The sequence below is a fragment of the Tursiops truncatus genome, chromosome 1, assembly GCF_011762595.2.
Source record: "Tursiops truncatus isolate mTurTru1 chromosome 1, mTurTru1.mat.Y, whole genome shotgun sequence".
Lineage (NCBI taxonomy): Eukaryota > Metazoa > Chordata > Mammalia > Artiodactyla > Delphinidae > Tursiops > Tursiops truncatus.
Genome location: NC_047034.1, coordinates 73,656,218 through 73,728,306, shown reverse-complemented (window position 1 = coordinate 73,728,306; position 72,089 = coordinate 73,656,218). Strand labels below are relative to the sequence as shown.

Genomic DNA, 72,089 nt, shown 5'->3' with positions numbered 1-72,089 from the left:
AACTGGGTAATTTTGTCTCTGCATCCCCAAAAAAGAACAGAAAATGATTAGATGTTGGAATGTTGGCTGTGCTTTTAAAAAGGAAACTAAATGAAATTGATTCCAAACAGCCAATAAGGAAAGATGAGATGAAATGTTTGGGGTCCTGATGGTTGATCTTTTTGCTTCATTGCTGACCTGCTTTAGGCCCTTTATTTCCACCATGTATACTCTTTAGAGATGTGATTTGTGACTGTGTGGTGCAGGCTGGTCTGTTCTCCAGCTTCTTTGCTTTCTTCTCCCTGGTGAAGGTAAAATGCAGAATAAAGCTGATCCTAAAACTAATGCCTGACTTGATGTGTGCTTATTCCTCTCCACCAACCAACCACCTGCTGTGCTTGTGATGACTATTTTTTCCTTTTTTGATAATCTGGAATAGGAATAAAAAACAGCCCTCCAGGGCTTCCCTGGTGGCACAGTGGTTAACAATCCACCTGCCAATGCAGGGGACACGGGTTCGAGCCCTGGTCCCGGAAGATCCCACATGCTGCAGAGCAAATAAGCCCGCATGCCACAACTACTAAGCCTGCGCTCCAGAGCCCTTGAGCCACAACTCTTGAAGCCCGGGCGCCTAGAGGCCATGTTGTGCAACAAGAGAAGCTACACAATGAGAAGCCCACACACTGGAACAAAGAGTAGCCCCGCTCACCGCAAGTAGAGAAAGCCCGCGCACAGCAGCAAAGACCCATTGCAGCCAAAAATTAATTAATTAATTGTTTTTTAAAAAAAAAGAAACAGCCCTCTAAGGTACATAGAACAGCCATGCTCAAAGAAGCCTCCTTAAGGGGCACCTGGACCATCTCACTCCCATCCACAATATATCATAGGCTCAGCTATGCCCACATTTTACACCTGAGAAAATCCACCTGGGGCTGGGGCCTCAAAACTTCAGGTCCAGGATTCTTTCCACTACAGCATCTTTCCTCTCTGATCCTTGTTTTCCAGACAAAAGGGCTAAAATGGGTAGGAGGGGAGTTACATGGAAGAGCCATGATACCCACAAGCATAGCATCCCTGTCAGAGGGAAGACCTAGGTGTGCATCTGAGATGAACACAAACTCTGCCCTACCATCTGGCCAGATTTCAGAAAAGTCAGGCATCCTGGGTCACCTCCCTGCACCCTGTCACTGCCCAGTTGTGGAGGATACACAAGGCTGTGGGCTCTGAGGTTGCATGAAAGGGCCGAGTAGACTCCAGACTTACAGGAGAGAACCAATGGCGGTTTCTCAGCTGTGCCCTGAGGTCTGACCTGGGCCCTGAAGCTTGAGTCAAGGGCCAGCCTCCTGAGGGGTAGAGAGGTTCCTCCCTCATCCCCCGGGTCCCCCTTTCTCCTCAGCCTGTATGGCTGTGCCCCCATGGATGGCCAGGACAGCCCCTCCCTGAAGGGGAGCCCAAGGTCTCAGCTGTTTGGCTGAACTGAGGTCTTTCCAGCACTGGGACCACCCCAGTGTCTCAATCTTGGAGATTTTCTAAGGCAAGAAAGAGCTGGAAGATGACTTGGGGGAGATTTCAAGCGGCAACATGGAGCCCTCAGGCACTCACTGAGTCTGCAGGTGGCAAGTGCCAGGCCCTGAGGTCTACGCACATTCTCTAAGGGAATCCTGGCAGTAGCCTCAGGGGGTGTATATTGCCCCTTTGTTAAGGAACTGGTCTGGCCTCACAAAGCTAGTAAGTAGTGAAGTCAAGATTCTAACCAGAGTTTCTTTTGACTCCACAACAGACTCCTATTTGCATGAGGAAAGTGCCCATGGCACACAGATGAAGTTTCTAGAAGCTGTCTTCTTCTCATTCATTCATTCATGAACCTAAGAAGCACTCACTGATCACCTACCAGGTGCCGGGTGCTGAAGATCCAAGCAGGCAGTAACCCTGTGCAGAGCTTCACTGATCACCTACCAGGTGGCAGGTGCTGAAGATCCAAGCAGGCAGCATCCCTGTGCAGAGCTAGAGAGCTGTCTTTCCACGGGCCACACACACCAAAGGACACTTTCCAAAACCTCCTGCACATATCAAGTCCCTGAACATCTCCAGGGGTCTGAATCAGTTCTCTTGCCTGCTTGGAACAAGTTTTCTCTTCCATTTTCCAATTTTGGAATAAACCAGCTGCTCCCCAGGGCCCCAGCCTGCAAAGAGACTCCAGAGAGTCTTCCCAGCAGGAAAGCTTCTGACTGGGCTGAGGATGTTCTGGGACATTTTTCCAGCCTGGCTCAAGCCCAAGGAACGTCTTTGATCTCTGGCATTAAAAGTGTGCACAGGACTTCCCTGGTGGCACAGTGGTTGAGAGTCCGCCTGCCGATGCAGGGGACACGGGTTCGTGCCCCGGTCCAGGAAGATCCCACATGCCGCGGAGCGGCTGGGCCCGTGAGCCATGGCCACTGAGCCTGCGCGTCCAGAGCCTGTGCTCCACAACGGGAGAGGCCACAACAGTGAGAGGCCCGTGTACCACAAAAAAGAAAAAAAAAATGTGTGCACATATTGGAGTCCAAGATCAGACACTCAGATGCTGAGCGGAAGCACGGGGCAGACAAGCAGGGGGAGTCCAGCCATATCCAAAAGAGGATAACCCGCTGATTACAGGGGAGGCCTCAACAGATGGAGGGAGACAAACCTGCAGATTGCAGATAGGGGAGCAGACGTCGGGGAGCCAGCAGGCCTTCATCAAGCTCTGTCATAGGAACCACCGCACCGTGCTCATGCTCACAGAGCTCTGACCCAGCCCTTCCTGCGCTGCTGCTGCTGCTGGAGCTGGGGCCCTAGTGACACAGACCTGGGTCATGGGGACAGCCAGGACCAAGCCCACAGCACCTAGACTCCCTCAGCTATTTGCATCTGAGCTGAAGCCTTTCAGAAGCGGGGGAGGGGGGGGGGAGCGTATTACCAGGGAGAGTCGCAGATGCTAGGAGTCCTTGTTGACAATTGTTCAAGAAAACCACAAACAGATGCCATAGTTTTCATATATCCCTCCACCAAACACCCACAGCCACATAACCAAAACTAAAACTGTCCTGATTCCCCCAAATTGTTGGCTTCTGACCATAAGCAAACTTAAGCTTTCCTCATGTCAGCATGATTTCATAGCTTCCCAGCCAATCAGCTACAAAAGAGTAATTTTGTGTAGCACCGTTAGCCAAAAAGGGATGCAGGTTTCTAGTGGCCAATCACGGTAGAGATCAATGTACTTCCTCACTTTCAAAACAGAGCTCTAGGGACTTCCCTGGTGGTCCAGTGGTTAAGACTTTGCTCCCCAGTGCAGTGGGTGTGGGTTGGATCCCTGGTCAGGGAGCTAAAATCCCATATGCTTCAGGGCCAAATCAACCAAGACATAAAACAGAAGCAATATTGTAACAAATTCAATAAAGACTCTAAAAATGGTCCACATCAAAAAAAGAAAGAAAAAAAAGAAACCAAGCTACGACCCTCTTTTTCTCAGCTTCTTGCCACTTTCTGCTAGAAGTCTTCCAGTTCTGCAAACTGTCCTTTTGTTCGTACCATAAACTTTTAAATTTTCTCTAACTTGATTTGACTTCAACTTTTGACCCAGTTAACTCAATATGTGACAAGTGTGGGACCCATGGGCTCTGTGTGCCAAGAGAAGATGCAAACTGACAAGAGCATAAGGGAGGGTGGTGGGATTCATCCACTCCTTCGGTAGCTGTTTGTGGAGAACCACTCTGCACAGGCCCCGTGCCAGGCTCCAGAGGCCCCAGGGGAGGGGGATGCGTGATGGAACCGTGGCCTGAGGACTTTCACTGTAGCAACTATTGAAATCTATTTAGTCTAGAGAAGAAATTGGCCGAAGGAGCAGGATAGCCTTGCTCACGTATTTTAAGTGCTTTTGTGAGGGAGGAAATGGATTTCTGTGAGTTTGCAAAGGATGGAGTTGGAAGAGAAATAGGCAGAAATTACAAATTTGGGTTCAGTTTAAGAAAATTCATATGATGAGATCTGTTTGCTGGTGACAGGAGCTGCTTTTGGACTTGTCATGCTTCTATGAACTGGAGATGTACAACTAGGGGGTGATGATACCAGTGTGACAGCTAAGCTTCGCTCTGCTTGTCTAGCACTGAGACTCACCTCACTCATCTAATTCTCTTGGGCAGAGTTGGGACTGGGGCCAGAGGAGCCTAGTGGGACAGGGAGATTCAGAAGACCTGACCCTGAGGTCAGGAGACAGAGGAAATTACTCTGACCTCTAATATATTCCCCAGAGGCCCTCCGGGGGTCCAAACTCCTGGAGACCAGCAGAGGGACCATGGCTTGAGGCTAAAGGAAAGGAGGAGGACAGGTAAGTGATGAGAAGTGGCTCCCCCAAATTTAGGACTTTTCTAAGTATGTGTTTTGGGCCAAACACTTCAGCCCTGAGTGGCACCTTACAGTAATTCCTCACTAACTTCCAAATCCAATCTTCTCAGCCAGGGTTTAGCACATCTCTTTCCACTTTATTCCTTACTACCTCGCCTTCTGGACCTCCCTTTTCTCCTGAGCCAGTGTGGTCCACCTGTTCCACGCTCATGTGCACCTGACAACCATCATAGCCTCCTTACCACCTGCACCTGCCCCTCTCCAATCCAGGATCCTCCTCCTGCTTGTGTCTGCCAACCCATGTGTTTCAAACTCACTTCCTCCAGGAAACCTTCCATGATGTCAGGCCCACTTCCTAAGTGTAGAGGGAGACCCCTGCAGCACTTCAGCCTGGGCGCCATGTACCCACACTGGTCCCTAGGGGTCTGTGGTCCCTTACAGCTGCCTTGTGTGTGAGTGGCCTGTGTCTCCTGTCAGCACGAGAGCTCCAGATGATGGCCCATGGGCCTGGCTGTGCTCTTTGGCTGTCTTCATAGGACCAACCACATTAAGTTTTAGACACTCTCGGAGTCAGCCAACCAGCATGTCCTCTGAGGCAGAGATGAAGGAGGCTTCTTTTATTGTTAGGGTGACAAAACTCATCCTGGCTGGCCTGGAACTGAAGGGGTTCCCAGGATGCCTGACTTTGGTGTTAACATTGGGATAGTCCCCCACGAACCAAGACGATATGATCACCCTAACCAGGTACCTGCATGTATAAGACACGATGCTTGATGGTACGGGAATACAGAGGGAGAGCAGATGAGACTCTCCACACTGGAGAAATTTGCAGCCCAAGGTTGGAATAGGAAGACCTCTCCGGAAAACTGCAAGCCCAGAAGTCTTAGTGCCTGCGGCCTGGTGCCCCTCTCTAACCCCATTCTGTGTGTGTGTGTGTGTGTGTGTGTGTGTGTGTGTGTGTGTGTGTTGGCTGGAGGACATTAGATCAACTGGCAGGTGCCCAGATCAGCCCTGTATAAGCACGAACTGGTAGGTCCTGGCTTAGAGAGGTAGTATAGTGGGGGATATCCCCACGTCTTCCCTCTCCATCCCCACTACCATCATTAGCCCCAGGACATCTCAGCCAATGGGCACCAGGTCTGGACTCACCCACCCCTGCTCTCTCTTCTCTCCCACAGACACTGGCCTCACACCTGGAAATGGCTAGAAGAAGAGGCAGGTGGGCTGGCAGAGCTATCTAACCTGAAGACCCCCATCTCTCCTCCTCTCCAACAGTCTCAACCACTGGCCAGCCTTTAAAAGCCCTGGGAACCCCTTTTCTCTTCCCAACAGCACCACCTACTGGCCATGGAAGCGCTGGGCCTGAGTCAGAGATGGCCGCACACACTGGGGCCCAGCCAAAGCCAGGTGCTTGCGAAGGCAAGAGCACAGAGATGTAGCATCTAACAGAGTGGGAGGAAGGCTAAATGTGCAAGACAGAGTTAAATAATGTATGGGGTGGGGGCAACGTGCATGGGGGTTCAGGACGTAAGCTCAGGAATCCGACTGCCGGAATTCAAATCTGGACCCCACCATTTCTTTCCTTTAAAGAAAATCTGAGAGCCTTGTATGGGCCAGCACTGTTCCAAGCACTGGAGATACAGTGATGAATGAGATACATAAAGATCTGCCTCCCAGAGCTTAGATGAATGCAGGAAGACAGACGAAAAGCAACTAAACAAATGCATAAATAAGAAAATGTAGAGAATAAAACAAGATGATGAGACAGTGTCTGGTGAGGAAGTCTGTTTCGTCAGGTAGTCTGGAAAAGCCTATCTTAGCACATGAGGTCTGAATGGAAAAGTGAATGATCTGAAGGGTCTGGCCATGTGGAGGCTGGGAGCAGATGCAGCTCTCTCTGTGCTAACACAGAGAGAGATGCATCTGCAACAGAGCTGGACAGGTCAGCAGCCTCTGGAGTCTCCTCCTGGACACTGCCCTTGAAGGCGGACACTGACCAACTTTTACTCTATCCAAATGAATGTGAGCAGAAGGGTGAGGCCTCTTGTCACGTGAGCCGTGAGTGAGAAATGGGGGAGTTTCATACAAAGATGGCAAGACTTAGAGGGCACATGACAGCTGTCTTCAGACCTTTCAAATGTGATCCCAGAGGAAAGAGCATGGGTCCATGAGTTCAGGGTACAGAAAGGCAGATTTCTGTTCATATCAGGAATTAAATAACCCAGCAATGAAAAGGATTTCACATGCAGTAGTGAGTTCACCGTCGCTGAAAGTATGCAAGAAGAGGCCAATGACTACCCAAGAAGGTTATAGGAAGTTTGGACTCGATATTTTATTAGTCCTTTAAGTCTCACTTAGTCTTGCACTTAAATTCCTAACAGGTTGCTCTGAATGTAGTGAAAACAGCCTTTGCCAGCCAGTCACTGAAAAGACATCTGCCCCAGGACCCCAGGACCAGGAACACACCACATCAGGGCAGAAAACTGAGTGCTGGTTGCAGAACAAGTTTCTCACACCCAGAGCCAACCCTGCGGAAAGGAGAAGGGGAAGTCTTCATGTCCCCTCTCCATTTGCGCCCACTCCCTTTCCCCTGGTCTCAGCACCAGAAGACAGGGACTTCCTCCCGCACAGCAGTCTGAGAAAAAAGTAGTCCAGGCTATTAGAGAAAATATCCCACTCTTCCCAAGTCTTGAAGCTCTTTACGGTGCACTACCTTTTAATACAAAATATTTGAGCATGACCAATGAGCCCATGATAAAGGCATGTTCACCTCATTATTCATCAGAGAAGTACAAATTAAAACCTCTAACAGTACGCCCGCTGGAAGAGCTAAAATTAAAAAGACAGAATGTGCAGTGTTGGAGAGGTTGCGGGAGTGCAAATTGGTGCAGCCACTTTGGAAAACTCTTTGGCAGCAATTACTGAAGCTGAATATCAGGAAAGCCAATGACGGAGGAACTCCTCTCCTAGGCATATACCCGGCACGTGGTCACTAAAAGTCAGATATTAGAATGTTCATTCAAGTATTATTCATAATAGCCAGATATCAGAAACTACACAAATGCCCATCAATGAATAAACTAATTGTGGTACAGTCACGTAATGTGATAGCGTACGGTGATGCGTACGAATGATGTACAGCTACACACATCAACATAGATGATTCTCACAAGTAAAAATTAAGTGAGGGAGAAAGGAAACACACACAAAGTATTAGGATGAACCACATGAAATTGTCTTTATGAAGATCAAAAACTGCTGAATATTGACAATTTCATATGGCTCAACATAAAGCATGCTGTATGGTTCCATTTATATCATTTACATAATGTGCAAAAACTAGCAAAGCAAATCTGTGTTGTAGAGATCAGGATAGCAGTTACAGGAGTCGGGGGTGGATGGTAATAAATGGGAGGGAGCAGAAGGGAGACCGTGGTAATATCACTGGTAATATTCTGTTTCTTGATTTGACAGCTGCTTACCTTGGTGTGTTCAGTTTGTGAAAATTCATTGAGCGGTGCACTCATGATATTTACACTTTTCTAGATACTTTCATGAAAGCATACTGTAATGAAAAGTTTAAAGTTTTATTTGAGCTCTTTATATAATACATATATGTTATTTATAAGCAATCAATATGCACCATAATCCTAACATTATATAAGTTAGAAAACAAACGTAAAATGTAGATGATTTTAAAGGATGAGACAAATATAGAGAAAAGTTCAAATATTTTTTCATGGTCCCAGTGGATGATTTTACACAGCCTTGGTAGACAAGCCCTCCACCTGGAAATTTTTTTATCATGGAGCCCTGGGTTACTTAGTAGCTGCACGACCTTGGGCAAATCTCCCAGTCTCAGTTTCTATATCTGTAAAATTGAAATGGCAATCACTCACCCACACTTCTCCTAGATGGCTATCCTCAGGATCAAATGAGATATTTGTGAAAGCACCTTGTAACTGGTAAAATACGAGGGGTTATTAATATTATTACTGTAATACTGTGATTTATAATAAAAAATATAGTTTTGGTCTTCATCCTCATTTCTGGCACAGAGCTCTTAAAACCCTTGGAATTTCCTAAGAAAACCATAGAGCTGTCTTTTGTTATATTAATGAGGTGACTTTGGGGCCCTACCTAAGGACAGGGGCCGGTTATCAACCAAGTGATTGGAGGGTTGAAACTTTCAGTTCACCCCCTGACCTCTGGGGAGGGGAGAAGGCCTAAAGCTTGAACCAATCACCAATGGCCGATGTTTTAATCAATCATGCCTATATAATGACGTCTCCATAAAAACCCAAAAGGAGTGGGCTCAGAGAACTTCCAGGTTTGGTGAACACATGGAGATTAGGGGAGAGTGGCACAACCCATGAGGACATGGAAGCTCTGGGCCCTTTCCCCATACCTTGCCCTATGCATCTCTGCATCTGTCCATCGGGCTGTTCCTGAGTTACATCCTTTCATAATAAACTGGTAATCTAGTGAGTAAAATGTTTCTTTGAATTCTGAGAGCTGCTCTAGCAAATTAATGGAACCCAAGGAGGGAGTTGCACAGGGAAACTGATTTCTCTAGCCAGTCCCTCAGAAGCACAGGTAACAATCTGGACTAGTGACTGCCATTTGCAGTTGGGGGTGGGGGTGGGCAAGGGCAAAGGTGCAATCTTGTACAACTGAGCTCTTAACCTGTGGAATCTGATGTCATCTCCAGGTAGATAGTGTCAGAATTGAGTTGAATTATTAGGACACCCAGCTGGTGTCTGGAAATTGCTTGTTAGTGTGGGAGAACCCACACACACACACATTGGAATTGGGTCCCGGAATCAACCTTTAATTACAATTAGCATAGAGTCGCTATTAGCATAGATTTCCATGCTAATGAAGGGGGCCAATCCTACAATAAATAGCTTTGAATTTTGTTAGAAGTAGCTCAAGATTTCAGGAAGAGCATTCCCCATCACTAGAATTGCAAAACTACCTGCCAGGAATGTTGGAGTCATTCCTGTACCAGGTAGAGAGTAGAGTAATAATAATAATAATAATAATAATAATAATAATAATAATAATGGCAAATACTCTGTGGCAGAAATTTTCTAAGCACTTCATGTATATTAACCATTATAATCCTTATAACAACCAAAAGAAGTAGGCCATCTTTTTTTTAGTTTATTTTCTTGAAGTATAGTTTACATTGTTGTACAAGGTTGTGTTAATTTCTGCTGTACAGCAAAGTGATTCAGTTACACGCAAGTATACATTCTTTTTCTTTTATTATTTTCCATTATGGTTTATCACAAGATATTGAATATAGTTCCCTGTGCTATACAGTAGGACCTGGTAGTTCATCAATTCTATATATAATAGCAGTAGGCCATCTTATTATCATTATTTTATAGACAAGAAACTGAGGTTCAAAGAAGTGAAGTAAGTTAGCGTCTCACAGATAATAACTAAGAAAGTTGAGTTTTAAATTCAGGTTGTCTGGCTCCAGAGTCTGCATTATACTTAAAATAGATGTTCTCCATAATACCTTCCAAAGTTAATGGTAACATGCATAATATCTTCCCATTCAGTAAAACTCAATATGATATCAAATAAACTTCTTTCATTAATCTATTATTCAACGATTATTTTTGAACACAAATTACATGTCAGGCATTTTACTGGGTATTGGGTCTGCAAGACACTGATGAGTCCCAGACCCCTACCAATAGGTTATCTTGGCTCAGGGACCTTGTGGCCAGGGTGAATATGTACACGCATGTGTGTATCCTTGTTAATATGAATGACCACATATCCCACCAGACCTCAAGCTGTATAAATGATGTTAAGGTTTTATTCAAAGTGCAATGGGAAGACCCCAAAGGGTTTTAAGCAGAGAAGAAACATTTGATTTGATTCAAGGCCTTAAAAGATGACTCCATCTGGCCAGGACCTTCAAGATGGTGGAGGAGTAAGTCCTGGAGATCACCTTCTTCCCCACAAATACATCAAAAATACATCTACATGTGGAAAAACTCCTATTGAACACCTACTGAATGCTGCAGAAGACCTCACAATTCCCAAAAAGCAAGAAACTCCCCACATACCTGGATAGGGCAAAAGAAAAAAGAAAAACACAGATAAAAGAGTAGGGACAGGACCTGCACCTCTGGGAGGGAGCTGTGAAGGAGGAAAAGTTTCCACACACTAGGGAGCTCCTTCACTGGCGGAGACCAGGGGTGGCCGGGGGGCGGGGGGGAAGCTTCAGAGCCACAGAGAAGAGTGCAGCAACAGGGGTGCAGAGGGCAAAGCGGAGAGATTCCCACACAGAGGACTGGTGCCGACCAGCACTCACCAGCCTGAGATGCTTGTCTGCTCACCCGCCAGTGCGGGTGGGGCTGGGAGCTGAGGCTTGGTCGTAGGAGGTCAGATTCCAGGGAGAGGACTGGGGGTGGCTATGTGAACACAGCCTGCAGGGGGCTAGTGTGCCAAAGCTAGCCGGCAGGGAGTCCAGGAAAAAGCCTGGAACTGCCTAAGAGGCAAGAGACCATTGTTTCGGGGTTCACGAGGAGAGGGGATTCAGAGCATTGCCTAAACGAGCTTCAGAGATGGATGTGAGCCACAACTATCAGTGCGGACACCAGAAACGGGCATGGAACACTAAGGCTGCTACTGCAGCCACCAAGAATCCTGTGTGCAAGCACAGGTCACTATCCACACATCCCCTCCTGGGAACCTGTGCAGCCTGTTACTCCCAGGGTCCCGTGATCCAGGGACAACTTCCCTGGGAGAACACACGGTGTGCCCACAGGCTGTTACAACGTCTCACTGGCTTCTGCCACTGCAGGCTCACCTGCATTCAGTACCCCTCCCTCTCCCCAGCCTGAGTGAGCCACAGCCCCCTAATCAGCAGCTTCTTTAACCCTCTCCTGTCTGGGTGAAGAACAGACGTAAGAGAGTGATCTACATGCAGAGGTGAAACCAAATCCAAAACTGAACCCCAAGAGCTGTGCAAACAAAGAAGAGAAAGGGAAATTTCTCCATGTAGCCTCAGGAGCAGTGGATTAAATCTCCACAACCAACTTGTTGTACCCTGCATCTGTGGAATACCTGAAGAGACAACGAATCATCCCAAAATTGAGGCGGTGGACTTTGGGAGCAACTGTAGACTTAGGGTTTGCTGTATGTGATTGACTAGTGTCTTATTTATATGCTTATCTTACTTTAGTTTTTAGCACTTGTTATCATGGTGGATTTGTTTATTGGTTTGGTTGCTATCTTCTTTTTTTTCTTACTTTTTTATTTTAATAATATATTTTTAAATTATTTATTTTAATAACTTTATATTTCTTTCTTTCTTTTCTGCCTTTTCTTCTGAGCCGTGTGACTGACAGGGTCTTGGTGCTCCACAGCCAGGTGTCAGGCCTGAGCCTCTGAGGTGGGAGAGCCAAGTTCAGGACATTGGACCACCAGAGACCTCCTGGCCCCACATAATATCAATTGGTCAGAGCTCTCCCAGAGATCTCCATCTCAACGTTAAAACCCAGCTCCAATCAACACCCAGCAAGCTCCAGTGATGGACACACCATGTCAAACAACTAGCAAGACAGGAACACAACCCCACGCATTAGCAGAGAGGCTGCCTAAAATCATAATAAGACCACAGACACCCCAAAACACACCACCAGATGCAGTCCCACCCACCGAAAGACAAGATCCAGTCTCATCCACCAGAACACAGGCACCAGTCCCCTCCACCAGGAAGCCTACACAACCCACTGAACAAACATTACCCACTGGGGGAGACACAAAAAACAATAGGAACTACAAACTTGCAGCCTGCGAAAAGGCAACCCCAAACACAGTAAGTTAAGCAAAATGAGAAGACAGAAAAATACATAGCAGATGAAGGAGCAAGGTAAAAACCCGCCAGACCAAAAAAATGAAGAGGAAATAGGCAGTCTACCTGAAAAGGAATTCAGAGTAATGATAGTAAAGATGATCCAAAATCTTGGAAATAGAAGGGAGAAAATACAAGAAACTTTTAACAAGGACCTAGAAGAACTAAAGAGCAAGCAAACAATGATGAACAGCACAATAAATGAAATTAAAAATTCTCAGGAAGGAATCATTAACAGAATAACTGAGACAGAAGAACAGAAAAGTGACCTGGAAGATAAAACAGTGGAAATAACTACCACAGAGCAAAATAAAGAAAAAAAATGAAAAGAATTGAGGACAGTCTCAGAGATTTCTGAGGCCACATTAAACGCAACAACATTCAAATAATAAGGGTCTCAGAAGAGGAAGAGAAAAAGAAAGAACTGAGAAAATATTTCAAAGGATTATACTTGAAAACTTCCCTAATATGGAAAAGGAAATAGTCAATCAAGTACAGGAAGCATAGAGAGTCAAATACATGAAAATTCCAAGAAGAAACACGCCAAGACACATATTTACCAAACTATCAAAAATTAAACAAAAAAAAAAATACTAAAAGCAGCAAGGGAAAAATAACAAGCAAGGGAATCCCCATAGATTAACAGCTGATCTTTCAACAGGAACTCTGCAAGCCAGAAGGGACTGGCAGGACATATTTAAAGTGATGAAAGGGAAAAGCCTACAACCAAGATTTCTCTACTAAGCAAGGATCTCATTCAGATTCGATAGAGAAAATAAGGGCTTTAAAGACAAGCAAAAGCTAAGAGAATTCATCACCACCAAACCAGCTCTACAACAAATGCTAAAGGAACATCTCTAGGCAGGAAACACAAGAGACAGAAAAGACCTACAATAAGAAACGCAAAACAATTAAGAAAATGGTAATAGGAATATATATATTAATAATTATCTTAAATGTAAATTGATTAAACACTCCAACCAAAAGACATAGACTGGCTGAATGGATACAAAAACAAGTCTCATATATATGCTGTCTACAAGAGACACACTTCAGACCTAGGGACACATACAGACTGAAAATGAGGGGATGGAAAAAGTTATTCCTTGCAAATGGAAATCAAAAGAAAGCTGGAGTAGCAATTCTCATATTAGACAAAATAGACTTTAAAATAAAGACTATTACAAGAGACAAAGAAGGACACTACATAATGATCAAGGGATCAATCCAAGAAGAAGATATAACAATTGTAATTATTGATGCACCCAACATAGGGGCACTTCAATACATAAGGCAAATGCTAACAGCCATAAAGGGAAAATAGACAGTAACACAATCAGAGTACGGCACTTTAACACCCCACTTTCACCAATGGACAGATCAAACAAAATGAAAATAAATAAGGAAACACAAGTTTTAAATGGTACATTAAACATGATGGACTTAATTGCTATTTATAGGACATTCCATCCAAAAACAACAGAATACACTTTTTTCTTAAGTGTTCATGGAACATTCTTCAGGATAGACCATAACTTGGGTCACAAATCAAGCCTTGGTAAATTTAAGAAAATTGAAATTGTATCAAGTATCTTTTCCGACAACAATGCTGTAAGACTAGATATCAATTACAAGAAAAAAACCATAAAATATACAAACACATGGAGGCTAAACAATACACTACTAAATAACCAAGAGATCACTGAAGAAATCAAAGAGGAAATCAAAAAGTGCTTAGAAACAAATGACAATGAAAACACGATCACCCAAAACCTATGAGATGTAGCAAAAGCAGTTCTAAGAGGGAAGTTTATAGCAATACAATCCTACCTCAAGGAACAAGAAACAGCTCAAATAAACAATCTAACGTTGCATCTAAAGGAACTAGAGAAAGCAGAACAAACAAAACCCAAAGTTAGCAGTAGGAAAGAAATCACAAAGATCAGAGCAGAAATAAATGAAATAAAAACAAAGAAAACAATAGCAAATATCAATAAAACTAAAAGCTGGTTCTTTGAGAAGATAAACAAAATTGATAAACCATTAGCCAGACTCATCATAAAAAAAGGGAGAAGACTCAAATCAACAGAATTACAAACGAATAAAGAGAAGGAACAACCGACACTGAAGAACTACAAAAGATCATGAAAGATCACTGAAAGTAATATATGCCAATAAAATGGAAAACCTGGAAGAAATGGACAAATTCTTAGAAAAGCACAAACTTCCGAGACTGAACCAGGAAGAAATAGAAAATATAAATAAACCAATCACAAGCACTGAAATTGAAACTGTGATTTAAAATCTTCCAACAAACGAAAGCCCAGAACCAGGTGGATTCACAGGTGAATTCTAACAAACTTTTAGAGAAGAGTTAACACCTATCCTTCTCAAACTCTTCCAAAATATAGCAGAGGGAGGAACACTCCCAAACTCATTCTATGAGGCCACCATCACCCTGATTCCAAAATCAGACAAAGATGTCACAAAAAAAAAGACAACTACAGGCCAATATCACTGATGAACAAACATGCAAAAATCCTCAACAAAATACTAGCAAACAGAATCCAAGAGCCCATTAAAAGGATCATACACAATGATCAAGTGGGGTTTATCCCAGGAATGCAAGGATTCTTCAATACACACAAATCAATCAATGTGAGAAACCATAGTAACAAACTGAAGGAGAAAAACCATATGATCATCTCAATAGATGCAGAAAAAGCTTTTGACAAAATTCAACACCCATTTATGATAAAAACCCTGCAGAAAGTAGGCATAGAGGGAACTTTCCTCAACATAATAAACGCCATATATTGGCTCGGTGCTCTGTGACAGCCTGGAGGGGTGGGATAGGGAGGGTGGGAGGGAGGGAGACGCAAGAGGGAAGAGATATGGGAACATATGTATATGTATAACTGATTCACTTTGTTATAAAGCAGAAACTAACACACCATTGTAAAGTAATTATACCCCAATAAAGATGTTAAAAAAAAAAAAAAACATAATAAACGCCATATATGACAAAGCCACAGACAACATCATTCTCAATGGTGCAAAACTGAAACCATTTCCACTAAGATCAAGAACAAGACAAGGTTGCCCACTCTCACCACTCTTATTCAACAGAGTTTTGGAAGTTTTAGCCATAGCAATCAGAGAAGAAAAAGAAATAAAAAGAATCCAAATCAGAAAAGAAGAAGTAAAACTGACACTGTTTGCAGATGACATGATAATATACATAGAGAATCCTAAAGATGCTACCAGAAAACTACTATAGATAATCAATGAATTTGGTAAAGTAGCAGGATACAAAATTAATGCACAGAAATCTCTTACATTCCTATACACTAATGCTGAAAAATCTGAAAGAGAAATTAAGGAAACACTCCCATTTACCATTGCAACAAAAAGAATAAAATACAAGGAATAAACCTACCTAAGGAGACAAAAGACCTGTATGCAGAAAACTATAAAACACTGATGAAAGAAATTAATGATGACACAAACAGTTGGAGAGATATACCATGTTCTTGGATTGGAAGAATCAACATTGTGAAAATGACTCTACTACCCAAAGCAATCTACAGGTTCAATGCAATCCCTATCAAACAACAAATGGCATTTTTTACAGAACTAACACAAATAATTGCACAATTTGTATGTAACACAAAAGACCCCGAATAGCCAAAGCAATCTTGAGAAAGAAAAACGGAGCTGAAGGAATCAGGCTCCCTGACTTCAGACTATACTACAAAGCTACAGTAATCAAGACAGTATGGTACTGGCACAAAAACAGAAATATAGATCAATGGAACAGGCTAGAAACACCAGAGATAAACCCACGCACATATGGTCACCTTATCTTTGATAAAGGAGGCAAGAATATACAGTGGAGAAAAGACAGCCTCTTCAATAAGTGATGCTGGGCAAACTGGACAGCTACATGTAAAAGAATAAAATTAAAACACTCCCTAACACTATACAAAAAAATAAGTTCAAAATGAATTAAGACCTAAATGTATAAGTTCAAAATGAATTAAGACCTAAATGTAAGACCAGACACTATAAAACTCTTAGTGGAAAACATAGGCAGAACACTCTATGACATAAATCACAGCAAGATCCTTTTTGACCCACCTCCTCCAGAAATGGAAATAAAAACAAAATTAAACAAATGGGACCTAATGAAACTTCAAAGCTTTTGCACAGCAAAGGAAACCATGAACAAGGTGAAAAGACAACCTTCAGAATGGGAGAAAATATTTGCAAAAGAAGTGACGGACATAGAATTAATCTCCAAAATACACAAGCAACTCATGCTGCTCAATATTAAAAAAACAAACAACTCAATCCAAAAATGGGCAGAAGACCTAAATAGACATTTCTCCAAAGAAGTTATGCAGATTTCCAGCAAACACATGAAAGGATGCTCAACATCACTAATCATTAGAGAAATCAAAACTACAATGAGGTATCACCTCACACCAGTCAGAATGGCCATCATCAAAAAAATCTACAGACAATAAATGCTGGAGAGGGTGTGGAGAAAAGGGAACCCTCTTGCATTGTTGGTGGGAATGTAAATTGATACAGCCACTATGGAAAACAGTATGGAGGTTCCTTAAAAAACTAAAAATAGAACTACCATACAACCAGCAATTGCACTACTGGGCATATACCTTGAGAAAACCATAATTCAAAAAGAGTCATATACCACAATGTTCATGGAAGCTCTATTTATAATAGCCAGGAGATGGAAGCATCCTAAGTGTCCATCGACAGATGAATGGATAAAGAAGATGTGGCACTTATATACAATGGAATATTACTCAGCCATAAAAAGAAATGAAATTGAGTTATTTGTAGTGAGGTGGATGGACCTAAAGTCTGTCATACAGAGTGAAGTCAGAAGGAGAAAAACAAATACCATATGCTAACATATATATATGGAATCTAATTTTTTTTTTAAATGGTTCTGAACAACCTAGGAGCAGGACAGGAATAAAGACGCAGACGTAGAGAATGGACTTGAGGACACAGGGAGTGGGAAGGGTAAGCTGGGACGAAGTAAGAGAGTAGCATGGACTTACATATACTGCCAAACGTAAAATAGATAGCTAGTGGGAAGCAGCTGCATAGCACAAGGAGATCAGCTCCATGCTTTGTGACCACCTAGAGGGGTGGGATAGGAAGGGCGGGAAGGAGACACAAGAGGGAGGATATATGGGGATATATGTATAAGTATAGCTGATTCATTTTGTTATACAGCAGCAACTAACACAACAATGTAAACTATTATACTCCAATAAAGATGTTTAAAAAAAAAGATGACACTATCTGCAAAGTTGATAAAGGATGGATGACAGAGCAAGCATGAAAGGCCCTGTTACTGTTATTACGGGTAAAGATGATAGATGGCAGCAGTGGTGACAGAAGAGGATGCATCTGAGAAGTGCCTGGTAGGAAATTTTAACAGGTGGATTCTATGTATGGAGTAAAGGAGAGAAAAAAAAATAGAGAAACACTCCCATGTTTCAGGCTTGGTGGATGGTGGAGCCTTACAGAGAGATAAAAACTAATAGATAATTGGATATTTAAGTCTGGAGCTCAGAGATGTTTCGGCCAGAAATACACATTTGAGAGTCATCATCACGTAGAAGGTAATGTGGGAATAAAGTTGTGGGAATAGCTGCGATCACCCAAGGAGAAGAGAAGCAGCCCCACAGAGCAGGGTACACTGCAGGGTCTCAAGGTTGGCAGTGGAGGAGAGGAGCTGGCCAGCCAGCTGATCAGGAGCATCCAGGGAAGGAAGGCGAGGTCTGGAGAGACTGGAGGAGAGAGGAGCCCAAGAAAGCAAGGAGAATCAGTTGGGTCAAACAACACTAATAGGTCAGGGAACACAGAGGTCGCTGGTGCCTTGACAAGAGTAGTCTGGGTGATGGCACAGAAGCCAGAATAGAATAGGGGAGGGGACTGAGGAACAAAGGGTGGTTCGGAGTCAGGGATGGTCTTAGTGGACTGTTTTTCAAGATGTTTGGCTGTGAACATGAACAGAGAAATGGGGTGATAGCTGGAGGGAAACAAGGAGCCAAGGAAACTTTCGATGTTTCTTTTTTCTTAGGATAAAGGACACTAAGAAATGATCTGGTGGAGAGGGGAAGATTGAAGATAGAAAAGGAAGGAGAAACTGAGGACTGGAGGACTTAAAAAGCAGGCCTGGGCAGCCGCACTGTTTTAAGTCTCAGTTCACATGCTAATTCTTCAGAAAGGTCATTCATGGCCTCCCAAGCACATACACACATGCACCCTCATCATCACCATCACCATCATCATCATCATTCTCTTTTCTATGTATTGAGTTCATTTTCTTCTTAGGTCTTGTCTGAAATAATAATATTTTTTGCATGTTTATTTTCTGACTTTTCCCACTAGAATATGAGCTCCAAGAGTGCATGAATTTCTCCATCTTCTTCACGATTCTATCCCTACCATCAGAGCAGTGGCTGGTCCACAGCGTGTATTAATAAGCGTGTGTGAATGGAAGGACCCGCGTGGAGGGACAGTTCTTTAGGAGGAGGAGGGGCACCTGCTCAGCTTTGATCGGAGGGAGGATGAGGAAGACAGGCGCAAAGGCAGGCAGGCTGGTTGCTTTGGTGGAGGGGAGACAAGGAAGCTCTCAGCTGAAGGCTTCTATTTTCTTAAGCGCAAGTTGAGGTCCAAAGTCCTGGGCTGGGGGTAGGGGCAGGGAGTGTAGGAGTTGAGGAGAGAGAACGGATGAAAGACTCATCCAGCACAGCGTGGCGGCGGGTCTGGCTGGCGACTGCTGCGGCGGCGGGCTGGAGGCGAGTGCCCCGTGTGCACGTGTGGAGAAGCGGCGGCAGCAGCGCGGCGGCGGGAAGTACCCCCGCCCTCTCTGGAGACGCAGGGCCGCGCGGCCTCCGTCACCCGCTCAGCTCCCTGCCCTAAGCAAGGAAGCCGGCTTGTGGGGTGGAGCTGCCCGAGCTGAGGGCGCGGAGAGCTCAGGGCGGCGACGACAACGGCGTTGCTATCGGTGGTAACAACGGCCTCAGCAGGCGGGGAAGATGAAAGGGAGCCGGATCGAGCTGAGAGACGTGACACCACATGATATTAAACAGTTGAAGAGATTAAACCAGGTCATCTTTCCAGTCAGCTCCAATGACAAGTTCTATAAGAATGCGCTGGAGGTTGGCGAGCTAGCAAAACTTGCCTATTTCAATGGTATTGCAGTAGGTGCAGTATGCTGTAGGGTGGATCATTCACAGAATCAGAAGGGACTTTACATCGTGACACTAGGATGTCTGGCACCGTACTGAAGGCTAGGAATAGGAACTAAAATGTTACATCATGTCTTAAACATCTGTGAAAAAGATGGCACTTTTGACAACATCTATCTACATGTCCAGATCAGCAATGAGTCTGCAATTGACTTCTACAGAAAGTTTGGCTTTGAGATTATTGAGACAAAGAGGAGCTACTGTAAGAGGATAGAGCCCGCTGATGCTCACGTGCTGCAGAAAAACCTCAAAGTCCCTTCTGGCCAGAACACAGATGTGCAAAAGACAGACAACTGAACAAATTACAGATGAACTTTCTTGCACTTGCTTGTCACCAAATAAAAGAGAGGCCCATTGATTTCCCCCCCCCCCTCCTTTCTTTTAAAGCTTTCCCCCTTCCTTGTTCTTGTGTTTCCTCCTTTCAAAACTTCCTTCCCTTTCCTCTAAAAATTTTAAACTTTTAAGGACTTATTAATCATGTTTGGATTGTTTTAGTTTTCTTATTTTTGTGAGGTGGTTTGATTGTAGGAAGGAGAAGGTATAGATCTGTTTAGTTTCACAGTTAAGATATATGGTCCCAAAAAACTTGAGTGTCAATTTCAATTTTTTTTTAATGTCCTGCTTTCACATTGAAGGGCAGGGTCTACAAAATATTGTATATTTCAAAGGACAAGAAGCAGCAGCAGCAATATCTTGTTCTCCAACTCATAGACAAGTTTAGTGTTTTTGTGGTACTTTGGGGATTTCAAGATTTTGTGGCTACTAATCCCTGTACATTGCCTTCACTCCACCTTTTGTCCTTCTGAGTATTATCTCAAGAGTTAGACCATTGTTATCCTTGTAAGAAATACTAAGCTTATTTTGTTCTGTTAGCAGTTATTTCTTCCTTCCTTGCTGGTGGCTGACGGTGGGTGGGACTGTCTGAGTAGATAGTATTATACTTTGGTCTCAGCATTTGAGTTAAACTGCTTTTCGCTAATGAGTAGGCTGGTTGTTAGCAGGTTTATTTTTCCTGCTGTTGACTGTTAGAAGTGGCATTAACTTTTAGAGTGTGGGCTGGTGAGATTAAATTTTTTTAATATCCCAGCTAGAGATATGGCCTTTAACTGACCTAAAGAGGTTTGTTGTGATTTGCTTTTTTTTCTCCTGTCCTTTTTCTTTGGTAAACCCACAATAGTTAGTCAAACCTTAAAAATGGAGTTGATGTCCTTATAGGTCAATGTCCCTAAATAAACCTGAAGCAGGTGTTGTCTCTTGGACACATTAAAAAATACCTAAAAGGAAGCTTAGATGGACTTGTGGCACAACAAATGCATTTAATGTCAGCTAATGCAGACTGTTAGAAGTGTGGCCACTGAGCATTTGATTTTAGGGGAAAGAATATCTAGACAGTATTTTTGAGAATGACATAGCTGTGCTATTGCTTATCCGTTGGAGAACATCCCAGATTTGCTTACATTCTGTGCCTGTGATATTGAGTTTAAGGATTTGGGGATGGGGGAATTATTAAACATATTGCTTCTATTCTTAGAAAAAGTAGAAGTCTAGAAGTGTTAATAACATAAATGTCACTGTGACCTCCTCTACTGACAGGACTGGTTTATTCCAGATCGTTTCCTGGCACATAGAGAGTGGCTTTGATGGGTTGATAACTTTTTGTAAGATAGAAGACATCTGAAATTTTCATGTTTTCCTCCATAATCCCATCTCCAATATTTAAAATATTCTACACTGCCAATACCAGTGGCCCAAGAAATGTTTTCATTAGACTTTAAAACAATGCACAGGGCTTGAATTTTCTGTCATTTGACTTTAAAAGGAAGGTTGATTCATAATATTTATCCTCTTATGTAAATTCTGGCATAAAAGCTCCATCTCTTCAAATATGTTGAATGATAAAACTATTTTATACAATGTTTATGCACATTTTATAATCTTAAATTCTTAATTGAGAATGTAAAAATACAAGGTACAATAGACTTCAACAGTCTTAGTTGAGTACCAAGAATAATACAGGAAAGGAAGAGAGCTGATAAATGAGTTTATAGGGTTATAATCTTAAGATAGTAAACATGTAGAAAGACCATGCTGGTTTCTTGGGCATCCGTTTCTTAAGCAGTCCAAATCTAAGCTTAGAAGAAAAGTTTAGCATTAAGCACCTTTACCTTCATGGATAAGCTTCAGCTTGCTCTTGCCAAGAGAAGAGTTCTTGAGTTACAAAAAGCATAATTAGTTTGAAAATTCAGCCTTTTTGTAAACTTCACATATCAAAATGGATTTTGATATATAAATGAGTTTTGTGAGATGACACTGCCTGTATTTCTATAACCATTTCACCTGGACTATCTAATCAGTCCTATGAATGTATCCCTGAATGTGGTTAATGAAAACCGAATAGCTCCCTCATGACAATTAAGTATATATTATTTATGGAGGAAAAAATATTAAATTTTGAATTGAGTGTGTAGGCTCCCTATCATTTTAGTGTTTCTTTTTCCACACTAGTCACTGACTTTAACCTAAATTGTAAGTGTTTGTAGAGGGTGAATTGTCCTACATCAAACTTACATGAAATAATTCCATCCACTTATGGAGGAGGAGGATGTAGAAGAGGTAGAAGCTGGGCACTAGATCATGTGCCTATGAGTCAGTAAAGACTGAAATAATGTCTCATGTTCAGTTGGTTATTTTCATAAAAATTATTGTTGAGGTAAAACAATTCTATTAACCGGAAGATCACAGGATATATCCATCATATTTTTCAGGACAGATAGCTTTTTTCTGTGGGGCAAATAGGTAAAAATTATATTGTATGGTAATTGCATTTAGGTTCTAAAGAAAAGAATCTGCAGAGAAATCTATGCAATATATAATTTGTCCAGATTAGTTTTCATTTGAGAAAGAAGTTCAGAAATATCCCCAAAGCAGTTTACTCATCAACTGAAAGTCCTCCATAAATAGAACTATTGGGAAACCATGACATATGGAGTGGAAAAGGAAAGCTCCTTCAGTTTTTTGGAGGGAATAACTTTAAAAATACTTAAATAGCTGAGTTTACTTGGTGCAGTTAAGATTTAAACTTGTTGATTTTAACATTGCCGTTGCATCTGAAATAAACTTACATGATGTTCTGATAAAACAAAACAAAAACAAAAAGACTCATCCAATAAGCAGTGACTGACAGCCCTAACTGTTCCAAACTAGACTGTGCGTATGTTCTTCCCTTTGCTGGGTTGGTCGTTTCACTGCTTGTCTTCCAGGCAAATGCCTTCACGTCTTAGCCCGAGTGTCACATCCTCTGTGGGGCTGTCCTGACAGGGCTGCTTCTCCTGACAGCCTGAGCTCTGCTCACCCACTTTGTGTCCCCAGTTCACCTGTTCACACACATGCCATCCCTTGGAGGTAACCCCATTGGATGCAGTGTATTTCTTGGTATGCTTGTCTCCCCCATCGGACTATGTGCCTCCAGAGAGCAGGGCCTGTTATTTTCTCCCCTGAATCCCAAAGGTCAACATGGAGCCCCACACAGTGGTACTAAATATAGGGCCTCTGGATTCGATTGGATTGATTTGCAATTCAGAGAAAACCCCAGACCAGAGCTCCGTGGGACCTCAGAGGCCTCAATGAAGGATGTCTGGCTGCAGGTGTCAGGTGTGGGCAGGCTAGTGGGCAGAAGCAGGGCTGGGCAGCTTCTTCCCCAAACAAGGAACAAACCAACACTTAAGCCTAGGTTTCCATTTATAGGGCTTCCAGGGGTGGACTTGGCACTCGCATGAACGCTGCACCCCAGTTACAGAGGCAGCCCCGCCTGGGCCTTTAACACCACAGAGGCTGAAGCAGGTCCAAATGGCATCCATGCTTCAGGCCATGGTCAGATACCACGTGGGGCTGCACCATAGAGTCCAACTAGCCCAAACTCGCCTCTCTGCCTCCACTGTGTCCTCCTGGAAGAGGGAGTACCTCCCCCTCTTTACCCTCACAAACACAGGAGGTTTACACCCTGCACCCCCACATACACACACACCCTCCACACCACACAACATAAATGTGCACACACGTACATGCATACAAAATACACACACATACAGACACACACACACGGAGAGACTCCCAACTCCCTGAGCCAATGCAGATGACTCTGGGTGCTGGGACCATGTCTGTCCCCGGCCGTTTGCCTTCTGCCTGAAGCACAGGCCCTGTTGGCCACAGAGGCAGAAGAAAAGTGACCGTTCTGCCATCTGATAATGTACCTCTGCCACTCGTGTCCATAACAGGGTCCTTCGCCTGAGGCCTGAGTGGCCATAGATTTCATCTAGTGTTGGAGAAATATCCCCTCTGATGACTGAGCCCTGACTGTCAGAGACCTGCAGTTTGAAGACAGGACACAGCAAACCTCGGGGAGACCCCAGCCCTACCCTCTGGACCCTCCAGAGGGATTGGAGAGACATGGTCCTGGCCTTCAGGCCACCCCCAGTTTGAGGGGCAAGGAAGAGACCCTGGCCTCGGAAGACACCCACATGCTAATGTTCCTACAAAGTTTGAGAAGACCCATCTCATGCACCTTCATCTTCACCCTTTCTAAACTTTGGTCTTTAAGAAGATATGGTATAGAAAACTAAAAAACAAAACAAAAAAACCCTGAATAACTTCTTTATCACATTTAAAGAGCCCTGTTCAAAATATGGTAAATGTTTTTCCATCCATATATTCAATACTCAACTGAGGTCTAGCCCAGACTGGGGTTGCAACATTGATTCTGACACTCCCAGTCCTTATATCACTGCAGTTTAATATATCTATCATTAACACCATCACCCACATTTTAAATCTGACCCAATTGTAAGTGTAAGAATTTTTGTGTCAGAGGTGGAGCAGTGGTCAGGAACCAGGGATGGTGCCAAGCTTCCCGGAATGTGAGCTGCCTGTGTTCACACACCCCTGGCAAAGCATTCATCAGGGACACCACACTTCTGCTCTCTACCCTGACCCTCAGCTCCCCAGACCCCAGGTGACACTCCTGAGACCACATCCTCTTGAGTGATGACACCGCTCAGTGGAGCTGGCTCACAGAATGAGTTTCCCCAAGTGAATTTGAAAGAAGAGGACAGTTGTGCAAGGTGTGTTTGACAGGCTCTGAGGAGGGGTCGGATGTGAGGCAGCAAGAAGGAGGACCAGCTGATAATTATCACTGCTCCTACTAGAATCTCCAGGTGACAAAGCCACCTTGGTGCCCACAGCCCCACATGTTGCTAAAGCCCAAAGTTGGTGGGTCTCATTGACTATTCCACCCACAGTCTCAAGTAGTATAAAAGGATCACTCTATTTCAGCTTCATCTAAAATCAAATCGTCCATCTCGTCTGCCTGCCCTCTGGGTTCCAGCTCTGGGGTAGGTTGGTACAAGAGTTAGGGATATAAAACCTGTTCAGCCCCCTTATCTGTGAAAGGAAGGGATTGTACCAGATGCTCTTTCAGGTCCCTTCCACCCTGGACATCCTGCGGCTCTGAGCAGGAGTCAGGAGGGACCCTGGAGTGGGAAATCAGCCATACATATATGAAACAGTGGGGGAATCCAGCCAGAGCACCCAGGTCCCAAGAGCACAAGGTCCCAAGAGAGATGGGTCCAATCTCCAGCTCCACACTATAGATTAGTGGTACATCCCTGGTATAAAGAATGCTTGGCAGGACTTCCCTGTTGGTCTAGTGGTTAAGAATCCTCCTTCCAATGCAGAAGAGCCGGGTTCGATTCCTGCTCGGGGAACTAAGATCCCACATGTCCCAGGGCAGCTAAGCCCGAGCCCACAAGACACAACTAGAGACCGCACATGCTGCAACGAAGATCCGGCGTGCCTCAACTAGGATCCGACGCAGACAAATAAATAAATTTTTTTAACATCTTTATTGGAGTATAACTGCTTTACAATGGTGTGTTAGTTTCTGCTTTATAACAAAGTGATTCAGTTATACATATACATACGTTCCCATATCTCTTCCCTCTTGTGTCTCCCTCCCTCCAACCCTCCCTATCCCACCCCTCTAGGTGGTCAAAAACCACTGAGCTGACCTCCCTCTGCTATGCGGCTGCTTCCCACTAGCTATCTATTTTACATTTGGTAGTATATATATATGTCCATGCCACTCTCTCACTTTGTCACAGCTTACCCTTCCCCCTCCCCATATCCTCAAGTCCATGCTTTAGTAGGTCTGTGTCTTTATTCCCGTCTTACCCCTAGGTTCTTCATGACCATTTTTTTTTTTGCTTAGATTCCATATATATCTCTTACCATATGGTATTTGTTTTTCTTTCTGACTTACTTGACTCTGTATGACAGACTCTACGTCCATCCACCTCACTACAAATAACTCAATTTCGTTTCTTTTTATGGCTGAGTAATATTCCATTGTATATTTATGCCAATCTTCTTTATCCATTCATCTGTTGATGGACACTTAGGTTGATTCCATGTCCTGGCTATTGTAAATAGAGCTGCAATGAACATTTTGGTACATGACTCTTTTTGAATTATGGTTTTCTCAGGGTATATGCCCAGCAGTGGGATTGCTGGGTCATATGGTAGTTCTATTTGTAGTTTTTTAAGGAACCTCCATAGTGTTCTGCATAGTGGCTGTACCAATTCACATTCCCACCAGCAGTGCAAGAGTGTTCCCTTTTCTCCACACCCTCTCCAGCATTTATTGTTTCTAGATTTTTTTGATGATGGCCATTCTGACCGGTGTGAGATAATATCTCATTGTAGTTTTGATTTGCATTTCTGTAATGATTAGTGATGTTGAGCATCCTTTGATGTGTTTGTTGGCAATCTGTATATCTTCTTTGGAGAAATGTCTATTTAGGTCTTCTGCCCATTTTTGGATTGGGTTGTTTGTGTTTTTGTAATTGAGATGCATGAGCTGCTTGTAAATTTTGGAAATTAATCCTTTGTCAGTTGCTTCATTTGCAAATATTTTCTCCCATTCTGAGGGCTGTCTTTTGGTCTTGTTTATGGTTTCCTTTGCTGTGCAAAAGCTTTGAAGTTTCATTAGGTCCCATTTGTTTATTTTTGTTTTTATTTCAATTTCTCTAGGAGGTGAGTCAAAAAGGATCTTGCTGTGATTTATGTCATAGAGTGTTCTGCCTATGTTTTCCTCTAAGAGTTCGACAGTTTCTGGCCTTACATTTAGGTCTTTAATCCATTTTGAGCTTATTTTTGTGTATGGTGTTAGGGAGTGTTCTAATCTCATACACTTACATGTACCTGTCCAGTTTTCCCAGCACCAATTATGGAAGAGGCAGTCTTTACTCCACTGTATATTCTTGCCTCTTTTATAAAAGATAAGGTGACCATATGTGTGTGGGTTTATCTCTGGGCTTTCTATCCTGTTCCATTGATCTATGTTTCTGTTTTTCTGCCATTACCATACTGTCTTGATTACTGTAGCTCTGTAGTATAGTCAGAAGTCAGGGAGCCTGATTCCTCTAACTCCATTTTTCATTCTCAAGATTGCTTTGGCTATTCGGGGTCTTTTGTGTTTCCACACAAGTTGTGAAATTTTTTGTTCTACTTCTGTGAAAAATGCCAGTCGTAGTTTGATAGGGATTGCATTGAATCTGTAGATTGCTTTGGGTAGTAAAGTCATTTTCACAGTGTTGATTCTTCCAATCCAAGAACATGGTATACCTCTCCATCTATTTGTAGCATCTTTAATTTCATTCATCAGTGTCTTATAGTTTTCTCCATACAGGCCTTTGTCTCCTTAGGTAGGTTTATTCCTAGATATTTTATTCTTTTTATTGCAATGGTAAAAGGGAGTGTTTTCTTAATTTCACTTTCAGATTTTTCATTAGTGTAATGGATTGCCAGAGATTTCTGTGCATTAATTTTGTATCCTGCTACTTTACCAAATTCATTGAGTAGCTGGAGTAGTTTTCTGCTAGCATCTTTAGGATTCTCTATGTATAGTATCATGTCATCTGCAAACAGTGACAGCTTTACTTCTTCTTTTCTGATTTGGATTCCTTTTATTTCTTTTTCTTCTCTGATTGCTGTGGCTAAAACTTCCAAAACTATGTTGAATAAGAGCGGTGAGAGTGGGCAACCTTGTCTTGTTCCTGATCTCCATGGAAATAGTTTCAGTTTTTCACCATTGAGGACGATGTTAGCTGTGGGTTTGTCATATATGGCCTTTAGTATGTTGATGAAAGTTCCCTCTATGCCTACTTTCTTTCAGGTTTTTATCATAAATGTGTGTTGAATTTTGTCGAAAGCTTTATCTGCATCTATTGAGATGATCATATGGTTTTTCTCACTCAATTTGTTAATATGGTGTATCACGTTGATTGATTTGTGAATATTGAAGAATCCTTGCATTCCTGGAATAAACCCCACTTGATCGTGGTGTATGATCCCTTTAATGTGCTCTTTGATTCTGTTTGCTAGTATTTTGTTGAGGATTTTTGCATCTATGTTCATCAGTGATATTGGCCTATAGTTTTCTTTCTTTGTGACATCTTTGTCTGGTTTTGGTATCAGAGTGATGGTGGCTTCGTAGAATGAGTTTGGGAGTGCTCCTCCCTCTGCTATATTTTGGAAGAGTTTGAGAAGGATAGGTGTTAGCTCTTCTCTAAATGTTTGATTGAATTCACCGGTGAAGCCATCTGGTCCTGGGCTTTTGTTTGTTGGAAGACTTTTAATCACAGCTTCTATTTCAGTGCTTGTAATTGGTCTCTTCATATTTTCTATTTCTTCCTGTTTCAGTTTCAGCAGGTTGTGCATTTCTAAGAATTTGTCCATTTCTTCCAGGTTGTCCATTTTATTGGCATAGAGTGGCTTGTAGTAATCCCTCATGAACCTTTGTATATCTGCAGTGTCAGTTGTTACTTCTCCTTTTTCATTTCTAATTCTATTGATTTGAGTCTTCTCCCTTTATTTCTTGATGAGTGTGGCTTATATTTTTATATGAGATTCTGATATGAGAATTGCTACTCCAGCTTTCCTTTGATTTCCATTTGCATGGAATTTTGTTTACCTTAACAAAGAACCAGCTTTTAGTTTTATTGATCTTTGCTATCGTTTCCTTCATTTCTTTTTCATTTAGTTCTGATCTGATTTTTATGATTTCTTTCCTTCTGCTAACTTTGGGATTTTTTGTTCTTCTTTCGCTAATTGCTTTAGGTGCAAGGTTAGGTTGTTTATTTGAGATGTTTCCTGTTTCTTAAGATAGGATTGTATTCCTATAAACTTCCCTCTTAGAACCGCTTTTGCTGCATCCCATAGGTTTTGGGTGGTCGTGTCTCCATTGTCATTTTTTTCTAGGTATTTTTAAATTTCCTCTTTGATTTCTTCAGTGATCACTTCGTTATTAAGTAGTGTATTGTTTAGCCTTCATGTGTTTGTATTTTTTACAGATCTTTTCCTGTAATTGATATATAGTCTCATAGCGTTGTGATCGGAAAAGATACTTGATACGAATTTATTTTCTTAAATTTACCAAGGCTTGATTTGTGACCCAAGATATTATCTATCCTGGAGAATGTTCCATGAGCACTTGAGGAAAATGTGTATTCTGTTGTTTTTGGATGGAGTGTCCTATAAATATCAATTAAATCCATCTTGTTTAATGTATCATTTAAAGCTTGTGTTTCCTTGTTTATTTTCATTTCAGATGATATGTCCATTGGTGAAAGTTGGGTGTTAAAGTCCCCTACTATGAATGTGTTACTGTCGATTTCCCCTTTTATGGCTGTTAGTATTTTCCTTATGTATTGAGGTGCTCCTATGTTGGGTGCACAAATATTTACAATTATTATATCTTCTTCTTGGATCGATCCCTTGATCATTATGTAGTGTCCTTCTTTGTCTCTTGCAATAGTCTTTATTGTAAAGTCTATTTTGTCTGATATGAGAATTGCTACTCCAGCTTTCCTTTGGTTTCCATTTGCATAGAATATCTTTCTCCATCCACTCACTTTCAGTCTGTGTGTGTCCCTAGGTCTGAAGTGAGTCTCTTGTAGACAGCAAATATATGGGTTTTGTTTCTGCATCCATTCAGCTAATCTGTGTCTTTTGGTGGGAGCATTTAAGCTACTTACATTTAAGGTAATTATTGATATGTATGTTCCTATTCCTATTTTCGTAATTGTTTTGGGTTTGTTATTGTCGGTCTTTTCCTTCTCTTGTGTTTCTTGCCTAGAGAACTTCCTTTAACATTGTTGTAAAGCTGGTTTTGTGGTTCTGAACTTCCTCAGCTTTTGCTTCTCTGTAAAGGTTTTAATTTCTCCATCAAATCTGAATGAGATCCTTGCTGGGGAGAGTAATCTTGGTTGTAGGTTTTTCTCCTTCATCACTTTAAATATGTCCAGCCACTCCTTTCTGGCTTGCAGAGTTTCTGCTGAAAGATCAGCTTTAACATTATGGAGATTCCATTGTTTGTTATTTGTTGTTTTTCCCTTGCTGCTTTTAATATGTTTTCTTTGTATTTAATTTTTGATAGTTTTATTAATATGTGTCTTGGTGTGTTTCTCCTTGGATTTATCCTGTCTGGGACTCTCTGTGCTTCCTGGACTTGATTAACCATTTCCTTTCCCATATTAGGGAAGTTTTCAACTATAATCTCTTCAAATATTTTCTCTGTCCCTTTCTTTTTCTCTTCTTCTTCTGGGACCCCTATAATTCGAATGTTGGTGCGTTTAATGTTGTCCCAGAGGTCTCTGAGACTGTGCTCATTTCTTTTCATTCTTTTTTCTTTTTTCTGCTCTGCAGTAGTTATTTCCACTATTTTATCTTCCAGGTCACTTATCCGTTCTTCTGTCTTAGTTATTCTGCTATTGATCCCTTCTAGAGTATTTTTAATTTCATTTATTGTGTTGTTCATCATTGCTTGTTTCCTCTTTAGTTCTTCTAGGGCCTTGTTAAATGTTTCTTGCATCTTCTCTATTCTATTTCCAATATTTTGGATCATCTTTACTATCATTATTCTGAATTTTTTTCAGGTAGACTGCCTATTTCCTCTTCATTTGTTAGGTCTGGTGGGTTTTTATCTTGCTCCTTCATCTGTTGTGTTTTTTTCTGTCTTCTCTTATCTTACTGTGTTTGCGCTCTCCTTTTTGCAGGCTGCAGGTCTGTAGTTCCCGTTATTTTTGGTGTCTGTCCCCAGTGGCTAAAGTTGGTTCAGTGGGTTGTATAGGCTTCCTGGTGGGGGGGACTAGTGCCTGTGTTCTAGTGGATGAGGCTGGATCTTGTCTTTCTCGTGGGCAGGTCCACGTCTCGTGGTGTGTTTTGGGGTGTCTGTGGCCTTGTTATGATTTTAGGGAGCCACTCTGCTAATGGGTGAGGTTGTGTTCCTGTCTTGCTAGTTGTTTGGCATAGGGTGTGCAGCACTGTAGCTTGCTGGTCGTTGAGTGAAACTGGGTGTTGGTGTTGAGATGGAGATCTCTGGGAGATTTTCGCTGTTTGATATTACATGGAGCTGGGAGGTCTCTTGTGGACCAGTGTCCTGAAGTTGACTCTCCCACCTCAGAGGCACAGCACTGACTCCTGGCTGGAGCACCAAGGGCCTTTCATCCACACAGCTCAGAATAAAAGGGAGAAAAAGTAGAAAGAAAGAAAGAAAGAAAGAAAGAGGAAAAAATAAAATAAAAATTTATTTAAATTAAAAATGAAAAATAATTATTTAGGAAAAAATATTTTTTAAGTAAACAAAAAAAACGGACGGACATAACCCTAGGACAAATGGTGAAAGCAAAGCTATACAGACAAAATCTCACACAGAAGCATCCACATACACACTCACAAAAAGAGGAAAAGGGGATAAAATTATATATCTTGCTCCCAAAGTCCACCTCCTCAATTTGGGATAATTCGTTGTCTCTTCAGGTATTCCACAGATGCAGGGTACATAAAGTTGATTGTGGAGATTTAATCCACTGCTCCTGAGGCTGCTGGAGAAATCTCCCTTTCTCTTCTTTGTTCGCACAGCTCCCGGGGCTCAGCTTTGTATTTGGCCCCGCCTCTGCGTGTAGGTCGCCTGAGGGAGCCTGTTCTTCACTCAGACAGGACGGAGTTAAAGGATCAGCTGATTCGGGACTCTGGCTCACTGAAGCCGGGAAGAGGGAGGATTATGGATGCGGGGTGAGCAGGTAGAGGCCGGCGTGACGTTGCACCAGCCTGAGGCACACCGTGCGTGCGTTCTCCCGGGGAAGTTGTCCCTCGATCACGGGACCCTGGCAGTGGCGGGCTGCACAGGCTCCAGGGAGGGGAGGTGTGGATAGTGACCTGTGCTCTCACACAGGCTTCTTGATGCCCGTCTCTGGGGTCCGCGCCATTAGCCACGGCTCGCGCCCGTCTCTGGAGCTCCTTTAAGCAGCGCTCTTAATCCCCTCTCCTTGCGCACCAGGAAACAAAGAGGGAAGAAAAAGTCTCTTGCCTCTTCGGCAGTTCCAGACCTTTTCCCGGACTCCCTCCCGGCTAGCTGTGGTGCACTAACCCCTTCAGGCTCTGTTCACGCCGCCAACCCCAGTCCTCTCCCTGGGATCAGACCTCCGAAGCCCGAGCCTCAGCCCCGCCCGCACCGGCAGGTGAGCAGACAAGCCTCTCGGGCTGGTGAGTGCCGGTCAGTACCGATCCTCTGTGCGGGAATCTCCCTGCTTTGCCGTCCGCATCCCTGTTGCTGTGCTGTCCTCCACGGCTCCGAATCTTCCCCCTTCTGCTCCCTGCAGTCTCTGCCCGCGAAGGGGCTTCCTAGTGTGGAAACCTTTCCTCCTTCACAGCTCCCTCCCACTGGGGCAGGTCCCATCCCTATTCTTTTGTCTCTGCTTTTTCTTTTTTCTTTTGCCCTACCCAGGTACGTGGGGAGTTTCTTGACTTTTGGGTGGTCTGAGGTCTTCTGCCAGCGTTCAGGGGGTGTTCTATAGGAGCAGTTCCACGTGTAGATGTATTTCTGATGTATCTGTGGGGAGTAAGGTGATCTCCGCGTCTTACTCTTCCACCATCTTCCTTCTACCCACTTCTTTATAAAATTTTTAAAAGTTACACTCCATTTACAGTTATTACAAAATACTGACTATATTCCCCGTGTTGTACAATATACCCTTGTAGCCTGTCTTACACCTCCTGTAACTCTAAAACTATCCTAAAATTAAAAGTTTGTTTTAAAACATGTTGTTTAATCAGAAGTAACTTCTATGTTTCTAGGTAAGAAAATGCAAAAGCAGTAAAAATATCAATGCTCCCCAAATAAATTTATAAAATTAATGCAATTCTAATCAAAATTAATATTCTTAGAAATGACAAAAATATTCCAGAGTATTTTTATAGAAATAATCAGATAGTAGCCAAGAAAATATTTCTCAAAAATTAGTGAAAGTAGGCTTGTATCAACAGATATTAAACTATTTTATAAAGCTATAAAAAATTAAAATACAAGCATAGGAAAAGACATACAGATTAATGGAACAGAGAAGACAGTCAATAATACATAATTTAGTCTATAATAATTAATTGATAAATAATTAAACAAAAAGTGGAAAAGTTAATTATTAAAATTCCAGATTAATTTCATTTGAATTCAAAAGTGAAATAAATAAATAAATATTTTTTTAAAAAGGTAAAAGTAAAAAATCATTAAAAATTTGAAAATTGGGAAAATATAAGTAATATATTTCATGGTGAGCTTTTCAGTGTGAAAGTAGAGGCAAGGACAATAAGGAAAAATACATCTTTTGTGTCCACAAATAGAAATGAAATTAAATAACACAAGAAAAACTGGGAAGAAATACATTTACAACATACATGACCAGCAAAAGATTAATATCCTTAATATATTAAATCCATAAGAAAAAGATGAGCAAATCACACAAAACAGGAATAAAATCAGGAACAGGAAATTCACTCATGAATAAATTAATGCCAATAAAGCCATCAAAAAAAATTCTCAACACGGGTAAACAAAGAAGTAAAATTAAAGAAACAAGTTTCCCTACCAGGCTGACAAACAATGAAACAATAAGAGGAATGATGACACCCAGTGTTGACAAACGTGTGTGGAAATGAACACTTTCATACAATGCTCATGGGAGTTAAACTTGGGACACTTTCAGGAGGACAAGTTGGCAATGATTAATAACAGTAATAATAGCCAAGAGTTCTGTGCTCACTGTGGGCCAGGCCATGATCTAAGGGCTTACCATGTATTGCACCACATGCATCTCCTAGCAACTCAATAAAGGAGGTACTGTTATTATCCACATTCACCAGGAAGGAAACTGTGTCTTGTGAGATCCTCTAAGGCCATTCAGCTAGCAAGCGGCAGAGCTGAGACTCAATCCTAAGTGGTCTGACTCCCGAGCCTGTATCCTCACCTGTGATGGATGTGCTGTTACCCAGGGATCCTGCTTCTAGGAATTCACCTTAAGAAAACAATTGGCAATGTTTCCACACTTATATGTACAAGGATGTTTATTGCAACAATTTTATTTTAAAAAGGGGGAAAGGCAAAAATGTAAATTATCAGCAGTAGAAAACTGATTAAATAAATTCACATCTATCTATACAATAGGATATTTATTTTTTTAGTCATTAAAACACACTGTGGAAAAATAATGACATATTATTGTTAGGTGAAAAGAAGTAGGCTTTAAAATAACCAATATGCAGTTATATACTCTAAAGTAATGACAATGTAATGTAGGCCATAGATGAGTAAGCATGCATTGCTTTTGTAATAACAAGTTGTATACTTTGTTCCTTGCTTTAAAATGATAAAGAAAAACTGTTTCTTTTGAGTCCCATCTTTGATGTGTCTTCCTTCCTTCATTCTGATTTCTATTTCACAAAACTTGTAACACAGGTACCCCTTGCCCTGGGTTGGAGAACAGTATATTAAGAAACAAATGAACAAAATACAATACAATAAATGATCCTTGACTGAGGCCTTTGAAGGACCAGGAGATGACAGGTCACAAACACAAATTAGTGAATTCAGAGTTAATTCATGAAGCCTCTCCAGCTTCCTCCATGTGCTTGTGCTTCTCAGACCTTCAAGCACAAGTCCAGGGAACAGGGATTCAGGACCGAGTGGACGGGAGCAGTCCCCGGCCCCACGCCAGGACGAGCACTTGGCCTTTTTCTGCTGAGCATCCTCCGGGCCCCAGGCAGACACGATGGAAGAAGCTGGAAGATGGCGGGGGGGGGGGGGGGGGTTCCTCTCATAGCTTGTGAAAGTTGGGCAACAAGTACAGTGCTATGTCTGACCCCTAGAACCTTGCAGGCCAAGACCACGAGGAGCCCAGCTGAAGTGGTGTGGTGGGGCAGTCACAAGTGACAGATCTCCTAAGCTTTCTGATCCACAGTGTTATCCAGTTTTCACAGTGTGCTGAGCCTTTATTCCTGCCAGGATGTCCCCTAGAGGTTTGTGGCACTTTTTGGTCTATCAAACACATTCATGTCCACTATCTCTTTCCATCCTGGGAGCAGGCTGCCTGGTGCCACTGTAATCAAGTCCTTGTGGCCACGTTCTCTGCTGTCTCCCCAGCATCCAGAACAGCACCTGTCTGTGTCCGCTGAATGGCAATGGATACAGCATCAAACGGATATTAATGGCAATGTGCATCACATTCTTATCTGTTAGATGGAGGCATCAGTACCCACTCTTCTGGGTTATTGTGGAGATAAAATCAGGTCCTGCTTGTAAAACCCTTGTCAAGATGGCTGACACATTGTATGAGGAAAATGAAAGTATCTGAAGAACCAAAGAAATTAAGTGTGGAAGGCATCCCCCTTTCCTCAATTCAGAGGTGGAGTAGCCTGCCAAGTTCCCGAGACCCAAGGTTTCCACATGCTCAGGAAACCTTGCAGGGGGTGCTGTGGCTGTACCCCAGTTCACCAGTGCACCCTCCACCCATTCATTATTACACCTGAGCTGTTTAGAAATCCCTTTTTCTTGTTGAGGAAACTTTGCAGAAGAAAGGCAGCACCTGAGGGGCCGTTTTGCCAAACTGACCTGCTGAGCTTTGTTGGCGGAGTCAGCATGTCCTGGGAGAAGTTTTTGCAGAAGGGGTGATGGAGTTATGCCGATCTAGCCTTTCCCTTGTGATGAAAGCCACAAGCCCCTCTTCCACCTGCAAACTCTGGAGGTCTCACCTGCTGCCTCGGCCCTGGGGAGAAGGGGAACCGCCTAGAGGCTATGCAGGATTTCTGGGTCTCCCCACACCCTTCCTCCTTAGCAGGATATCTGGTCATCACCTCGGACACCAAATGGGGCCCCATGGGGCCATTTTATCAGAGAACTAGTCATCCCTGGGCGTAACTGCCCTCCACAGCTACATAAAGTGACGCTCCATAGGAGAACGCGGCATAACAGACTCTGCTGTCACTTCTCCTGGCCTCTGATGACAGCCAGGGAGCCCTAGATGGTGCAGGGCTTCAAATGAACACTCTAGCACTCACACGCTTGTGTGGTTTGAAGCAACTTCCTCAGCCTTGCTGAGCCTTCATTTACTCAGCTGCCCCATGGTCGTAACAACAACGCCAAAATCACAAGCTAACTTAAAGATTAAATAAGGGCTTCCCTGATGGCGCAGTGGTTAAGAATCCACCTGCTAGTGCAGGGGACATGGGTTCAAGCCCTGGTCTGAGAAGATCCCACCTGCCGCGGAGGAGCTAAGCCTGTGCACCACAACTACTGAGCCTGCACTCTAGAGCCCACGAGCCACAGCTACTGAAGCCCACACACTCTAGGGCCCATGCTCCGCAACAAGAGAAGCCACTGCAATGAGAAGCCTGCGCACAGCAATGAAGGGTAGCCCCTGCTCTCTGCAACTGGAGAAAGCCCGTGCACAGTAATGAAGACCCAACACAGCCCAATAAGTAAATAAATAAAATTATTTTTTAAAAAAAGATTAAATGGAAGAACTCTGTGACAACTGGTCAGGGCAAAGGTTTTCAACGATTTATTTGTTTGTTCCACGTGACAAGGGAGCCAGTCAAACGCGGTCATCATGGCAAGGTCCACCTTCTAACATTTTCCAGGGCCACTGCCAGCCCCTGCCTGGAACTGTTCCCGCTGTGCTTTCTCTCCAGCAAGCCCGCTCCCACCTCCAGGCAACTCAGCTTTTCCTCTGGATGCCAATATTTGAAGAAATAACTTCGCTAACAAAATTAAGATAAAAGTCAATTCTCCTCGACATGGCTTTCAGCCCCCTCCGTGATGCAACCCAGCGGTGCCTCACCCTCCACTCCGCACATGCGCTACCGCGCCGTCCTTCCAAACCCAGGATGACTTACACTTGCCCTGCTGTCTTACACCCACACCTTCGCACATGCCCTTCCCTCTGTCTTGAATTCCTCCTCTACCCTTTTGTCCCTCTGACATATTCTGAAGGATCCGAGCTCTAGGAAGACCCCACCACTCTATGCGCCTCTAGTGCAGCCTCTAGAGGGTGTCCTTGTGTATCACCCCGTACTGCAATCATTCATCTACGCATCTGTCTTCCGTGCTTCCATGCAAGCTCCTGGAGGGGCTGTGTCTCCTACATCTCTGTATCTCCGTATTCTACCCCAGAGTAAATGTTCAATGAGAGAGTGAATGCCATTTCCTTCTTGGTCCAGCACAATTTTCTGGGTCAGAAGGAAAGTCCTTTTCTAGTCCACCTCCACTCTGACATCTCAAACCAGCTGACCTCTCCTCAAGTCCCAGGTACAGTGTTCCCCTCATTCATCTCTTTCCTGGGCATCCAGTATAAGTCAACTCCCTATCCACCAGCAATGAGATATTATATGTACCCACATTTGCATTTAACTATATTTGCATTTGTCTTCTTTGTGGGCAAACACAGAGCAGAGGGTGTTAATTTCAGCAGGTGCCCTCCAAGGGTAAGTATGTTGTCTGTGGCTATAGAGTAGAATCAGAGAGATTGGTCAGCCAAGGCTTGAAACCACAATTTCCTATTATTTTGTTAAGACAAATGAAAGAAATGCCTCAGAGATGAGCTGCATCACAATCTGAGGACAGTAAGGGTAACAGTAAATAATAATTCTGGAGGCTTAATAATATCCCAATCAACCCTAGAAAAATGCTAACACTTACTGAATGTTTTCTATGTGCTGAGCAGAATACTAAGACGTTTACATGGACTAAGGATTCAACATTCATACCTGTATAAAGGATCTACCACTTATAGTTGTGCAACCCAGAGTAATGGCATTGCTTCTTTTTGCCTCCATTTCCTCAGGGGTAAAATAGGGATAGTCAGGGTACCTGCATCATAATGATTAAATGAGTTATTATACGTAAATATTTAGTATGCCTCCGAAAAATGTGACCCCACCCCACCCCCCAAGTTAATCTGAACCTGAGGTTATTAGTCCTAACCACTGGGGTCTATCACTTCAGAGCTGCAGTGTGGCTCAGGCTGCCAAAGGGAGGAGAATTAAACCAACAGGTGGGAGGAACAGGAGGCAGCTATCTACTCATTATAATTATGTTTTTCTAAGAAAGCCTTTAAAATGACAAATGCATGCAACAGGGAGGAGATATGGGGATATATGTATATGTATATGTATAGCTGGTTCACTTTGTTATAAAGAAGAAACTAACACACAATTGTAAAGCAATTAAACTCCAATAAAGATGTTAAAAATAAAATAAAATAAGTGCAGCAATTTGACTTCTTCTCTACCTTTGAGATACTATCATTCATGTGTATAAGTAGGCATATATGAAAACACGCATAGAAGCCATGTTTGCAATCATGAAAATTGGAGTAATCTCTATGTCCATCCATTTAGGAATGGTTAAATAGACTGTGGCAGATCCAACCTATAAATTACTAAGGAATACCAGCAAGCAATAATATGACTTTATACCTGTCAACAGTATGGTTGAGGCACTGTTCTAAGTGCTTACATAAATTAACTCATTTAATCCTCACAAGAACTGTATGGGTATAGGTATGCTATAGTCCCAATTAACAAAGGGGGAAACTGTAGACTAAGGGAGTTTAATAATTTAGATCATGCAAATAGCAAGTGACAAAGCTGTGAACTGAAGCCAGGCAGTCTGGCTCCAGAGTTCATCCTCTTAACAATTGCACTAATCAATTGTTGAGTGGGGGAAAAAAGATAAGGGGCAGAAAGACACATAAGACACATGGTATTCATGTAAAATGTACATATACTACTATATTGTTTCTAAATATGTACATAATGGCAAGAAAATGATCTACCAAAAAAATCATACCAAATTATAACACTGGTTGCCTGTGAAAAGGCAACATGGATTTAGGAACAAGGATTGGGAAGGATGACCAGGAAGAATATCACCCTGATCTAAAATGTCTTAAATTTTTAAAAGATAATGTATTTCAGTATTGTGGAATAATCAGAAACTTATAAAAATAGCCAGAAGAAACCAGATGCTTCAGAATTAAATGACTTCCCAAATACTAAAACAATTGAAGATATATACCTTAGACTGCCACTCTTAAGGGATTCTATAGCAGGGATCCAAACATCAGTGAGTGACTGGTTGTCACCTTAGGTAAGTAAACTCAACATGCTCCAAATTACTCATCAAATTCCAGATTTTATCATCAAACTTCTCACCCCTCTTGTCTCCCCTAGGTCCATGAAAAACATTGCTTACATTTACCTAAATGTCACTATAATTCCTTTAATTCTGTCCATTTTTGCAACTCTAGCTTCTTTGCCCCTACTAAGAACTTTATTCTTCTGTAGCCTTTTAATCCTTTGAAGATGGCTCTTCAGCAAGCCCTAAGTCTTTTCTTCTCAGTGCTAGTCGTGGTGCTGGTGAGAATGAGAAGCAGTAGTGATGGTGGTGGCAATGGTGGTAAGAAGAGAATGGATTGTGGTAGCAGTGGTGGTGGTAATGATGGTGGTGGAGGTGCTGGTGGTGATGACAGTGGTAGTAGTGCTAAAGGTGGTAGATGTGATCGTGGTGATGGCAGTGGAGGTGGTGACAGTGGGGATGATGAAGGTGATAGAGGTGGCAGAGGTGGTAGTGGTGGTGAGAATTAGCGGAGATGGCAGTGGTCGTGCTTAAAATGGTGGTGGTGTTCATGGTAGTGGTGAAGGTGATAGAAGTGATGGAGCTGGTGGAGGTGGTAGTGGTGATGGTGAGAATGAGCAGAGGTTGCAGTGGTAGTAGTGGGGTAATGATGATGCTGTTGTAGCAGATGATAACATATAGTATTTGGCATTTGATGTAGTATTGAAAGGAATGGTGGCAGTGGGGCTGGAGATCATGAAACTGGGGGTGTTGAACTGAAACTAGGCACATTGCAAAAAGCAACTCTAGATGTAGGGCTGCTTACCTGTCTACTAAGACCAAAGTCCCTCCCCCATTTCTGCTGCTGCCTTTGGACAGGATAAACAGAGGGAAGGGTACATGAGCCAGAATGAGAGGAGCAAATAGGATGATACTTCCCAGGCAGGGTGGTCTCTAGGACTTTCCTCACCTCTCCACAGCCACAGCAGTTTTTTCTGGATCTCAGCTTCCCATTTCTATTCCATTTTGTGTTTGTCCATTATGGCAATTTCCTGGGTGCTTCTGAGAGAAAGAAGAATGGGAAGAGAATAAGGTAAGTCTGCCAAGGGAGGCCCTTAGAGTCTCTCTTAGCCCACCCTGGGCAAACCTTGGCCAGACCTGTGAGAGCCTAGTCCTTCTAGTTGTCATTTCCCATGTGGAGAAGTCAACAAGAAGCAGTGCGAGCCCATGTTCCAGAGGTGGTGGCCACGTCTCACTAGCCACCCCTGTCCAACGCCCCCACAGACACTGAGCCCTGCAGAGGGACACTCGGCCTGTTCTGCCACAGATAGCAAGGTTAGCAATTAGGCTTGGAAATCAGAAACAATATATTTTAAAGGAAAACAAATCACTGTGCCTCTAACAGCCTGTCCAAACAGAGCAACCACAACAGCCATGGCATCTCTGGAACTCACTGGCATTGCTGAGACTCATTCCAGCAAAGAAAACAATTAAGTTGGACTTGAACCAGGTTAATTCCATCTGAAGCAACTTAATTGTCTCACATTTCATTCATTAGGGGTTCAGGCATAACGAACAGCAATTCATGTCACCCTGCTCTCGCTGGTGCCTTCCTCTGGATTTAATTGGGTTTCCAAGATCTGACACTTCTGAGCAAGGCTTGGGATGAAGTGTGGCATCAATATCTCTTGTCTGTAGCCAAGTCTTAAGTGGTGATGATAATGATGCTGATGGTAGTGGTGCCACTAAGGGCTCCCAACCAGAGCTGGATGACCTACTCACCAGGACAAACTCATCTTCCAATGAATAATAACATCCTCCTAGGGCCACAAATTCCAAGCATCTCCTAAAATTATTACTCTTTCTTTTCATTCTTCCTCTTATTCTCTCAAAAGTCTGATTATCTGCTCCCTATTAGGTACAATCACCTTGGTTATGATGTTTCCCCTTATTTTGTTTAACCCACCTTTACAGGGCACCACTACATGACAGACACTGGAGTAAGTACTGAAGGTTCAATGATCAGTAAGTTTCAGTTCTACCCTCAAGGAGTTCTTAGTCCAGCAAGGGAGACAGACATTAACACAGAATGTAAGCACAATATGGAAAGTGATTTTTAAAATAATAATAATAAGTTCAGAATATTTCAGGGGTTCAGAAAGAGGGCACATAGCGTTAGAAGAGGCTTCATGGAATGGGTAATATCTGACTTGGCTAAGAATCTCTTTTCCAACCAACCCAAAGCAAGGATGACTTGAGGTCCCAAAGCCTGGACATCCCCTGCTGCAGGGAGCCACAATAGTCCCCCCATTCTATCATGGAAGCTTAATAAGTCAGCTTGAATTCCAGCTTCTAAGGGTCCTTATTATGTGGGTTCCTTGGAGATCTCGGCCTGGAAGGGGATCTGTGTATGTGTGTTTTGTCCCTGTTTAGAGTAATATGTGACAACTGGACAGCTCTCAGAAAATATTAGCTGATGTTGATGTTGATACAGAATTGTATCACACAGGATGGTGGAGTCTGAAAAGCCTGGGCTTTGGAGTCAGACAGACCTGCCTATAATCCTGGCTCAGTTACTTTTGAGTGTGTGACCTTGGGCACATTATGTTTTACATAATGTGTTATGTTTTATGTGTTAATGTCTGTCTCCCTTGCTGGACTAAGAACTCCTTGAGAGTAGAACTGAAACTTACTCATCATTGAACCTCCCGTACTTAGCCCAGTGTCTGTCATGTAGTGGTGCTCCTTAGACTTCACTTTAGTCATCTGTAGAATGTGGATAATAGTCCCCCGGGTGTGGTGAGGTTTAAATTAAGAAACACTAGAGTATTCAGCATAGCGTTTGTCACACAGTATGAGCTCAACAAACAGTAGTTGCTATGATTGGAAATAATAGTGTTAAGTACTGAATGAGTGACTCAGAGAAGAACATGGGAGAGAACTGGACAAAGGGACAGGTTAGTCAGACCTCCAATCCAACTTGAACCGTAGGGAAGGCAAACCCACTGGAGAAAATCTGTCCCTGAAAGATTTCCCCTGTTCACTTTTCCACTCTCATCCCCTCAATGACACCTGACATTTCACTGTAAGAGCTTCAAACTTTCTACTATAATTCTGACCCTAATAAACTGCATGCCACTGATGAAGACCCACTTTGAACTACTATCAAATGTCTACACTCTGATTTAAATGAATTGTACAATCTTTCCTTGAATTCAGCATTTAATTAAACACCTATCATTTTCCAATAGCTTTTCCAAATAGTAGATCTTGTTTAATCCCCACAACACCCTCAAAACATAGGCAGATCAAACCCATTTTCACACAAGGACATAGGCTCAGAAAGGTTCAGTCACAATACATGTGGTCCCATGGCAGGCGAGTGATGAAACCGGTCTGCTGCCTCACATATCCTCACGGTCCGCAGAGTCTCCTCACAACCCAGGGATCATCTTCAAGAATGAGTTGGAGGCAGAAAGGAAGAGGCTGGGGCACTAACAGTAGGACTAGAGGCTCAGAGGACATGCAGCCTACTTCACGGTGTGTCTCTGGCTTGCCTCCATGACAGCCCCTCCTGAGTCTGCGTCTCCCTCAGGTCCAGGGATCTGCTTCAGCAGGGAGAGAGGTGGACCTGCCCTCACACTTATGACCCTTCCCCCTGCCCTTAACTGAACATGGGGTCAGGTCTCCTACAGCACAGTCTGTATAACCCAGGAGGACGTTTGGAACCCCCCAAATGGAGATAGCAGGGCCCATGTTAAAATCTAGGTTTTATGAAACCTTAATCATTCACAGACCTCCTTCATAGATTTTCCCTTATCCATGCATCATCTGTATTATTAATACTTTTCTCTAGGTCAACTCACTGTTTACTTAGCCAAATTTATTTGAAAAGATGTATGACCACATAGCACTTTCTTTTTCCTCATCCTAAGCAATAATATCCATAAAAGTCATAAATTGGAGGTGTTTGTTCTAATACACATTAAAAGTAGTGCATAGCTATAAACAGTTCTGGAAAATATGTCAAATGTTATGATAATATCACCTTTGCATTCTATTCAAGGCATGAAGAGATGATTAAAATAAAATTTTACTTTGACAATCTATCCAAATTAGCAAATGAGTGAAAACATTAAGCTCATTAAGATCTTTTTGAAAGTCAGAAGTAACATTTGAATAGTATTTTCTTCACTCTCTTTGCAAATTATCACCCAGTTATATATTTACACCTGTATAATAAATATTTTCTACCTCTTTCCACAGTCTTCAAATATAAACAGGTCATTTTTTATTTTTAAAGGGAGGGATGGGGAGAAGTACCTCTTCTCTTTTGCTCTTCCTTCTCAAGTGTTCAAATGAGTGGTTTATATCCCCAGATTGCATTTCCTATTCCTTTCTCCCAATTAAAAATGTTCATTCTCATATTTCCTGGAGGAAGATAATTCAAAGTGGAATGTAGCATTGACTTCAGGGACACTGAAATTCAGAAACTGGAGATATATGTCTGGTTGTGGATGAAAGAATCCCCTATAGATTTATATAAAATACTAGGTATTATATAAAGATCTAAAGAAAAAAATTTTAATTTAAAAAATAAAAATGCACAGGGAACTCTACTCAATACTCTGTAATGACCTATATGGGAAAAGAATCTAAAAAAAAAGAGTGGATATATGTATATGTATAACAGATTCACTTTGCGTACACCTGAAAATAACACAGCATTGTAAATCAACAATACTCCAATACAAATTTTTTTAGTTTTTTTTAAAATTTAAAAATAAAAATGTTCATTCATTGCCCAGGGTTGGAATTTGGTTTTCTCATATGCTAACCCAATAATTGTGAGGTTGATATTATTTTATACCTTGTTTTAAGGTAAGGTCAAGTGACTTGTCTCAAATTCCAAGACTAGTAAGGAAAGAACTCAGGATCCAAACACACAGCCTAGCACAAACTTCAATATTTTCCTAACAGGAAAAAAGTAGTGCATAGCTATTAAAATAAGGAGGGTATGAGATTCACCAGTAGCAAACACACCTCACTTTATATAACTCTTCTGTAATCTACATAGGATACAGTGGGGATTATGAGGAGTAAATTGTCCTAATGAACCATAGAGAACAATTAAATACATGAATAATTTAATCAGATATTAATAATTAGTAGGTTAATATGTAGTAATCATGTTGATAATGAAATCACATCAATAATTCAAAAGCCTGTTCTGACATCCACTTTAAAACTTCTTTTTTTTTAATTTATTTATTTTATTTATTTTTGGCTGCATTGGGTCTTCGTTGCTGCACGCAGGCTTTCTCTAGTTGCAGTGAGTGGGGGCTGCTCTTTGTTGCAGTGAGCGGGGCTTCTCATTGCAGTGGCTTCTCTTGTTGCAGAGCACAGGCTCTAGGCGCGCAGGCTCAGTAGTTGTGGCTCACAGGCTGTAGAGCACAGGCTCAGCAGCCGTGGTGCACGGGCTTAGTTTCTCTGTGGCATGTGGGATCTTCCCATACCAGAGCTCGAACCCATGTCCCCTGCATTGGCAGGCGGATTCTTAACCACTGCGCCACCAGGGAAGCCCTAAAACTTCTAAAACTATATAATCTCAATTCTCTCCATCTTTGTGGGCCAAACAGGCCTTATAATTTCTTGGAGTTGCCAGAAGTAGATCAGAGAACCCAAACTTGTGAAGGGAGAGAAAGACATTCTGACCAGACTCAAACCAGCATTGTTATAAATCCTGAAACAATCCTTCGGTCCCTTCTCTCTGTCCTTCCCTCCATTCTCTACTTCATTCTTTATTTTTTTTCTTCTCTTTTCAATAAACACTGACTCAGGGCCTGATGTGTCCATGGGCTCCAGGTTTACTAAGAGCTACAGTGCCATCCCTACCCTCCAGGAGCAGTCTTGTTGGGGAGGTGAAAATAGGACGAAGACTTAATACTCTCCCCACCCAGGCTAAAGAAACTACTATCCAGGCCACTGACAATCCCAGGAGTAGGCAGATGGGGAGCAGTTCATTCATTCATCCATCCATTCTACACGCATTCCTTGTGGGCTGTGCCAGGTATTGTGCTGAATGCTTGAGGTACAGGACAGTGAACAAGACCTGACACCCCCTCCAAGAAGACCTCATTCTAGTGGGAGACAGGATGACCATCCTGTAAGTGAAGTGCTCTCTCCATCAGACTGGGGTGCTGGGGAAGTTTTCCTAGAGGGGTGATGTCTGACAGAGTGTTGAAAGGAAAATAAAAGTTTGACAAATGGAGGAAAGAGGGCATTCAGAGATGCAGGGGAAAGCACAGGAAAAAACACAAAGGCATTAAACACAGCCTGGCTCAGCAGGGGAGGATGTCATTGAGTTTGTCTACAGCAAAATGCCTCTCTAGGGCAATAGTCAGAAGTGGGCAGAAACTGACCCACAAAAGGCCCTTTGAACTAAGAAATCTGGACTTCATCCTGATATGGGGACACTGAAGATTTTTAGGAGAAGAATGACATAATAGGGCAAATCCACTGCCACGGCTAGAGACACAGGTGATGAATTATGTCGGTCAGTTCCACACACAATACAGTTGTTGTGGACACCAAGGACTGGCTGACAAGTGAGGGTCGAGAGCAACCCCAGGGCCAGGGAGGAGTGCCCACAATCCTGTCTGCCTTCCCAGGAGAGAAGGAGCAGGTTCTCCAAGAAAGAGTCGGGCATGAGGAGAGGAGACAGGACACATGTACCCATACACGGACTTATATACACACATCACATGCATAAACACACATACACATACACATATGTACACCCATCCCATGTATACACATACACATACATGTGAAGGCAGTGCCAGAGCCAAAGCCTAAATCTGGAGAAACCTATCTAAAGTTTAAACTGTTTTCCAATCCTAACTCAAAACTTACCTCTTTAAGAAAATGGGAATAGGAACATACATATTGATAATAACCTTAAATGTAAATGGATTAAATGCTCCCACCAAAAGACACAGACTGCCTGAATGGATACAAAAACAAGACTCATATATATGCTGTCTACAAGAGACCCACTTCAGACCTAGAGACACATACAGACTGAAAGTGAGGGGATGGAAAAAGACATTCCATGCCAATGGAAATCAAAAGAAAGCTGGAGTAGCAATTCTCATATCAGACAAAAGAGACTTTAAAATAAAGATTATTAGAAGAGACAAAACGGACGCTACATAATGATCAAGGGATCGATCCAACAAGAAGATATAACAATTGTAAATATTTATGCACCCAACACAGGAGCACCTTAATACATAAGGAAAATACTAACAGCCATAAAAGGGGAAATCGACAGTAACATATTCATAGTAGGGGACTTTAACACCCCACTTTCACCAATGGACATATCATCCAAAATGAAAATAAATAAGGAACACAAGCTTTAAATGATACATTCAACAGATGGACTTAATTGATATTTAAAGGCCATTCCATCCAAAAACAACAGAATAAAAAATTTCATCAAGTGCTCATGGAACATTCTCCAGGATAGATCATATCTTGGGTCACAAATCAAGCCTTGGTAAATGTAAGAAAACTGAAATTGTATCAAGCATCTTATCCGACGCTATGAGACTAGATATCAATTACAGGAAAAGATCTGTAAAAAATACAAACACATGGAGGCGAAACAATACACTCCTTAATAACGAAGTGATCACTGAAGAAATCAAAGAGGAAATCAAAAAATACCTAGAAACAAATGACGATTGAGACACGATGACCCAAAACCTATGGAATGCAGCAAAAGCAGTTCTAAGAAGGAAGTTTATAGCAATACAATCCTACCTTAAGAAACAGGAAACATCTCAAATAAACAACCTAACCCTGCACCTAAAGCAATTAGAGAAAGAAGAACAAAAATACCCCAAAGTTAGCAGAAGGAAAGAAATTATAAAGATCAGATCAGAAATAAATGAAAAAGAAATGAAGGAAACGATAGCAAAGATCAATAAAACTAAAAGCTGGCTCTTTGAGAAGGTAAATTGATAAACCATTAGCCAGACTCAGCAATAAAAAAAGGGAAAAGACTCAAATCAATAGAATTAGAAATGAAAAAGGAGAAGGAACAACTGACACTGCAGAAATACAAAGGATCATGAGAGATTATTACTACAAGCAACTCTATGCCAATAAAATGGACAACCTGGAAGAAATGGACAAATTCTTAGAAATGCACAACCTGCAGATACTGAACCAGGAAGAAATAGAAAATATGAACAGGCCAATCACAAGCACTGAAATTGAAACTGTGATTAAAAATCTTCCAACAAACAAAAGCCCAGGACCAGATGGCTTCACAGGCGAATTCTATCAAACATTTAGAGAAGAGCTAACACCTATCCTTCTCAAACTCTTCCAAAATATAGCAGAGGGAGAAACACCCCCAAACTCATTCAACGAGGCCACCATCACCCTGATAGCAAAACCAGACAAGGATGTCACAAAGAAAGAAAACTACAGGCCAATATCACTGATGAACATAGATGCAAAAATCCTCAACAGAATGCTAGCAAACAGAATCCAACAGCACATTAAGAGGATCATACACCATGATCAAGTGGGGTTTATTCCAGGAATGCAAGGATTCTTCAATATTCATAAATCAATCAACGTGATACACCATATTAAAAAATTGAAGGAGAAAAACCATATGATCATCTCAACAGATGCAGAGAAATCTTTCGACAAAATTCAACACATATTTATGATAAAAAACCTGCAGAAAGTAGGCATAGAGGGAACTTTCCTCAATAAAATAAAGGCCATATATGACAAACCCACAGCCAACATCATCCTTAATGGTGAAAAACTGAAACCATTTCCACTAAGATCAGGAACAAGACAAGGTTGCCCACTCTCACCACTCTTATTCAACAGAGTTTTGGAAGTTTTAGCCACAGCAATCAGAGAAGAAAAGGAAATAAAAGGAATCCAAATCGGAAAGGAAGAAGTAAAGCTGTCACTGTTTGCAGATGACATGATACTATCTATAGAGAATCCTAAAGATGCTACCAGAAAACTACTAGAGCTACTCAATGAATTTGGTAAAGTAGCAGGATACAAAATTAATGCACAGAAATCTCTGGCATTCCTATACACTAATGATGAAATATCTGAAAGTGAAATCAAGAAAACACTCCCATTTACCATTGCATCAAAAAGAATAAAATATCTAGGAATAAATCTACCTAAGGAGACAAAAGACCTGTAGGCAGAAAATTATAAGACACTGATGAAAGAAATTAAAGATGATACAAATAGATGGAGAGGTATACCATGTTCTTGGATTGGAAGAATCAACATTGTGAAAATGACTCTACAACCCAAAGCAATCTACAGATTCAATGCAATCCCTATCAAACTACCACTGGCATTTTTCACAGAACTAGAACACAAAATTTCACAATTTGTATGGAAATACAAAAGACCCCGAATAGCCAAAGCAATCTTGAGAATGAAAAACGGAGCTGGAGGAATCAGGCTCCCTGACTTCAGACTATACTACAAAGCTACAGTAATCAAGACAGTATGGTACTGACACAAAAACAGAGATATAGATCAATGGAACAGGATAGAAAGCCCAGAGATAAACCCATGCACATATGGTCACCTTATCTTTGATAAAGGAGGCAGGAATGTGCAGTGGAGAAAGGACATCCTCTTCAATAAATGGTGCTGAGAAAACTGGACAGGTACATGTAAAAGTGTGAGATTAGAACACTCCCTAACACCATACACAAAAATAAGCTCAAAATGGATTAAAGACCTAAATGTAAGGCCATAAACTATCAAACTCTTAGAGTAAAACTTAGGCAGAACACTCTAAGACATAAATCACAAGATACTTTTTGACCCACCTCCTAGAGAAATGGAAATAAAAACAAAAATAAACAAATGGGACCTAATGAAACTTCAAAGCTTTTGCACAGCAAAGGAAACCATAAACAAGACCAAAAGACAACCCTCAAAATGGGAGAAAATATTTGCAAATGAAGCAACTGACAAAGGATTAATCTCCAAAATTTACAAGCAGCTCATGCAACTCAATAACAAAAAAAACAAACAACCCAATTCAAAATGGGCAGAAGACCTAAATAGACATTTCTCCAAAGAAGATATACAGACTGCCAACAAACACATGAAAGAATGCTCAACATCATTAATCCTTAGAGAAATGCAAGACAGGAATAAAGACACAGACCTACTAGAGAATGGACTTGAGTATATGGGGAGGGGGAAGGGTAAGCTGTGACAAAGCGAGAGAGTGGCATGGACATATATACACTACCAAACGTAAAATAGATAGCTCGTGGGAAGCAGCCGCATAGCACGTGGAGATCAGCTCGGTGCTTTGTGACCACCTAGAGGGTGGGATAGGGAGGGTGGGAGGGAGGGAGTCGCGAGGGGGAAGGGATATGGGAACATGTGTGTGTGTGTTACTGATTCACTTTGTTATAAAGCAGAACCTAGCACATCATTTTAAAGCAATCATACTCCAATAAAGATGTAAAAAAAAAAATACTTACCTCTTTCAAGAAGAATTTTCCAGCCACTTTTTTTCTCCGCGATCCCTTGACCCTCAGTCACTCAGCTCCCATTACACTCTAGCATCCTGAGTGACCTCTTTTCCAAATACCCAACTAAACTGTGTACTCCTTCTCTGCCCCTCCTGCAAACCCTCTCACACACAAATTAGAAGATGTTGCTTCCAACCACACATTCCCAAGGGAGTGGTGGCCCAGCAGCCTGTGAAGAGAAGATGGCATTGAAGGAGACAAGATGAAAACATCTGGAGGAAAACAATGATACTGTGGAGTTAGACAGAATCTAGGGGAACTGAGGCACTAGATCCTGCACAATGAGAGTCAGGGGAGACGAGAAGTAAAGGTTGACGGGGGTGTCCTCACATAACAAAACTTTCTCCTCCTCTACTGTGCAGCCATCCTGCATATAAAGTCCCAGCCAGCAGTCCATCAGAGAGACAACCAAGACCCAAAGACATTCAGTAATGAGGTCTCAAGGGTACAGAGGTTCCAGCACAGCTGGAAGGTCTAAGTGGTAAGACTCGGAATGGGCAGCGGAGCACAGTGACTAAGACTAGTGGTTAATAGACCATGGAGGGACAAGGGGATATGTGCATGATAACAAAGTCATATGGAAAAATCAGCACCCAAACCTGAGAATTTATATGAAAGAGAAGGATAAATGAAAAGAAAAAAGAGCAAGATAAAATACTCACCAAAACTTTAACACCAGTTGTATTTGAATACTGGAATTATAGGTGACTGTTTTTCTTTGCTTTGTTTTTCAAATTATTTGTAGTGAGGCTACTTTTTTTTTTCTTTGCATTTTACAGCATAATGACTCATTAGAGGGTAGTAAGGCCAGTTCCACCACCAGGGGATTCACTGCCAAGGATAGTTCAGGAGCCAATTAATCCCTCCTCTAAGACCCAAATGGATAGATGTCAACTGCAAGAAGATCTAAATCAACACAGGCTGTTCACATGCCCTTCTTAATTCCGAGCAATCATATCCACCCTGGGTAATGACAAGCAGCAAAGATTACTCAAAACACAGGCCAACTTTTCTCACCCTGCCCTCCTGCTGTACCCCTCCCTCTTCCTCCACAGTCAGCTCAGGTGGAGAAACGCTCTTGGGTGGAGAAGTTCCCAAAATGCCTCTGATTTGAGCCTGAGGCTGGCACCCAGGGAGATATGAGAGTTTCTATGCTCTTTTCCAAGAGGCCCATGATTCTTGTCATTCCATCTAGTTTTTTCTCTATCACTGCCTCTGACGCCCCTCATGTTTCCCTCCTCTCTGTCCCATGCCCTGGGAATGGAGCGGGGGCAGAGTAGGGAGGGAGGACAAAAGGAAACCAGGACAGGAGTAAGTCAGATTGACCTTATCGGTGAAGAAACAGAGGTCTGTGGGGACCGTGCCTTGCCCAAACTCACAGGTCATTGGTGGTTGGTCCAAGTTTAGAGCACAGGTCCTCCCTGACCCCCAGTCCTCAGAAAAGATTCTGATCCCTCCCCTTCAGAACAGATCAGAGACTGGCAAACCTCACAGCTCTCCTGGAGCTGCTTCAGACCCAGCCAAAAAGCTACCACTGGACCATAGGTGGTCAAGATCTCTGGAAGTCACGATCCAAGGCATATTCTGAAAACTAAGAAACAAGAAACAATGGGGGAATCAGGTGCCTTGGATGGAAGACGGGGTATGGCAAGGGAGAACAGTTTGTCATGGCCAATTTAGATAAACTACTTTCCATGGAAAAATACATCAGGTTATATATGCCCTGGGATCACCTTCTTGGCTGATCAACAAATATTTATCAAATATTCAGGCTGAGGCCCAGCCCTGAGTTAGATGGGGATTTGGAGGTTTGAGAGGATCCCATCTTGCCTGGATGGTGCTCGTAGGCCAGAAGGAAAGGCCCTGGGAACCTACACAGATGTGAACAATAGTTGCAGGGTCTCTCACCTTGGGATTCTCTGAGCACATGGATGGAACTAAACAAAGAAGTCACTAGAGACCCACCAACAAAACTGTGATCATTTCCACTCTTTAGGCAGTGGGAAAGTTTGCCCCAAGTCATCCACCTAATTTCAACAGTTTCAGCTATGAAATAAAGAGTGTGGTTGGAAGAATGAGTAAAAATTAAGAGTAACCAACAAGTCTGAAGAACAAGGTTTACTGGCCAAGACAGAGACTGGATCCAGATTCTGATCTTCAGTAGTAAATGCTATGAATAGTTTGTGGGTAAGAGAGAGAAGTCACACCCAAAGCCCACTGCAGCCCAGGCAATTCCTGAAAGTAGCACGTAAGTACCAAATAGGATTCAAAACCGAAGTGAAGAGAGCACTGACCTTGCCTTGCTTTTCAATAACCCCCAGGAAAGAAGTGCATTGGCGCAGTCACTTAAAGCAGCACACGCCTGAAAAACTGCAGTTAAAGCTTTAGGCCAAAGAGCCTACAAGCCTATGGATTTGAAATGCTTTTGCTTTTTTCTCTGTGTCGTATTGACTTCCAGATTCCTTTTGACTTGGGATTCTGTTAAAACAACCTGGATTATCCACCCACAGATATCAGTGGAGAGGGTGGTCAAGGAGCCAGCATTCTGGGACCTCCAACTACCACCATGCATAAAAGTCCTGAGAGGGATCAAGGGTCATTGTCTATCTCAGAGCAGTCCTGGGGCCCACAAATGCTGCTCACTGCTCCTCCCTGCTATAAAGTTTATGTGTGAGCCGAGGAAGTAGGCCCTGAGCCCTCAGGCTACAAAGCAGCTGCCCACCTGTGAAAGGACCTCATGACATCAGCAGTTAACTTCCAGGCCCAGAGGCTAAAATGCCCAGGCCCAGCAGCTTCCTTGAGCATGTCTACTCAGCTCTGAAATACTTTTACTGTTGTTTTAACGACTCTCTGGTCTCACTGCCAACACCTGGAGGTACTCTTGTCAGGAGAAAGCAGAAACTCACAACCTGGATCTGCAGTAGGAGTACTGAGCTGGGAGGCCAGAGACCCAGGTTCTAGTCTTGGCCCTGCTGTGTGCCCTTGAGAAGTAGGTTAGCCTCTCTGGACTTTGGGCTTGTCCTCTACCTCTACAAATGACAGAAGCTGATTGGATGATCTCTACTGTCCTCCCATCTCCTGCCATCCACCAATGCGTACAAGCGTCCCTGAGGAGCTGGAAGCACCGTTGCTGAGAGCAACCTCTGTCCCCTGCCTCCCAGAGGGCAGAAACCTGAGCCTGACTGGAGGAGTCGTCCCTTAATTCTGCCCACATTGATCCAAAAGAAGAGGTATGTAGTGCTTGGAAAGAACACAAGATTTAGAATCAAAAGAACTGAGTCCAAATCCTGGCTTTGGGAATTTGAGCAATTGTGTTGGCCTCTGTGAGCTGCTTCCTCATCTGGGAAATGAAAATAACATATCCCCGAGCACACAGGACCGTTGTGAGAAATAAACAAGACATGTAAATGACAGTGGTCTATAAATCCGTGTCTGTCCAGACAAGAAGTCCTAGGAGCACAGCTCACCCAGCAAGCAGCTATAAGCTCTTCGGGAATGCGTAACAACTCATCTGTGGTCCTCCCCCTTCCTGCAAGGATGAGCTCCAGGAGCACACAAAAGAGACTCATCTCAAGAGTCAACATGTCCTGAGAAGGCCCCAGGGGACTATAAACTCTTTAAACCGTAAGATGCAGACTAAAGAACTAAAGGGGACCCTGGTCTCAAGGTTTGTCTGTTGTCACTTGATAAAGGGGACAAGGCTACTGGTTGTGTCATTAGCAGGCTGTAACAGTACAATCATTCCTTAAGGCCTTGGAAAGGGAAACTGGCGAGAAAGATGGAGTCGGTGGTTGGGATGAACCCAGGGAAGCTTCCTGGAGAAGGAATTCCAGCAGCTGGGAGCCACCGTAGAGCTGTCCTTCTCCCAGACCTCTAAGTAACAACCAGAGACTGCTGACCCAGGAGAGCTGGAGAGAGAAGGTAAATGGCAGCCCAAGGGGTTCCCGGGGCTCTGAGATACCTCCTGGGTCGCTACCGTAAGAGAAAACTTTTCCCATTGAATATAAACAACACCAAGGGCTTGCAAGCTCTATACCTGCCCTGCCAATGTTCACAAAGCCCTGCCCTGTGTCCATTTTATTCTTTACAAACCATCCATTGCCCTTTTTCCCTCAGTTAGGTAGGTTGTCAGTACTGTCATGAGAATGCATGTGTGAAACTTTAGGTACTTAAAAACTGTGACGAACGGGTTTCTATCAGATCGGGGGCTCCCTCAGCTCAAGAGCTGTGATCTCCCCTCACACTGGGGACTGCCTGGGGACACAGACCAGGCCCTGCCTCCTACAGGGCTGTTAGTCAATGGGACTCAAGAATTCCCTTCAATTTTCCATCAAGATTTACTGCATACCTACTAATGCCAAGTTGTGGAAGATTTGCTTTATGGGCCATCCCCTCTGAGGATACAGGTATAGGCAGGAATTATGACCTAATTTGTGAGGCTGCTGAACTCCGACGAGCTAGCAAGCACACATGCAAGTTTAAGAATGTAAAGGCTAAAAGTCTTAGAAATCTGACATGCCAAGGCTTGCAAAACTCCAAATACCTAAGTGTCATAATTCTAAAAACTTCCATCATTTCCTCATTGATATGATAATACGTGATCATCAACCTCTGTCCACACAGATATCCCCCTACGTCTGGACTAGAGGGATAAAATGGAGAACTAGGTTCACAAACTCACACCTCAGGCAAGGCTAACTCAGAGCCACAAGATCAAGCACTGCTGTCAATACCATGTTGCATCAGCCTCTTCTATATGTTAACAAAGTAGATGCACTAGCTGGAAGATTTTCCTTATTAAATGTCATATAGGGCGGCAGAGGTAGGCATGGAGTACCCCTCCCCCAAATCTACCAAGGAGATCCACATACAGCTCTGAAAACTCTCCTCCATAATCCTTAGCATACTTCCCAGTACACTGGTGTTGGCTGGATTAATGAATAAAGCATTAGGATATTAAGTCTGATAAAAAGAAAGAATATATCATATCTTTCTTATAAGAACATGAGTCCTCCAAATCAATATGGGCAATTTCAAGATTATTAGCTCTTTAGAGTCACCTGCCCTTGAGGTTCCCAAACTTTGGAATTTCATGGAGAAGTAACACATCTCCCTCAAAAAGAATGTGATAACAAAATTATACGATAGCCAAATTCTCATTTTGACAAGTAAGGACATGAAAGAAACAACTACAACATCTTGTCAGCATCACTTTTAAAAGAAATGAAGTTTTAACACACACCAAAAAAAGGTAGGAGGGCTGTGACTTCAGAATTAGACTTTCTTTCTCATGAATACTCTGCTGGCATCCTTTTACTTACATTTTCCTAAGGACAAGGGTACACACAGTAATGGGACAACATTAGTGTGGGATTAGTGTGGGAACCATGGTCCACATCTTCTCCACTTCTCCAGTGAACCCAGCTAAATAAAACTGTTCTTTGTTATACCCATGACAATCATCTAGTTGGAGCCTGTTTTCCTCCAAAATCTCCACGGTGCCTCAGCTTCAAGTTGAAACATGCTGGCTCCTCCCTCCTGGTTATTCTCTCAGAAGGGGAGCACCTTCATGCTGTCCAAACTAAAACTGTCCAAACTGAAACTAGTGCCACAAGTGTCTGAAGGCCACAGTCTAATCAGATCATTTGGATCATTAAAACTCCACCATAATTAACCATCAATTTATTATTATTTACTATTATGTATGCCATTTCAATACATAGCTGTGTGGAACTAACTTCAAATGTAGTATCTGAAACAATAGCAGTTGAGTTCCAGTGATGAAAGAAGAGGGCAAAATGCTGCTCTTCAAGAAATGCAAATCAAAACTACAATGAGATATCATCTCACACCGGTCAGACTGGTCATCATCAAAAAATCTAGAAACAATAAATGCTGGAGAGGGTGTGGAGAAAAGGGAACCCTCTTGCATTGTTGGTGGGAATGTGAATTGGTTCAGCCACTATGGAGAACAGTATGGAGGTTCCTTAAAAAACTACAAATAGAACTACCATATGACCCAGCAATCCCACTACTGGGCATATACCCTGAGAAAACCATAATTCAAAAAGAGTCATGTACCAAAATGTTCATTGCAGCTCTATTTACAATAGCCAGGACACGGAAGCAACCTAAGTGTCCATCAACAGATGAATGGATAAAGAAGATGTGGTACATATATACAATGGAATATTACTCAGCCATAAAAAGAAATGAAATTGAGTTCTTTGTAGTGAGGTGGATGGACCTAGAGTCTGTCATACAGAGTGAAGTAAGTCAGAAAGAGAAAAACAAATACCGTATGCTAACACATATATATGGAATCTAAGAAAAAAAAGGTCATGAAGTACGTAGGGGTAAGACGGGAATAAAGACACAGACCTACTAAAGCATGGACTTGAGGACATGGGGAAGGGGAAGGGTAAGCTGTGACAAAGCGAGAGAGTGGCATGGACATATATACATTACCAAATGTAAAATAGATAGCTAGTGGGAAGCAGCCGCATAGCACAGGGAGATCAGCTCGGTGGTTTGTGACCACCTAGAGGGGTGGGATAGGGAGGGTGGGAGGGAGGGAGATGCAAGAGGAAAGAGATATGGGCACATATGTATATATATAACTGATTCACTTTGTTATAAAGCAGAAACTAACACACCATTGTAAAGCAATTGTACTCCAATAAAGATGTTTAAAAAAAATGCTGCTCTTCATACACAGAGTTTGAAGCTACTCGTCCAGGGTCAACTAGGAATTTTTGAGTTATTTTTCTAGATAAGAGCTTGCCTCAAGCCATCTGTGGACTCCCTCATGGCTTTGGTGAAACAGGTATTACCATTCCATTACTATTTGATAGACAAGGTAAATGAGCATCAGAAACGTTGTTCATTCAACAATCAGCAAATGCTTACCAAGTGCCTCCTGTGTGCAGGCACTGGGTAAGGTGCTATGACTTTGCCCAAGGTGACACAGGTGACACAGCTAGCAAGTAGCATAGGGAGCACCCAAACCCAGTCACCTAATCTCAAGTCCATTCCATTCCAAGGCTGCCTCTTAGGCTGAGGTCAGTGTTACTGCACAAGACAACAGGACCCCAGAGACAAAGGGCTATGGTGGGAAGGACCACATGGTTGATCTCTTTAGCTTGTTCCTCCACAAAGGAAGTCAGTAGTGAGGACCAGTATTTTTAGACATTCACTGCCTTCAGGAATAAATCAAAGTAGGTACCAGTGTCCCATTATTTATGGCACTGTCCATGGTGTGCAACACAGAACTGGGTACTGGGGGCTCACACACTCTCTTGGGAGCAACAGGAACATCCCAGTGAAGCACACATGAAATCCTGGGGGAGAAAATTTTTGGAAAGGAGAAACAGGATCTCTCTAACGTTCTGAGAAGCTCCAGAACTCTACTCAATACTCTGTAAAGGCCTATATGGGAAAAGAATCTAAAACAGAGGCGATATATGTATTTGTGTAACAGATTCACTTTGCTGTACACCTGAAACTAACACAACATTGTAAATCAACTATACTCCAATAAAAATTTTTTTAATCAATAAATAAAATTCTAAGAAGTTCCAAGCAATAGGATCAGAAGCCAAACAGTGGGATTTGAAAAGTCCTACTCCTTGGACCAAAGACTAAGATCTCCAGTGTGACTCTCTTAGGCTGCCTGAAGAGTCTGAGACCTATTCCTCAAGCACAGCCCTCTGGTTATGGCATGCACCCCATGCCATTGGTTTTGGAAACAAAGTCCGCCATCCACTCTGGCTGGCCGTCCCCGCTGGCCAGCCTGCCTCACAGTTGCAACAGAGAAGGGGCCAGTCACACATGAGGCTTCCCATCTCAAGAATGCCAAAATCTTCATGAATGTGTCACCCTGTGACTGCAATCACAGGGAGGTGGGGTGACAGCCATAGATCACGTAAATGAGGCCAAACATGAGAGGCTGGTCCAGATCAATAGATGAGTCAGGACTCAAGAGTATAAAACCTCAGGAGCTCCAGTTCTCCTCACATAGCCAGCATCTCCTCTCCTCACTCACTCTTCCTGGTGCTTTGGGTAAGTGTGGGTTCTACTGGCTCTCATCTTCCCAGCTGGTCTTGCTCAGGCCTGCATGGGCTATGTGGACCAGGGGACAGGTAGGCAAGTCCTCTTTCCTCTTTGGGACCTACAGGACCTCTGCCTTTCCAACTGCATTCATGTTTAGAGGGGCTTCAGACAGGAAAGAGAGCTGAGCTGCTGCTGTGCAGATGGTGTTTCTGATCTTCTGGCCAGAATGTAAATACCACAAAAACAAGATTATCTCCTGTCTCTCTGGCACCCTTGTAAGGGACATGCCCTGTGCCCAGCACAGAGGTGCATTCTGCAGAGATTATCCCAGGCAGCCTGTGAATGGGCTGGATGGGACTTGTGAACTTGTAAGGACTACAGGCTGAATGTATTCTCAGAGAACAGGAAGAATGATTTAGAGAATGCTGCAGAGGGGGAAGGTTTTAGGAGTCATAGGAACCCAATGCCTGTTTTACACAAGATGTTCTGAGAGGGAAATGACTTGTGAGATGTTGGGACACAGTTTCCTCCTAGTTAGGGTTCCCTCAGCCAAGCTTGGGTGTAAGCAAAGCCGATATCTTCTGGTCAGAGATGCTGGTCCAAAGGACCATGGGGGTCCTTCATCTGTTTCCAGACAGGACCATGGGGGAGCCTGCCTTTTCTGATAACTGGTCAGAGATCATGGCTGAGGTCAGTGGAACAGACCAAGAGTTTGAACTAATTCTCTTTTGCAAGGAATGGGGTACAACAGCCCTCTGACATTCAGACAAACTTCCCTCTGTTGTGCCAGGGATAGATAAAATCCCCCACCCTAGGTGGAGGTTTGTGGTAATTTTATATTTGCACTCAGAGAATCAGTGTTGGGATCAGAGGAGAACTGAGAAGTGAAATACTCAAACCATCTCATCTTACAGGAAGTGAGGAAACAGGCAAAGTGTGGGTCATTCGCCCCAAGATCACACAGTAGAGGGCAGAAGCAGAGCTGGGAGAGAAAGAGAAATGGGCACCACTAAGTGGGCTATTTAAAACTTGGTAAAGACTTCCGCAGGGGAAACACAACTTTTTTCTAAAAGCACTAATCCTAGGAGTCCCAGCTGAGCGCTCTTCCCCATATCCAGTCAGAGAGAGCTCAAGCCTGGCCCAGGCAGCGCTGCTCAGAAGACGACGGGCGTTGCCGTAGATGCAGCTGCCTCTGCCGCAGCATCCTCTTGCAGCTGGTCCAGTGATGCTCTCTGCTTTCCTTCCAGGTTTCCGTTCCTCCTTAGACAAACATGTCTTGCCAGACAAAGCAGCCCACCCCCCAACCCCCAGTGGGCAGCGGGAAAACCTCTGGCGGCGGCGGCAAATCCGGCGACGGCGGCTCCGGTGGTTCCGATGGCGGCTCCGGTAAAGGCGTCAAGTCCTCCGGGAGCTGTGGCAGCTCCGGCGGCGGAGACCACTCTGCTGGTGGCGGCTCCAGCTGCGGCGGGGGCTCCTCCGGGAGCGACGGCTCTGGAGGCTGCAGAGGAGGTTCCGGTGGGAAGAACTCCAGCGGCGGCGGTTCCTCCGACCAGAAGGTCCAGGGCCAGAGCCACGGAGGCGTCTCTAGTGGTGCCTCTTCCGGGGACGGCTCCTCCGGGTGCGGCTCCGGGGGTAGCCAGGGCGTCCCTGTTTGCCATCAGACCCAGCAGAAGCAGACGCCTTCCTGGCCATGCAAATAAGGCCCCCTGGACGCCACGGAGACGAAGGAGCTGGAGGTGTTCTCCGTGGGCGCCGATGGGCTTAGCGCTCTCATGATATTGCACTGATGTTTCTCAACCCCTCACGTCTTCATCCTCCCAAACGAAGCCATTGAGCTCTGGGGCTGCATCTTGTTCTGCAGTTTTCCCTCCTTTGTTTCTGTGCAACTACCTCCCAACCCCACTGCCTCCTCAGTCAATAAATTTGCAATTCATGAGAATTTCTGCGTTTCCAGACATCTTTGTGGCTTCCAAGTTCGTTCATTCCATTCCATTCCATTCCTCTCTTTTCCTCCACCCACTCATCCACAGGGACATTCATTAAACAAATATATTTATTCTATTGGCGGAGAGTGGGTGGATAGGTGGGAGTCATCAGGGGAGGGAGGAATGGCTGGCAACCAAGGACCAAAAATATAAATTCTCTGATTTATGGCTTAAAATCGTGAGGTGATCCCAAAACACAAAGATCCTGGGAGGAGACTTCAATAAACAGCCCCAGGTGGGTTGAGTAGCCACCTTGGGTCTACTCCTTGAGCTCAGTGCTTTTTTAAACAGGGCTGCCCTGTACCTAAGGCAACTAGAGAAAGAAGAACAAACAAAACCCAAAGTTATTGGAAGGAAATAAATCATAAAGATCATAGCAGAAATAAATGAAACTTGAAAAAAAATAGAAAATATCAATGAAACTAAAAAGCTGCTTCTTTGAAAAGATAAACAAAATTGATAAACCTTTAACCAGATTTACCAAGAAAAAAAGAGAGAGGGCCCAAATCAATAAAATCAGAAATGAAAAAGGAGAAGTTACAACCGACACCACAGAAATACAAAGGATCATAAGAGACTACTACAAGCAACTATATACCAATAAAATGGACAACCTAAAGGAAATGGACAAATTCATTAAAAAGTACAATCTCCCAAGACTGAACCAGGGAGAAATAGAAAATATCAACAAACCAGTTACCAGTACTGAAATTGAATCAGTAATTTTAAAACTCCCAACAAACAAAAGTCCAGGACCAGACGGCTTCACAGGTGGATCGAAGAGTTAACACCTATCCTTCTGAAACTGTTCCAAAAAATTGTAGAGGAAGGAATACTTCTGAACTCATTCTATGAGGCCACCATCAGCCTAATACCAAAACCAGACAAAGATGGGCTTCCCTGGTGGCGCAGTGGTTGAGAGTGTGCCTGTCGATGCAGGGGACACAGGTTCTTGTCCTGGTCTGGGAGGATTCCACATGCCGTGGAGCGGCTGGGCCCGTGAGCCATGGCCACTGATCCTGTGAGTCCAGAGCCTGTGCTCTGCAACGGGAGAGGCCACAACAGTGAGAGGCCCACGTACTGCAAAAAAAAAAAAAAAACAAACAAAGATTTCACCAAAAAAAGAGACAATTACAGGTCAGTATCACTGATGAACATAGATACAAAAATCCTCAACAAAATACTAGCAAACTGACTCCAACAATACATTAAAAGGATCATACACTATGATCAAGTGGGATTTATCCCAGGGATGCAAGTATTTTTTAATATCTATAAATCAAACAGTGTGATACAGCACATTAACAAATTGAAGAATAAAAACCATATGATCATCTCAACAGATGCAAAAGCAACAGAAACTAACACACCATTGTAAAGCAATTATACTCCAATAAACATGTGTTTTAAAAAACTGCAAAAAAAGCTTTTGATAAAATTCAATATCCATTTATGATAAAAACTCTCCAGTAAGTAAGATAGAGGGAACATACCTCAACATAATAAAGGTCATCTATGACAAACCACAGCTAACATCATACTCAATTGTGAAAAGCTGAAAACATTTCCTCCAAGATCAGGAGCAAGACAAGGATGCCCCCCTCACCACTTTTATTCAACATAATTTTGGAAGTCCTACCCACAGCAATCAGAAAAGAGAAAGAAATGAAATGAATCCAAATTGGAAAAGAAGTAGTAAAATTGTCACTGTTCTCAGATGACATGATGCTATACATAGAAAATCCTAAAGATGCCACCAGAAAACTACTAGACCTCATCAATGGATTTGGGAAAGTTGCAGTTGCACCAAAATATGGTACTGACACAAAAACAGACATATAGATCAATGGAATAGGATAGAAAGCCCAGAAATAAACCCACGCACTTATGGTCAATTAATCTACAGCAAAGGAGGGAAGAATATCCAATAAAGAGACAGTTTCTTCAACAAGTGGTGCTGGGAAAACCAGACAGCTACACGTAAAAGAATGAAATTAGAACACTCGCTAACACCATATACAAAGATAAACCCAAAATGGATTAAAGACCTAAATGTAAGACCAGATACTCTAAAACTCCTAGGAAAATGTAGGCAGAACCCTCTTTGACATAAATCACAGCAATATTATTTTAGATCCATCTCCTAGAGTAATGGAAATAAAAACAGAAGTAAACAAACGGGACCTAATTAAAATTAAAAACTTTTGCACAGCAAAGGAAACCATAAACAAAATGAAAAAATAAAAGAAAACCTATGGACTGGGAGAAAATATTTGCAAACTATGCAACCAACAAGGGCTTAATTTCCAAAATATACAAATAGCTCATACAGCTCAATATCAAAAAAAACAAACAACCCAATCAAAAAATGGGCAGAAGACCTAAACAGACATTTCTGCAAAGAAGACATACAGATAACCAACAGGCACATGAAAATATGCTCAACATCACTAATTATTAGAGAAATGCAAATCAAAACTAAAATGAGATATCATATCACACCAATCAGAATGGCCATGATCAAAAATTCTACAAATAATAAATGTGGAGAGGGTGTGGAGAAAAAGGAACTTTCCTACACTGTAGATGGGAATGTAAATTGGTACAGCCACTATGGAGAACAGTATGGAGGTTCCTTAAAAAACTAAAAACAAAGTCACCATATGATCCGGTGATCCCATTCCTGGACATATATCTGGAGAAAACTATAATTTGAAAAGATACATGCACCCCAGTGTTCACAGCAGCACTATTTACTATAACTAAGACTTGGAAGCAACCTAAGTGTCCATCAACAGATGAATGGGTAAAGAAGATGTATATATACACAATGGAATATTACTCAACTATAAAGAAGAATGAAATAATGCCATTTACAGCAACATGGATGGACCAAGAGATTATCATACTAAGTGAAGTAAGCTAGGCAGAGAAAGACAAATATCATGGTATTGCTTATATGTGGAATCTTTTAAAATGATACAAATGAACTTATTTACAAACTAGAAATAGACTCACAGACGTAGAAAACAAACTTATGGTTACCAAAGGGGAAAGGGGGGGAGGGATAAATTAGGAGTTTGAGATTAAAATATACACACTACTATATATGGAGTAGATAACCAAACAAGGACCTACTGTATAGCATAGGGAACTATATTCAATATCTTTTAATAACCTATAATGGAGAAGAATCTTAAACAGAATATGTATATGTATATATATATATATGTATAACTGAATCACTTTGCTGTACACCTACAACCAACACAACATTGTAAATCAACTATATTTCAATAAAAAATTTTTTAAAAAAGGGCTGCCCTGGAAAGATGTGCTCTCTCATAGTCCACAGCCTAGTCTGCAAGTTCTAAAATCAGGTGCTGCACATTAGAAGCAGCTGATGCTAACCAGACTCACAGAAGAAGGAATAGTCCTATCAGATAGTTATGAGCCTCTACATTGTGTAAGACCCTTTTCTAAGTACCTGCAGGGACAGGAGGAAGTAAAGGAGCTATTTTCTGCTCTCTTGAAGGACCTTCACCCAACTTGGGAAAATACAGCATAAGTGTATGAGATGTTAAACACCAGCACCAGAGAGTTCATGAGGAAACACAGGTAGCATTCCAATTAACAAGGAAGAAGCTACAGTTGCTCTGTTAATTGCATAGCCCTCAAAAGAGATGTAAAACATCAGCCTGGTCAGGAACTCTGCAGGCCCCGTTTCATAACCTAATTCTACCAGCTCTAGGTAAATGTTAACATTGATTTACTCAAAGCAAAACACCTCCTATCTCAAAAAACCACAGTACTCTCCCTATCCAGTCACTGCTGGAGACAAAAACACAAAGTATTCCTCCCCAATTTTTCCATTTGTAGAGTCACCACACCTTCATCACTTTACAGCAGTAACTTACAGAAATCAAAACAGCAGCCTTAAAGATCTTATAGTCCATGCACTGTATTATTTTTATATTTTTTAAATGAAAGTAGGACTTTTAGTTTTGTACCAGATAGAGTAGATGCATTTCATTCTATTGCCCCTGCTTAGTATAACTAAAATATCTGGGCATAATATATAACACAAATATAAGCAGAGTCTGGAACTGTGGAGAGAAGAAGGCAGACTAGCTAGAGTTCTCAGAACTTGAGGATTGACACTGTGGTAAGTTCCCTGGGTTTTCTTTTTGCCTTCTATATAGTCCAGGTTGAGCTCTACAAAGTCTGCAGCCAAGAAATACCAACAGGTACAGGCAGAAAGTAGCCCCAAGAATACCTGCTTTCTCCTTTCAAAGGACTGAAAAAGAGGTGACCTGGCAAGGCAGAAATTTTTTTGACAATATCCATCCTACTTTAGCCAGCCATCTGAGAAAAAAAGATTGGGAATATTAGACTTCCACCTGTACCCAGTGGAGAGTAAACACCACCACCACCCATACCTCACTGGTGCAGTATTAGCAGAGGGAGGCCTGCTGTAATAGAAGATTTGAATAAGATCCAGAGTCTTATAACACAATGCCAAAAATGTCTAGCACACAATCAAAAATTACTCATCAAGAACCAGGAAAGTCTCAACTTGAACAGGGAAAGATACTATCGATACTAACACTGAAATGATACTAATTGGGGGATTATCTGAAAGGGATTTTTAAAGATAATATTACAAAAACAAGAAATTACAAACACACTTGAAACATGAAAAAAATACAAAGCTTTGCCAAAGAAATAGAAGATACAAAAAAGAATCAAGTAAATATCTTTAGAACTAAAAAATGTAGTAGCCAATTGTAGAATTGAATTTTAGAATTGAAAAATATAAGTCTCACTGGATAGGCTCAACAGCAAAATGGAGATGACAGAGTAAAAGAATCAGTGATTTTTTCCCTGAGTGTAATATGTTCCTTTTCTCTGACTGGTTTTTAAATGTATTCTTTTCATCCTTGGTTTTCAGTAGTTTTGACTAAAATAGGCTGAATATCATCTCCTTTGTATTTGTCCTGAATGGCATTCTCTGAGTTTCTTTTACCCGTGGTTTGATGTGTTTCATTAATTTTTTTAATATTTTTAACATTATCCCCTCAAAGATTTATTCTTCCCTTTCTCCCTTGTCTCTTTTCCTTTCTTTCTGGGACTCTACACATTTGTTGGCTGATTTGATATTGTCCACAAGTCTTAAACACTTTGTTCTGTTTTATTCATTCTATCTTCCTCTTCTATTTCAGTTTGAGTAATTTCTACTTACCTTTCTTTAAGTTCCCTGATTCTTCTGCTAAATTCAGTCTTCTGTAAAGCTGATCTACTGAATTTTTCATTTCAATATGGTACTTTATATTTTAGAATGCCCATTTGTTTCTTTTGTAAGGAACCCATTTTACTACTGAGATTTCACATCTGATTACCTATTTTGACCACTTTTTCCTATCTACTTTTTATCATACAGCTAACTGTTTTAAAGTCTGCTAACTCCACCCTCTGGTCATCTCTTGATCTGCTTTTTTGGGGGGTGGCGGATGAGAATACATGTAGTAATGTTGAGAATTTTGGTTCTACTTTCTTTCTCTAAAAGACTGTTGATTTTTGTTCTGGCAGGCAATTACATTACTAGCAGATCACCTTAATTTTATAAGCTGTTTTCCTTGCATTATAGTGGTTTTTTTATGGGGAAAATATATACATTTTTGTTTTCTTTTTAAGAATTGTTAAATATTTCATATATTCAACAGGTATTATTGTATAGTTACAATCTAAAAATAATAATAAAATTAATACCTCAATTATTTAATATACTCAACACACATCTGAAGAAATAGATAATTACCAGTAGTGTGGAAGCCTATTGGGTGCCTCTCCCCAGTAACAGCCTCCAATCTCACTTCATCCTAAATTTAATAAAATCATTTCCTTAACTGTTAACTGTATGTGTAATATATACCTAAATCATATGTTTCATTTTAAGCACATTTTTATATTTATATAAGTAGATTCATACTTTATGTTATCTTCTATGACATGCTTATTTCACTCAACATTAAGTTTGGGGGATTTTTAGTTATTTTTTTTAATTTTTGAATTTTATTTTATTTATTTTTTTATACAGCAGGTTCTTATTAGTCATCCATTATATATACATCAGTGTATACATGTCAATCCCAATCTCCCAATTCATCCCACCACCACCCCCAGCCCTGCCACTTTCCCCCCTTGGTGTCCATACGTTTCTTCTCTACATCTGTGTCTCACTACCTGCCTTTCAAACCGGTTCATCTGTACCATTTTTCTAGGTTCCACATATATGCATTAATATACGATATTTCTTTTTCTCTTTCTGACTTACTTCACTCTGTATGACAGACTCTAGATCCATCCACGTCTCTACAAATGACCCAATTTTGTTCCTATCCATGGCTAGTAATATTCCATTGTATATATGTACCACATCTTCTTTATCCATTCATCTGTCGATGGCCATTTAGGTTGCTTCCATGACCTGGCTATTTATTGTAAATAGTGCTGCAATAAACATTGGGGTGTATGTGTCTTTTTGAATTATGGTTTTCTCTGGGTATATGCTCAGTAGTGGGATTGCTGGGTCATATGGTAATTCTAATTTTTAGTTTTTTAAGGAACCTCCATACTGTTCTCCATAATGGCTGTATCAATTTACATTCCCACCAACAGTGCACGAGAGTTCCCTTTGCTCCAATCCTCTCCAGCATTTGCTGTTTGTAGATTTTCTGATGATGCCCATTCTAACTGGTGTGAGGTGAACCTCATTGTAGTTTTGATTTGCATTTCTCTAATAATTAATGATGTTGAGCAGGTTTTCATGTGCTTCCTGGCGATCTGTATGTCTTCTTTGGAGAAATGTCTATTTAGATCTTCTGCCCATTTTTGGACTGGGTTGTTTGTTTTTTTAATACTGAGCTGCATGAGCTGTTTATATATTTTGGAGATTAATCCTTTGATTAGTTTGAAAATATTTTCTCCCATTCTGAGGAATGTCTTTTCATCTTGATTGTACTTTGCAAAAGCTTTTAATTTCTATTAGGTCCATTTTTAATTTTTATTTCCTGTACTCTAGGAGGTGGATTAAAGAGGATCTTGCTGTGATTTATGTCAAAGGGTGTTCTTGCTATGTTTTCCTCAGAGAGTTTTATAGTGTCCAGTCTTACATTTAGGTTGCTAATCCATTTTGAGTTTATTTTTGTATATGGTGTTAGGGAGTGTTCTAATTTCATTCTTTTACATGTAGCTGTCCAGTTTTCCCAGCACCACTTATTGAAGAGACTGTCTTTTCTCCATTGTATATCTTTGCCTCCTTTATCATAGATTAGTTGACCATAGGTGCCTGGGTTTATCTCTGGGCTTTCTATCCTGTTCCATTGATCTATATTTCTGTTTTTGTGCCAGTACCATACTGTCTTGATTCCTGTAGCTTTGTAGTATAGTCTGAAGTCATGGCACCTGATTCCTTCAGCTCCGTTTTTCTTTCTCAATATTACTTTGGCTATTCGGGGTCTTTTGTGTCTCCACACAAATTGTGCAACTTTTTTTCTAGTTCTGTGAAAAATGCCAGTGAGTTTGATAGGGATTGCATTGAATCTGTAGATTGCTTTGCGTGGTGTAGTCATTTTCACAATGTTGATTCTTCCAATCCAAGAACATGGTATATTTCTCCATCTGTTTGTGTCATCTTTAATTTCTTTCATCAGTGTCTTATAGTTTTCTGCATACAGGTCTTTTGTCTACATAGGTATGTTTATTCCTAGGTATTTTATTCTTTTTGTTGCAATGGTAAATGGGAGAGTTTCCTTAATTTCTCTTTCAAATATTTCATCATTAGTGTACAGGAATGCCATAGATTTCTGTGAATTAATTTTGTATCCTGCAACTTTACCAAATTCATTGATCAGCTCTAGTAGTTTTCTGGTGGCATCTTTAGGATTCTCTATGTATAGTGTCGTGTTATCTGCAAACAGTGACAGTTTTACTTCTTCTTTTCCAATTTGTATTCCTTTTATTTATTTTTCTTCTCTGATTGCCATAGCTAGGACTTCCAAAACTATATTGAATAATAGTGGTGAGAGTGGACAAACCTGTCTTGTCCCTGATTGTAGAGGAAATGCTTTCAGTTTTTCACCATTGAGAATGATGTTTGCTATGAGTTTGTGTTATATCGCCTTTATTATGCTGAAGTAGGTTCCCTCTATGCCCACTTTCTGGAGAGTTTTTATCACAAATCGGTGTTGAATTTTGTCAGAAGGTTTTTCTGCATCTATTGATATGATCATATGGTTTTTATTCTTCAATTTGTTAATATAGTGTATCACGCTGATTGATTTGTGTATATTGAAGAATTCTTGCATCCCTGGGAGAAATCCCACTTGATCATGGCGTATGATCCTATTAATGTGTTGTTGGATTCTGTTTGCTAGCATTTTGTTGAGGATTTTTGCATCCATATTCATCAGTGTTATTGGTCTGTAATTTTCTTTTTTTGTAGTATCATTGTCTGGTTTTGGTGTCAGGGTGATAGTGGCCTCATAGAATGACTTTGGGAGTGTTCCTTCCTCTGCAATTTTTTGGAAGCCTTTGAGAAGGATGGGTGTTAGCTCTTCTCTAAATGTTTGATAGAATTCAACTGTGAATTCACCTGTGAACAAAAGTCCTGGACTTTTGTTTGTTGGAAGATTTGTAATCACAGTTTCAACTTCATTACTTGTGATTTGCCTGTTAATATTTTCTATTTCTTCCTGTATCTGTCTTGGAAGGTTATATCTTTCTAATTATTTGTCCATTTCTTCTAGGTTGTCCATTTTATTGGCATAGAGTTACTTGTACTAGTCTGTTATGATGCTTTGTATTTCTGTGGTGTCCATTGTAACTTCTCCTTTTTCATTCTAATTTTATTCATTTGAGTCCTCTCCCTGTTTTCCTTGATGAGTCTGGCTAAAGATTTATCAATTTTGTTTATCTTCTCAAAGAACCAGCTTTTAGCTTTATTGATCTTTGCTATTGTTTTCTTTGTTTCTATTTCATTTATTTCTGCTCGGATCTTTAGGATTTCTCCCCTACTGCTAACTTTGGGTTTTGTTTGTTCTTCTTTCTGTAGTTCCTTTAGGTGTAAGGTTAGATTGTTTATTTGAGCTGTTTCTTGTTCCTTGAGGTAGGATTGTATAGCTATAAACTTTCCTCTTAGAACAGCTTTTGCTGCATCCCATAGGTTTTGGATCGTCATGTTTTCATTGTCATTTGTCTCCAGATATTTTTTGATTTCCTCTTTGATTTCTTCAGTGATCTCTTTGTTATTTAATAACGTATTGTTTAGCCTCCATGTGTTTGTGTTTTTTACGTTTTTTTCCCTGTAATTCATTTCTAATCTCAGAGTGTTATGGTCAGAAAAGACGCTTGATATGATTTCAATTTTCTTAAATTTACTGAGTCTTGATTTGTGACCCAAGACGTGATCTATCCTGGAGAATGTTCCATGCACACTTGAGAAGAAAGTGTAATCTGCTGTTTTTGGATGGAATGTCCTATAAATATCAATTAAATCTATCTGTTCTATTGTGTCACTTAAAGCTTGTGTTTCCCTATTAATTTCCTATTTGGACGATCTGTCCATTGGTGTAAGTGAGGTGTTAAAGTCCCCCACTATTATTGTGTTACTGTCAATTTCCTCTTTCATAGCTGTTAGCAGTTGCCTTATGTATTTTGGTGCTCCTATGTTGGGTGCATATATATTTATAATTGTTATATCTTCTTCTTGGATGATCCCTTGATTGTTATGTAGTGTCCTTCCTTGTCTCTTATAACATTCTTTATTTTAAAGTCTATTTTATTTGATATGAGCATTGCTACTCCAGCTTTCTTTTGATTTCCATTTGCATGGGATATCTTTTTCCATCCCCTCACTTTCAGTCTGCATGTGTCCCTAGGTCTGAAGTGGGTCTCTTTTACATAGCATATATATGTAACTTGTTTTTTATCCATTCATCAAGCCTGTGTCCTTTGGTTAGAGCATTTAATCCATTCACGTTTAAGGTAATTATCAATATGTATATTCCTATAACCATTTTCTTAATTGTTTTGGGTTTGTTTCTGTAGGTCCTTTTCTTCTCTTGTGTTTCCCACTTAGAGAAGTTCCTTTAGCATTTGTTGTAGAGCTGGTTTGGTGGTGCTGAATTCTCTTAGCTTTTGCTTGTCTGTAAAGCTTTTGATTTCTCCATCAAATCTGAATGAGATCCTTGCCGGGTAGAGTAATCTTGGTTTTAAGATCTTCCCTTTCATCACTTTAAGTATATCATATCACTCCCTTCTGGCTTGTAGAGTTTCTGCTGAGAAATCAGCTGTTAACCTTATGGGAGTTCCCTTGTATGTTATTTGTCATTTTTCCCTTGCTGCTTTCAATAATTTTTCTTTGTCTTTAATTTTTCCCAGTTTGATTACTATATGCCTCGTCGTGTTCTCCTTTGGTTTATGCTGTATGAGACTCTCTGTGCTTTCTGGACTTGGGTGGCTATTTCCTTTCCCATGTTCCAGAAGTTTTTGACTATAATCTCTTCAAATATTTTCTCGGGTCCTTTCTCTCTCTCTTCTCCTTCTGGGACCCCTATAATGCGAATGTTGTTGTATTTAATGCTGTCCCAGAGGTCTCTTTGGCTGTCTTCATTTCTTTTCATTCTTTTTTCTTTATTCTGTTCTGCAGCAGTGAATTCCACCATTCTGTCTTCCAGGTCACTTATCCGTTCTTCTGCCTCAGTTATTCTGCTATTAATTCCTTCTAGTGTATTTTTCACTTCAGTTATTTTATTGTTCATCTCTGTTTGTTTCTTCCATAATTCTTCTAGGTCTTTGTTATACATTTCTTGCAACTTCTCAATCTTTGCCTCCATTCTTTTTCCAAGGTCCTGGATCATCTTCACTATCATCATTCTGAATTCTTTTTCTGGAAGATTGCCTATCTCCACTTCATTTAGTTGTTTTTCTGGGGTTTTATCTTGTTCCTTCATCTGGTACAATGTCCTCTGCCTTTTCATTTTGTCTATCCTCCTGTGAATGTGGTTTTTGTTTCACAAGCTGCAGGATTGTAGTTTTCTTGCTTCTGCTCTGTGCACTTTTGGTGGATGAGGCTATTATCTAAAAGGCTTGTACAAGTTTCCTGATCGAAGGAACTGGTGATGGGTACAGCTAGCTGTTGCTCTGGTGGGCAGAGCTCAGTAAAACTTTAATCTACTTGACTGCTGTTCCGTGGGGCTGGGTTCCCTCCCTGTTGATTGTTTGGCCTGAGGCGACCCAACACTGGGGCCTACCTGGGCTCTTTGGTGGGGCTAATGGAGGACGCTGGGAGGGCTCACACCAAGGAGTACTTCCCAGAACTTCTGCTGCCAGTGTCCCTGTCCTCACGGTGAGGCAGAGCCACCCCCCACCTCTGCGGGAGACCCTCCAACACTAGTAGGTAAGTCTGGTTCAGTCTCCTATGGGGTCACTGCTCCTTCCCCTGGGTCCCGATGCGCACACTACTTTGTGTGTGCCCTCCAAGAGTGGAGTCTCTGTTTCTCCCAGTCCTGTCGAAGTCCTGCAATCAAATCCTGCTTGCCTTCAAAGTCTGATTCTCTAGGAATTCCTCCTCCAATTGCTGGACCCCCAGGTTCGGAAGCCTGATGTGGGGCTCAGAACCTTCACTCCAGTGGGTGGACTTCTGTGGTTTAAGTGTTCTCCAGTTTGTGAGTCACCAACCCAGTAGTTATGGGATTTGATTTTTATTGTGATTGTGCCCCTCTTACCATCTCATTTTGGCTTCTCCTTTGTCTTTGGATGTGGGATATCTTTTTTGGTGAGTTCCAGTGTCTTTCTGTCGATGATTGTTCAGCAGTTAGTTGTGATTCCAGTGTTCTCGCAAGAGGGAGTGAGAGCACGTCCTTCTACTCTGCATCTTGAACCAATCTCCTCAACATGAAGTTTTTGAGGTTCATCAATTTTGAAGCATAAAATTAATTTTCACTGCTGTATAGTATTCTACATGTGTCTATCACACAGTACATTTATTCATTGTACTGTTGATGATATTGAATTGTTTTCAAGTTTTACAATGCTACTGTAATATTCTAATACATATTTATTTGTTACATATGTAAGAGTTTCTGTAGAATTAGCAGAATTACCAGGTTTTAGACTATGTATATCTTCAACTTTACTCTTACCAATGCCACTTGTTCTTCAAAGTGGTTGTTACAATTTATATCTCCACTAGAACTACATAAGAGTTCCTGTTCCTCCACATCCTAACCAGTACTTGATATTGTCAGACACTTTAATTTTTACTAATTTATGCATATCTTATGGTTTTAACTTGAACTTCAGGTTTATTCTTCTGTTCGTTTTTAGACATCTCAAATTACATAGCTCAAT

General features: G+C 41.9%; 1 protein-coding gene, 1 long non-coding RNA gene and 1 pseudogene across 5 annotated transcripts; 2 read left to right on the top strand and 1 right to left on the bottom strand.

Moving 5' to 3' along the window:
* The first annotated feature begins 19,162 nt into the window (after positions 1–19,162).
* Positions 19,163–19,884, top strand: LOC101328349 (N-alpha-acetyltransferase 50 pseudogene; annotated as a pseudogene).
* A 13,174-nt stretch (positions 19,885–33,058) lies between these two features.
* Positions 33,059–50,573, bottom strand: LOC109547430 (uncharacterized). Of its 4 annotated transcripts, none has more exons than XR_012333035.1 (5): positions 50,304–50,573; positions 49,591–49,810; positions 43,343–43,450; positions 35,516–40,081; positions 33,059–35,075 (listed from the first exon to the last, which is right to left on the bottom strand). It is a non-coding gene; the product is annotated as an uncharacterized lncRNA (long non-coding RNA). The 4 variants fall into 4 exon arrangements; XR_002173232.3 differs by having other exon boundaries at positions 33,059–37,771; positions 39,990–40,081; XR_012333034.1 differs by having other exon boundaries at positions 33,059–40,081.
* Positions 50,574–57,591: 7,018 nt separating this feature from the next.
* On the top strand, positions 57,592–59,632 carry LORICRIN (loricrin cornified envelope precursor protein). The gene is made up of 2 exons (XM_019920088.2): positions 57,592–57,702; positions 58,941–59,632. The coding sequence occupies exon 2, from the start codon at positions 58,965–58,967 to the stop codon at positions 59,391–59,393; it is 429 nt and encodes a 142-aa protein (XP_019775647.1). The 5' UTR covers positions 57,592–57,702; positions 58,941–58,964; the 3' UTR covers positions 59,394–59,632.
* Positions 59,633–72,089: the final 12,457 nt, after the last annotated feature.

Coding starts and splice junctions, on each gene's coding strand:
- LORICRIN (XM_019920088.2), top strand. CDS start 58,965: ATGTCTTGCCAGACAAAGCAGCCCACCCCCCAACCCCCAGTGGGCAGC.